The sequence below is a fragment of the Lepisosteus oculatus genome, chromosome 12, assembly GCF_040954835.1.
Source record: "Lepisosteus oculatus isolate fLepOcu1 chromosome 12, fLepOcu1.hap2, whole genome shotgun sequence".
NCBI lineage: Eukaryota > Metazoa > Chordata > Actinopteri > Semionotiformes > Lepisosteidae > Lepisosteus > Lepisosteus oculatus.
The window spans coordinates 38,506,847-38,577,517 of NC_090707.1; the positions used below are offsets into that span (position 1 = coordinate 38,506,847).

At 50.1% G+C, this 70,671-nt stretch overlaps 2 protein-coding genes across 3 annotated transcripts; one reads left to right on the top strand and one right to left on the bottom strand.

Moving 5' to 3' along the window:
• Window positions 1-15,891: 15,891 nt before the first annotated feature.
• LOC107078885 (uncharacterized) lies at window positions 15,892-54,743 on the bottom strand. The gene is made up of 48 exons (XM_069196283.1): window positions 54,356-54,743; window positions 51,770-51,915; window positions 51,132-51,297; window positions 50,261-50,398; window positions 49,683-49,811; window positions 49,120-49,253; window positions 48,479-48,529; window positions 47,706-47,765; window positions 46,628-46,676; window positions 42,601-45,923; window positions 41,796-42,518; window positions 41,297-41,522; window positions 40,981-40,994; window positions 38,150-38,411; window positions 37,473-37,880; window positions 36,611-36,727; window positions 36,387-36,520; window positions 36,169-36,231; window positions 35,627-35,686; window positions 35,146-35,188; window positions 34,660-34,875; window positions 34,228-34,373; window positions 34,001-34,069; window positions 33,538-33,683; window positions 33,096-33,204; window positions 32,686-32,757; window positions 32,141-32,284; window positions 31,546-31,645; window positions 30,581-30,897; window positions 29,871-30,372; window positions 27,841-28,366; window positions 25,852-25,954; window positions 25,346-25,449; window positions 24,280-24,409; window positions 23,575-23,734; window positions 22,787-22,867; window positions 21,915-22,048; window positions 21,273-21,329; window positions 20,568-20,627; window positions 20,389-20,431; window positions 20,065-20,301; window positions 19,134-19,276; window positions 18,933-19,001; window positions 18,368-18,492; window positions 17,804-17,912; window positions 17,413-17,484; window positions 16,649-16,792; window positions 15,892-16,376 (listed from the first exon to the last, which is right to left on the bottom strand). Exons 1-48 carry the CDS (start codon window positions 54,714-54,716, stop codon window positions 16,269-16,271), a joined length of 10,833 nt encoding a protein of 3,610 aa, XP_069052384.1. The 5' UTR covers window positions 54,717-54,743; the 3' UTR covers window positions 15,892-16,268.
• LOC138242067 (uncharacterized) lies at window positions 28,021-31,270 on the top strand. 2 transcript variants are annotated; one of them, XM_069197036.1, is made up of 3 exons: window positions 28,021-28,350; window positions 29,493-29,549; window positions 29,865-31,270. In XM_069197036.1, exons 1-3 carry the CDS (start codon window positions 28,323-28,325, stop codon window positions 30,713-30,715), a joined length of 936 nt encoding a protein of 311 aa, XP_069053137.1. In that variant the 5' UTR covers window positions 28,021-28,322; the 3' UTR covers window positions 30,716-31,270. The 2 variants fall into 2 exon arrangements, with proteins under 2 accessions (XP_069053137.1, XP_069053138.1); XM_069197037.1 differs by having other exon boundaries at window positions 29,907-31,270.
• Window positions 54,744-70,671: the final 15,928 nt, after the last annotated feature.

A 70,671-nucleotide genomic window follows, 5' to 3' on the forward strand; every position in this document is an offset into this window, starting at 1 on the left:
GAGAGAGAGCGCTTGAGTGAGCCCTTCACCTCAGATTCCCTTTCAGACTGACGGCTCATCCAAGGCTGCAAGCTACACTCATTCAGCTTTCAGTCCGGAAGGATTAACCTCACGTTCTCTTCGTTGTTTGGGAATCATTTTCTGTTTGGTTTTTGCTTTTTTGAGAGCTAGAAAGACTTTACTTAACTAGTCTGTCTGCTCCATTTTCTAATGAGCATGTATGTCCTGCTGCACTTCATAACACTTGTGTTTCTTATATTATAATTTGTATCCTTATAACAGTTTTCTTTTATTTTAACAGTTTTTTAACTACTGTTGTAAAGTGTTGGAAGATGCAACTTCCTAAGGCACTATATCAAGTTACTAAGTTACTAAGATAATTACTAAGATACATCTTTGTAATTTGTGTTTACCATTTTAATGTTTCTTATTTTGTTAACAATTATATATATATTTCTTTTACATGGTGGAAATCTGCCTCCAGTGTTGCCACAGGGGCAGTGTGTTTTGTGCACCTGTCCCCTGTCAACCACTGCTGGGGGACAAGGGCCCCACTCCTGATCACAAGTCAAGTCTCCTGACACAGGAAGTGGGCTCATGACTGCTTCCTTTCCTGTAGGGAAATGTAGTTTCTTCATTGAAACAGGGCAGAAGAAACTACAACTTCCTCAGCCATAACTCTACTGGGTTTAGGCTAAGGTTAATGCCTCTTTGCTCTTCAGCCCTTATTCACTTGCAATACTCAGCTCTTCAGACTGGGATGAATGAGACAATTTGTCTTCTACTCATGCTGCTGTGATTATGGCAAGGAGACATTATCTTCATGGTTTCTCATTCAGTCAGAAAGAGAGGAGCTGCTGATCTGAGCTCAGACCTTGGTCCTATATAATGTGTTGTGCTCTAACCTGTATTTCTCTCTCTCTCTTTCACATGGTCCTGCTCTGTCCACCCTGCAGGCTGCTGTAAGTCCTGTTGACGTGAGTGTTGGGCTGTCCTGTCCCTGAGTGACGTGTGAATTGTCATTATTCCTTCCATAGGAAGGAAGCCTGACATCAGGGAGGAGGTCCTCCTTGTGCTGGAGAGGATTCAGGGTTCAACAGTCCTCACTGCTTCCATCACAATGTCACATGACAGTGTACAGAAGTGTTCTAGTGTAGGATCATGTACAGGTGGACTGAGGGTAGTGGCTCAGACACCTGACAGAGAGAAACAGGGTGTGCATCGTTTCTGTGATTGGAAAGAGAGAGAGAGACAGGAGGAAAGACAATGAGTGACCTGATTAGAGGATGAGTGTATGTACATTATAACACACAGACGAGGTCCAGTTGTGTTGTGCTCTAACCTGTATTTCTGTCTCTCTCTCTCACATGATCCTGCTCTGTCCACCCTGCAGATTGCTGTAAGTACTGTTGTCATGAGTGTTGTGCTGTCCTGTCCCTGTGTGATGTGTGATATTATTAGTATTAAACACTGAGGTACAGATGTGTAAAACTGTCAGGTTTAGGATGTTGCTGCTCTGGATAGAGCTGCTCAAACAACTTTATTTTCATCCTTTGTCAAAGGATGTATAAAGAGCTCTAGAGATTTCCCCAGATCCTTTTCTCTCTGTATGTTGTTTTTAATTTCTGTGTTAGTGCCAACAGGATTCCTTTGTCCCAGTGGTCCTGGAGACAGTAGACAGAGAGCTGTGCTTGCCCTGCCTTCTATACACTGAGAGAGAGTGTCTTTGCTAAAGGTTCTCCCAGGAAATGGGCGGATGAGCCCCCTGGTCCTGCTGGGAAATGTAGTTCCTTCAGAGGAACAGGGCAGAGGAAACTAGAAATTATCACACAGGATTATACTGTGTGTTTCTACACTTCTGGCCTTATTCATTATTCATTCATTAACCTGTATTTCTTTCTCTCTCTTTCACATGGTCCTGCTCTGTCAACCCTGCAGTATCTTGTAAGTACTGTTGACATGAGTGTTGTGCTGTCCTGTCCCTGTGTGATGTGTGATATTATTAGTATGAAGATAAGATTCTTATCTTGTCTTATCATCAATTTCCCTATGGGATCAATAAAGTCTTATCTTAAACCCTGAGGTACAGATGTGTAAAACTGCACTTTTCTAGCTGTGTGCTTGCTGCTCAGGGTTGTGTAGTTTGGGGTGTGATGTGTAAAAGGTGAAGTATTATTCCTGCACAATTCAGGCAGTGTCCTGGGGGAGCGACAGTCTGGGGTGTCAGGTGAGAGCTGGCCAGGCTCTGTTATCTGTGTCTTCAGTGTCGCAGTGGAAAACAGCCTCAGGACCAGTTTTCTCTCAGTGTCACAGTGCTGTGTGTCTGTTAGCACTTCCAGTGTCAGTCAGGTTTAGGATGTTACAGGAGCCTCCAGTGAACCAGCTCCTGCTCTGGATACAGCTGATCAGACTACCTGACAGGTCAGAGTTGTCAGACTTTTCAATCTTTGGGAATAGATGGTCAAATAGCCATATAGTTTTCTCTAGTTTTTTCCTCTCGTTTAATTTTTTTAGACAAACAAATCTCCTCTATCTCAAGGTTCATTGAGGTGATAGACAAAGATTGGTGCTGACCATGCCTCTTCCATGCTTAGAGAGAGTGTACTTGCTGAAAGTTACGTCTCATCTCACAGGAAATGTTCTAATTACTCCCCACTCCCTGCTGGGAAGGTTTTTTTCTTTTTGGGAACAGAGCAGAGCAAATTGCAACATGTATGAGATGGGATTATACGATGTTTCTATAGACTTCTGTCTTTATTCATTAGTAATTGTGAGCTGTTTAAATTTAGAGGTGATCAGTCGTTGTCTAGTTTGTGATTATAGCAAGAAGGAGCCATTGTCTTGGTGGTCTCTCATTCAGTAAGAGAGAGGAGCTGCTGCCCTGAGCTCAGTCCCTGGTCCTATATAATCCCCACTCCACTGTGTCATCAGGACAGAGGGAGTCTCTACAGTAGAACACACAGACGTGGTCCAGTTGGGTTGTGCTCTAACCTGTATTTCTCTCTCTCTCTTTCACATGGTCCTGCTCTGTCCACCCTGCAGGAGGAGGTAAGTACTGTTGACATGAGTGTTGTGCTGTCCTGTCCCTGTGTGATGTGTGATATTATTAGTATGAAGATAAGATTCTTATCTTGTCTTATCATCAATTTCCCTATGGGATCAATAAAGTCTTATCTTAAACACTGAGGTACAGATGTGTAAAACTGTACTTTTCTAGCTGTGTGCTTGCTGCTCAGGGTTGTGTAGTTTGGGATGTGATGTGTAAAAGGTGAAGTATTATTCCTGCACAATTCAGGCAGTGTCCTGGGGGAGCGACAGTCTGGGGTGTCAGGTGAGAGCTGGCCAGGCTCTGCTATCTGTGTCTTCAGTGTCGGAGTGGAAAACAGCCTCAGTTTTTTATTAATTTCTTTATAGTGCAAACAAGTACATTATTCCAAAGATTCCTTCAAAGAACCTACAGTTATTTGGATGGGATGATACTATGTGTTCTGTACACTTCTGCACTGATTCATTTGTCATTCTAGGCTGTTTTAATTGGGAGCTGATTAGTAGTGTTCTAGCCTGTGATTCTGTTCTGAAACAGTAGACATAGAGCTGTTCGTGCCATGACCTGTACACTCCAAGTGTACTTACTTACAACTGAGCCTCATGACACAGGAAATTGTCTACTGATCCCTCCCTTCCCTCCTGGGAAATGTAGTTTCTTCATGGGAACGGGGTGGAATAAACTACAAAATTAATGAGAAAGGATTATATTGGGTACAGGGTAAGGTCAATGATTTTTCGTTTGAGCCCTTATAGATTTGCAATTCTGATTTCTTAACATTGAGAGGTGAGTAGTTGATTTGTAATCATGGTGCTGTGATTATAGCAAGAAGGAGCCATTGTCTTGATGGTCACTAGTTCAGTAAGAGAGAGGAGCTGCTGGCCTGAGCTCAGTCCCTGGTCCTATATAATCCCCACTCCACTGTGTCATCAGGACAGAGGGAGTCTCTACAGTAGAACACACAGACGTGGTCCAGTTGGGTTGTGCTCTAACCTGTATTTCTCTCTCTCTCTTTCACATGGTCCTGCTCTGTCCACCCTGCAGGAGGAGGTAAGTACTGTTGACATGAGTGTTGTGCTGTCCTGTCCCTGTGTGATGTGTGATATTATTAGTATGAAACACTGAGGTCCAGATGTGTAAAACTGTCAGGTTTAGGATGTTGCTGCTCTGGATAGAGCTGCTCAAACCACTTTATTTTCATCCTTTGTCAAACGATGGATAAAGAGCTCTAGAGATTCCCCCAGATCCTTTTCTCTCTGTATCTCGTTTAAATTTCTTTGTTAGTGCCAACAGGATTCCTTTATCCCAGTGGTCCTGGAGACAGTAGACAGAGAGCTGTGCTTGCCCTGCCTTCTGTACACTGAGGGAGAGTGTCATTGCTAAAGGTTCTCCCAGGAAATGGGCGGATGAGCCCCCTGGTCCTGCTGGGAAATGTAGTTCCTTCAGAGGAACAGGGCAGAGGAAACTAGAAATTATCACACAGGATTATACTGTGTGTTTCTACACTTCTGGCCTTATTCATTATTCATTCATTAACCTGTATTTCTTTCTCTCTCTTTCACATGGTCCTGCTCTGTCAACCCTGCAGTATCTTGTAAGTACTGTTGACATGAGTGTTGTGCTGTCCTGTCCCTGTGTGATGTGTGATATTATTAGTATGAAGATAAGATTCTTATCTTGTCTTATCATCAATTTCCCTATGGGATCAATAAAGTCTTATCTTAAACCCTGAGGTACAGATGTGTAAAACTGCACTTTTCTAGCTGTGTGCTTGCTGCTCAGGGTTGTGTAGTTTGGGGTGTGATGTGTAAAAGGTGAAGTATTATTCCTGCACAATTCAGGCAGTGTCCTGGGGGAGCGACAGTCTGGGGTGTCAGGTGAGAGCTGGCCAGGCTCTGTTATCTGTGTCTTCAGTGTCGGAGTGGAAAACAGCCTCAGGACCAGTTTTCTCTCAGTGTCACAGTGCTGTGTGTCTGTTAGCACTTCCAGTGTCAGTCAGGTTTAGGATGTTACAGGAGCCTCCAGTGAACCAGCTCCTGCTCTGGATACAGCTGATCAGACTACCTGACAGGTCAGAGTTGTCAGACTTTTCAATCTTTGGGAATAGATGGTTAAATAGCCATATAGTTTTCTCTAGTTTTTTCCTCTCGTTTAATTTTTTTAGACAAACAAATCTCCTCTATCTCAAGGTTCATTGAGGTGATAGACAAAGATTGGTGCTGACCATGCCTCTTCCATGCTTAGAGAGAGTGTACTTGCTGAAAGTTACGTCTCATCTCACAGGAAATGTTCTAATTACTCCCCACTCCCTGCTGGGAAGGTTTTTTTCTTTTTGGGAACAGAGCAGAGCAAATTGCAACATGTATGAGATGGGATTATACGATGTTTCTATAGACTTCTGTCTTTATTCATTAGTAATTGTGAGCTGTTTAAATTTAGAGGTGATCAGTCGTTGTCTAGTTTGTGATTATAGCAAGAAGGAGCCATTGTCTTGGTGGTCTCTCATTCAGTAAGAGAGAGGAGCTGCTGCCCTGAGCTCAGTCCCTGGTCCTATATAATCCCCACTCCACTGTGTCATCAGGACAGAGGGAGTCTCTACAGTAGAACACACAGACGTGGTTCAGTTGGGTTGTGCTCTAACCTGTATTTCTCTCTCTCTCTTTCACATGGTCCTGCTCTGTCCACCCTGCAGGAGGAGGTAAGTACTGTTGACATGAGTGTTGTGCTGTCCTGTCCCTGTGTGATGTGTGATATTATTAGTATGAAGATAAGATTCTTATCTTGTCTTATCATCAATTTCCCTATGGGATCAATAAAGTCTTATCTTAAACACTGAGGTACAGATGTGTAAAACTGTACTTTTACAGCTGTGTGCTTGCTGCTCAGGGTTGTGTAGTTTGGGGTGTGATGTGTAAAAGGTGAAGTATTATTCCTGCACAGTTCAGGCAGTGTCCTGGGGGAGCGACAGTCTGGGGTGTCAGGTGAGAGCTGGCCAGGCTCTGTTATCTGTGTCTTCAGTGTCGGAGTGGAAAACAGCCTCAGGACCAGTTTTCTCTCAGTGTCACAGTGCTGTGTGTCTGTTAGCACTTCCAGTGTCAGTCAGGTTTAGGATGTTACAGGAGCCTCCAGTAAACCAGCTCCTGCTCTGGATACAGCTGCTCACACTACCTGACAGGTCAGAGTTGGTCAGGTTTTGATTTTCATCCTCTGGGAAAAGAATTCCCATCAGCCCTATAGTATTCCCGAGCTTTCTCGTGTCTCTTTATTAGTGTTCAGTCTCTGATGCTATATAATGAACACTATAATGTGTCATTGAGACAGAGTCTATATTACAACACAGTGAGTACTTGTCACTAGTATGAGGACATAGAGACCAGTGTGTACAACCAGTCCACTGGACACACAGTGAGCACTGGTCACTATGAGGACAAATAGACCAGTGTGTTAAACCAGTTCACTGGACACACAGTGAGCACATGTCACTATGAGGACATACAGACCAGTGTGTTAAACCAGTTACCTGGACACACAGTGAGCACTGGTCACTGTGAGGACATACAGACCAGTGAGTTAAACCAGTTTACTGGACACACAGTGAGCACTGGTCACTATGAGGACATATAGAGCAGTGTGTTAAACCAGTTCACTGGACACACAGTGAGCACTGGTCACTATGAGGACATACAGACCAGTGTGTTAAACCAGTTCACTGGACACACAGTGAGCACTGGTCACTATGAGGACATACAGACCAGTGTGTTAAACCAGTTCACTGGACACACAGTGAGCACTGGTAACTATGAGGACATATAGACCAATGTGTTAAACCAGTTCACTGGACACACAGTGAGCACTGGTCACTATGAGGACATACAGACCAGTGTGTTAAACTAGTCCACTGTGTGTTTCTGCACTTCTGGCCTTATTCATTATTCATTCATTAACCTGTATTTCTCTCTCTTTCACATGGTCCTGCTCTGTCCACCCTGCAGTCTGATGTAAGTCCTGTTGACATGAGTGTTGTGCTGTCCTGTCCCTGTGTGACGTGTGAATTGTCATTATTCCTTCCATAGGAAGGCAGCCTGACATCAGGGAGGAGGTCCTCCTTGTGCTGGAGAGGATTCAGGGTTCAACAGTCCTCACTGCTTCCATCACAATGTCACATCACAGTGTACAGAAGTGTTCTAGTGTAGGAACATGTACAGGTGGACTGAGGGTAGTGGCTCAGACACCTGACAGAGAGAAACAGGGTGTGCATCGTTTCTGTGATTGGAAAGAAAGAGAGAGACAGGAGGAAAGACAATGAGTGACCTGATTAGAGGATGAGTGTATGTACATTATAACACACAGACGAGGTCCAGTTGGGTTGTGCTCTAACCTGTATTTCTCTCTCTCTCTTTCACATGGTCCTGCTCTGTCCACCCTGCAGGAGGAGGTAAGTCCTGTTGACATGAGTGTTGTGCTGTCCTGTCCCTGTGTGATGTGTGATATTATTAGTATGAAACACTGAGGTACAGATGTGTAAAACTGTCAGGTTTAGGATGTTGCTGCTCTGGATAGAGCTGCTCAAACAACTTTATTTTCATCCTTTGTCAAACGATGGATAAAGAGCTCTAGAGATTCCCCCAGATCCTTTTCTCTCTGTATCTTGTTTTTAATTTCTGTGTTAGTGCCAACCGGATTCCTTTATCCCAGTGGTCCTGGAGACAGTAGACAGAGAGCTGTGCTTGCCCTGCCTTCTGTACACTGAGAGAGAGTGTCATTGCTAAAGGTTCTCCCAGGAAATGGGCGGATGAGCCCCCTGGTCCTGCTGGGAAATGTAGTTCCTTCAGAGGAACAGGGCAGAGGAAACTAGAAATTATCACACAGGATTATACTGTGTGTTTCTACACTTCTGGCCTTATTCATTATTCATTCATTAACCTGTATTTCTCTCTCTCTTTCACATGGTCCTGCTCTGTCAACCCTGCAGTATCTTGTAAGTACTGTTGACATGAGTGTTGTGCTGTCCTGTCCCTGTGTGATGTGTGATATTATTAGTATGAAGATAAGATTCTTATCTTGTCTTATCATCAATTTCCCTATGGGATCAATAAAGTCTTATCTTAAACACTGAGGTACAGATGTGTAAAACTGTACTTTTATAGCTGTGTGCTTGCTGCTCAGGGTTGTGTAGTTTGGGGTGTGATGTGTAAAAGGTGAAGTATTATTCCTGCACAATTCAGGCAGTGTCCTGGGGGAGCGACAGTCTGGGGTGTCAGGTGAGAGCTGGCCAGGCTCTGTTATCTGTGTCTTCAGTGTCGGAGTGGAAAACAGCCTCAGGACCAGTTTTCTCTCAGTGTCACAGTGCTGTGTGTCTGTTAGCACTTCCAGTGTCAGTCAGGTTTAGGATGTTACAGGAGCCTCCAGTGAACCAGCTCCTGCTCTGGATACAGCTGATCAGACTACCTGACAGGTCAGAGTTGTCAGACTTTTCAATCTTTGGGAATAGATGGTCAAATAGCCATATAGTTTTCTCTAGTTTTTTCCTCTCGTTTAATTTTTTTAGACAAACAAATCTCCTCTATCTCAAGGTTCATTGAGGTGATAGACAAAGATTGGTGCTGACCATGCCTCTTCCATGCTTAGAGAGAGTGTACTTGCTGAAAGTTACGTCTCATCTCACAGGAAATGTTCTAATTACTCCCCACTCCCTGCTGGGAAGGTTTTTTTCTTTTTGGGAACAGAGCAGAGCAAATTGCAACATGTATGAGATGGGATTATACGATGTTTCTATAGACTTCTGTCTTAATTCATTAGTAATTGTGAGCTGTTTAAATTTAGAGGTGATCAGTCGTTGTCTAGTTTGTGATTATAGCAAGAAGGAGCCATTGTCTTGGTGGTCTCTCATTCAGTAAGAGAGAGGAGCTGCTGGCCTGAGCTCAGTCCCTGGTCCTATATAATCCCCACTCCACTGTGTCATCAGGACAGAGGGAGTCTCTACAGTAGAACACACAGACGTGGTCCAGTTGGGTTGTGCTCTAACCTGTATTTCTCTCTCTCTCTTTCACATGGTCCTGCTCCGTCCACCCTGCAGGAGGAGGTAAGTACTGTTGACATGAGTGTTGTGCTGTCCTGTCCCTGTGTGATGTGTGATATTATTAGTATGAAGATAAGATTCTTATCTTGTCTTATCATCAATTTCTCTATGGGATCAATAAAGTCTTATCTTAAACACTGAGGTACAGATGTGTAAAACTGTACTTTTACAGCTGTGTGCTTGCTGCTCAGGGTTGTGTAGTTTGGGGTGTGATGTGTAAAAGGTGAAGTATTATTCCTGCACAATTCAGGCAGTGTCCTGGGGGAGCGACAGTCTGGGGTGTCAGGTGAGAGCTGGCCAGGCTCTGCTATCTGTGTCTTCAGTGTCGGAGTGGAAAACAGCCTCAGTTTTTTATTAATTTCTTTATAGTGCAAACAAGTACATTATTCCAAAGATTCCTTCAAAGAACCTACAGTTATTTGGATGGTATGATACTATGTGTTCTGTACACTTCTGCACTGATTCATTTGTCATTCTAGGCTGTTTTAATTGGGAGCTGATTAGTAGTGTTCTAGCCTGTGATTCTGTTCTGAAACAGTAGACATAGAGCTGTTCGTGCCATGACCTGTACACTCCAAGTGTACTTACTTACAACTGAGCCTCATGACACAGGAAATTGTCTACTGATCCCTCCCTTCCCTCCTGGGAAATGTAGTTTCTTCATGGGAACGGGGTGGAATAAACTACAAAATTAATGAGAAAGGATTATATTGGGTACAGGGTAAGGTCAATGATTTTTCGTTTGAGCCCTTATAGATTTGCAATTCTGATTTCTTAACATTGAGAGGTGAGTAGTTGTTTTGTAATCATGGTGCTGTGATTATAGCAAGAAGGAGCCATTGTCTTGATGGTCACTCATTCAGTAAGAGAGAGGAGCTGCTGGCCTGAGCTCAGTCCCTGGTCCTATATAATCCCCACTCCACTGTGTCATCAGGACAGAGGGAGTCTCTACAGTAGAACACACAGACGTGGTCCAGTTGGGTTGTGCTCTAACCTGTATTTCTCTCTCTCTCTTTCACATGGTCCTGCTCTGTCCACCCTGCAGGAGGAGGTAAGTACTGTTGACATGAGTGTTGTGCTGTCCTGTCCCTGTGTGATGTGTGATATTATAAGTATTAAACACTGAGGTACAGATGTGTAAAACTGTCAGGTTTAGGATGTTGCTGCTCTGGATAGAGCTGCTCAAACCACTTTATTTTCATCCTTTGTCAAACGATGGATAAAGAGCTCTAGAGATTCCCCCAGATCCTTTTCTCTCTGTATCTCGTTTAAATTTCTTTGTTAGTGCCAACAGGATTCCTTTATCCCAGTGGTCCTGGAGACAGTAGACAGAGAGCTGTGCTTGCCTTCCTTCTGTACACTGAGGGAGAGTGTCTTTGCTAAAGGTTCTCCCAGGAAATGGGCGGATGAGCCCCCTGGTCCTGCTGGGAAATGTAGTTCCTTCATAGGAACAGGGCAGAGGAAACTAGGAATTATCACACAGGATTATACTGTGTGTTTCTACACTTCTGGCCTTATTCATTATTCATTCATTAACCTGTATTTGTCTCTCTCTCTTTCACATGGTCCTGCTCTGTCAACCCTGCAGTATCTTGTAAGTACTGTTGACATGAGTGTTGTGCTGTCCTGTCCCTGTGTGATATGTGATATTATTAGTATGAAGATAAGATTCTTATCTTGTCTTATCATCAATTTCCCTACGGGATCAATAAAGTCTTATCTTAAACACTGAGGTATACATGTGTAAACATGTACTTTTCTAGCTGTGTGCTTGCTGCTCAGGGTTGTGTAGTTTGGGGTGTGATGTGTAAAAGGTGAAGTATTATTCCTGCACAATTCAGGCAGTGTCCTGGGGGAGCGACAGTCTGGGGTGTCAGGTGAGAGCTGGCCAGGCTCTGTTATCTGTCTTCAGTGTCAGAGTGGAAAACAGCCTCAGGACCAGTTTTCTCTCAGTGTCACAGTGCTGTGTGTCTGTTAGCACTTCCAGTGTCAGTCAGGTTTAGGATGTTACAGGAGCCTCCAGTAAACCAGCTCCTGCTCTGGATACAGCTGCTCACACTACCTGACAGGTCAGATTTGGTCAGGTTTTGATTTTCATCCTCTGGGAAAAGAATTCCCATCAGCCCTATAGTAATCCCAAGCTTTCTCGTGTCTCTTTATTAGTGTTCAGTCTCTGATGCTATATAATGAACACTGTAATGTGTCATTGAGACAGAGTCTATATTACAACACAGTGAGTACTTGTCACTAGTATGAGGACATAGAGACCAGTGTGTACAACCAGTCCACTGGACACACAGTGAGCACTGGTCACTATGAGGACATAGAGACCAGTGTGTACAACCAGTCCACTGGACACACAGTGCGCACTGGTCACTATGAGGACATAAAGACCAGTGTGTACAACCAGTCCACTGGACACACAGTGCGCACTGGTCACTATGAGGTCATAAAGACCAGTGTGTACAACCAGTCCACTGGACACACAGTGAGCACTGGTCACTATGAGGACAAATAGACCAGTGTGTTAAACCAGTCCACTGGACACACAGTGAGCACTAGTCACTATGAGGACATATAGACCAGTGTGTTAAACTACTCCACTGTGTGTTTCTGCACTTCTGCACGTGTGTTTCAGAAAAAGGTAAGTACTGTTGACATGAGTGTTGTGCTGTCTTGTCCCTGTGTGATGTGTGATATTATTAGTATTAAACACTGAGGTACAGATGTGTAAAACTGTACTTTTACAGCTGTGTGCTTGCTGCTCAGGGTTGTGTAGTTTGGGGTGTGATGTGTAAAAGGTGAAGTATTATTCCTGCACAATTCAGGCAGTGTCCTGGGGGAGCGACAGTCTGTATATAGAAAGAGAGGTTGGAACAGTTATGGAGTAGTCCACAAGGTTTCCTGAGAAACTGGACGTTTCGGACGGATGTCCTTCATCAGATGTGCAACCTCAGAAGCACTTTGCTTATATATATATGTAAAACACGGTTAATAGCTATTACAGTGTTACAAATGGGGGCTACGAAACTGGTAAAGATCCGGAATTGACCGAGTGGTTTAGTCAATCGGTAAATTATTATTTATAACCCCCAGACTTGTAAATAATGTCTATCCCCGAGCGGCTGGTATTACTACAGGCACCTGAATTCTTTGTTCTCTGGCACAGCTTTGTTGAGAAGGGTTATAATTCAGGCACACATAGTTAAACAAATACTTACTACCGTAAACTACACAAGACACAAAACATACAACACACAAAGTTATATTGTTACAAATGGGCACATGTGGTTGGACAGATGGTTCTAAAACAATGACACAAAACACAACAAAACATGCTACTTTATACATAGTATTTACAAACAAGGTGTTTCAGAGGCCTACCGTTCTGGTCACCCAGAAAACCCCAGACTGTTACTAAGCACTAAAGTCTCAATGCCTACAGAGGCCACACAAGAGATGAGCTGCCTTCTAACTAAATACAGAGTAACCTGCAGTTAGACCTCTCACTGTACCCTGGATACCATAACATAAATGGGAGCCTATAGGAAAGACATGTCTAACTAAGGTCTCTTTTACTCAGGAAACCCAAGTTCCCTAAAACACAGAATAGCATGCTCTCTCTCACGAGGTTCAAATGCTGAGCTCCAGTCAGGTTTGGTTTGGATGATCATGAAGTAGGGGCTCTCGCCTGGCACGAGCTACAAGTCCCAACTCCTCTGGACTTCTCTCTCCTCTCCTTGCCTCTTCCTTCTCCTCTCCTCCTTTTCTCCTTCTTCTGTGTATCCTTTTAATTATTAATCCTACTTCCATAGGTATACTAAGGTGACCCCCAGACCCCAGTGAACATCCTCTCTCCTATGATGTTAGGAGTGTTTTCTCTTCACAAAATTGATCTAAAGTCTAAGACACTTTGAAAGTCACCCAAAGCTGTAACAATAATATCATATATTACTATTTCAGCTATTAATACTCACTATAATACTAATAGTAATAGATAATATGATGTTATATATATAATAATATAGGAACGCTTAGGGGTTCATGCATGACAAAGGACAAGCGGAGACGAAGTAGGCACACAAGCACCAGCCTTTTATTCTCCTTTTCAAGAACACCAGCCCCAGAGTTTCCACACACATCAGGAGACAGACGAACATGTACACGGGTTTAGGGTGGTAACTCTTTCACAGACTCTACATGCCCTTATGGGGCACTAAGATTCCGAGAGCACTGTAGCCAACACAGGTCTATTGACATGAGCAGGGTCAGCTGCTGGTCATCTTGCAGACTCTCGACTGCCCCTGGCTACAGCTCCCAGCCTGCTTTGTGGTACCTCAGCGACTAGTTGCACTTCCTCCTCACCACTGGGAAGGGCACTACCATATTATAATAGCTCTTATCCACGCAGAAAAGGCCTAGTAATGAGTAATAAATGCGGCGTGCGAGTCTTTTAGCAGTGGTTGCGAGCCATTTGATAAAAAGATTGGACACACCTGTTCTACAGTAGAACACACAGACGAGGTCCAGTTGGGTTGTGCTCTAACCTGTATTTCTCTCTCTCTCTTTCACATGGTCCTGCTCTGTCCACCCTGCAGTATCTTGTAAGTACTGTTGACATGAGTGTTGTGCTGTCCTGTCCCTGTGTGATGTGTGATATTATTAGTATTAAACACTGAGGTACACATGAATAAAACTGTACTTTTCTAGCTGTGTGTTTGCTGCTCAGGGTTGTGTAGTTTGGGGTGTGATGTGTAAAAGGTGAAGTATTATTCTTGCACAATTCAGGCAGTGTCCTGGGGGAGCGACAGTCTGGGGTGTCAGGTGAGAGCTGGCCAGGCTCTGTTATCTGTGTCTTCAGTGTCGGAGTGGAAAACAGCCTCAGGACCAGTTTTCTCTCAGTGTCACAGTGCTGTGTGTCTGTTAGCACTTCCAGTATCAGTCAGGTTTAGGATGTTACCAGATTCCTGCAACAAGAGTAAACCTTAGTTTTTTATCCTTTATTAATAGATAAAAAGCCCATAAGATTTCTCCAGAGCTTTCTTCTGTCTCATTGTCTGTTTTCAGTCTGTGATGCTTCATAATGAACACTTTACTGTGTCAATGGGACAGAGTGAGTCTTCATTTTAACACAGCGAGGACTTGTCACTTTCTGAGTTAATTTGATTGTAATTAGAAACGGACTGCATGGTGTAGTAAGTTGATCTGCCTTCTTATAGTAAGAGCCTCCCTCCCTGGGAGAATCGGGGCTGGTGGAAACGACTGTAGCAGGACTGGCTTTTGTGAAGGATCTGAGCTGGGACGTCTGACGGTTGTATGAAGGAGGGACAACAGTGTACTTCTGCAAATCCTTTGACTACAGTTGAGAAGTTTTGCAGCGGGCCCTGGACCCACAGGCTGGGCCGTGGCTGAGGAAAGGGCAATTGATGTAATTCCATGAGTCCCTGGCAGCCAGGGTGATTGTAAGTCGGTCAGTTGCCTTCACTAGTACCAGGAAATTGTATCATGTGGTTAAAATATTGTTGTTGTTATTAATTATAAAACTTTAGATATAGACGCAGCAATGGAATATTAAGATGTGCTAGTTAAAGCCTCTTTGTAAGAACATGCAGTGGCTTGCTAGTGTTCGCCTTTTAAGGCTACAACTGCAACTGTTCTGATTAGGGTCTGATCCTGATCACTCAAATGCACAGAAGATACTGGCATTAAAAGCAAAATCAACCGCTGCCCTCCTAGGCAAACATAGGAACAGAGTTGCAGAATTGTTACTCTCACAACGGTAACAGACGCTTGAACCAGACTTAGTCCAGACTGGAGTGGGACGGGGGAAACACGGACCTGCAAAGGGGCACCTCTCTGGGTTTTTGCTCAAGGCCTGCCCACATGATTACAATACAAATACCAGTGTTGTAACTGTACTGGTCCAGTGCTACCATTCTGGTCCGTACAATTTAATTTAAAGCAGTAGGTTGTATTGAGAAAGGATTGGAGCCTGAAGCAGCGTGCATGAGATAAGCTCTCCTGAGTGTTGTGTGCGATGTGCCCTAGACCATCTGTGTGGCACTGGAAACTTTGTGCTTGTGGATCTCCCACAGCTGAACTGTAAGGAAAAGTTAAGAGGTGTTTTCATCTCACCACTGGTGGACAACAGCCAGCTTCCCAAAGTCCCAGCAATTCAGAGGGCCTGGGTTCTGAGACACTAGAAAACCCCTTTCTGCCTCTCATTGCTGATGATTCTGACACTGCAAAAAGCAGTTTTAGCTACAGCGTATCGTAATCAAGCCCAAGTATAGTACAGTACATCAGCTGAAGAGGACCACGAGGCTGTCGAGGACTTTGCTGCAGGGTCCCAAGGGAACATGGTGGAGTGTTTGTGTGGGGAGGGTTGAGTTTTTGCTTTCTAACGTGTCTTTATCTTCCGTTTCTTCCCTGTCAAGTGAAATCAAGGGTGAAGAACAACAGGGAGAGGAGGGATGCCCGAACTCTCGCCGCAGTATCGGGGACTGAGGGACGGGAAATTTATCTATGCATTCATGAAGTAATATTAGATTGTTTTTTAAACTCATTGCTTTTTAAACTCAGGGGAGCTGTAACTGAAATAGATGAACGTTTTTTATGCAAAGTTTGCTAAATTCAGATCTTTTGTTCCCTGTCTGTAAGCCCAATTTACAGCTTGAGCAGGTTGTTGGTTAAGTTGAAGGGTCAGTTGCTACACCAATTTAAAACTGGCTGTAGGTTTCTGCCATATAAGGGACACACACAGCTGTGCATTGTAAGTTACATGATGTAATTTGTACCGATTCCACATATACAGAATGTACATCAAAAACTCTTTTCCAGAAACCTTTTTCTTTGCACCTGTATTTTGAAAGACCCGTTAACCATTACAGGACAGTAAACTCTGCTGAGCCTCAGTCCTGCTGCCCTGTCCCTCCTTCCTCACTGCAGACACAGCCAGGGCAGATAAAGGCGATTCTCTCTACATGTGCAGGCCACAGCTGAGAATAACTGCTTCTGATTTAGAGAGAGCTGGGTCTCTTATTGGCTTGAGGAAAGCTGTGGATCCTGGGGAGCAGGTGTACAGAGTGTCCTCCAGGCTGCGCTATAAACCACAGCGACTGCGATCTTTTCACATCTCCCTCATTATGGCTGCCAGGGCTTCTGGTGTTCGTAGCCGATGTTGAACACGTGTTCGAACTGCCTCTCGAAGAACCTCCCGAGCTCTTTCCCCATTCTCTTGTAGAAGTATTTCTAATGGGAAACAAGCCATCAGAACAAAAACAGAAGTACACACAGGTCTGCCCCCTCCCCCTGGATCTCTGTTCCTGTTCATACTGTAGAGAGAGCAGCTGCTCTGATCTCTGGACTGATCAATACTATAGAGAGAGCAGCTGCTCTGATCTCTGTTTATCTTCATAGTTGGGCCCTCATCTCTCTACCTTTTACACAGATCTCCATTAGTTCCACAGTGCCATGTTGTTTTGCTCAGGGAAGAAGAACTCTAGACCGTCCCAGGTTCTCACCTTGTTGTACTGGACACAGTTCTGGAAGATGAGCCGGACGTCCTGGACGAACTGGCCCACCTGCTGGTACTTCTGCTCCAGGAGCTTCTCCTTGACTTTATCCAGCCACATGGGGCGCTTGATGATCTCACAGTATCTCTTGAGCTTAAGAAAAACAAAGGGATGAAACTAAAGTCAAACCAAAAATGATAAATTACAGATTCAGATTCAACTTTCGCTTTCAGATCTATCGATGCATTGTGAAATCGCGTAGAATTTGTGATTTTAAACACAGTTTTGTCTTGTACAAGCTGGTATGTTACAATGGCTTTAAACAGTCATCAGACCTGTATATCTGTCCGTGTAAGTACATGCTGTGGGCTTCTGTGATGTAATTTACTTCTCATTATAATAATTTATCCATAATATCCTTTATCTAGCATGGTAAAATGTATAAAATTATAACCCTTATATTCTGATATCTTATTAAAGTAATGCGTGCACTTGAATTAATGTAATTCCCATTGTAATTATAATTAGTGTTTAGGTAATGGGTCTCCCCTCCTTAACTACCCCTTAGGTAGTACCCCTTATTCTGCTTTTCCCCATGTATAAGTTATTTTTTTACATACTGATACCTTTACTTATTAAAGTAATGCCCTGTAATTCCCATTGTACCTGTCTGTTTAGTTTACTGCATCCTTTGGGTGTCGCAATCAGCATTTTTAAAACTGTGGACTGAGAGACTCAACAGCTGGGAGTTTACAGCAGTAGATGCTACTTACACTGCTGGGATTTTTAGTGAAAGGGCCACTGTTTTGCTTGCAGTACAGTCTGAGGAGAAGATACACACATTTCTGCAAAAAAAAAAGGAAAAAAGAGATCAGCATGAATGTCAGATTTCAAACAGATTTAAAAATGTGTGCTTTTTGTCATTGGCTACCTGCCAATACCAAGTCCTGGATTTGGAAATAATAACTGAGGATAACTATATGATTATTATAATGATAACTTAAATCCCATCTACAGTAACCATCATGAGTTAAATTGTAATTTGGAAAGACTTTCACTCTAGGAAGTGATATCAGATCCTTGATCACGGGAACCAGGCGCCAGTACAATCAGTGTGAAAGATCCGTCGAGCCGTGCGCAGTAGGATCAGGACACGAGCCTTACCGCCCGCTGGCTCTGCATCTCCAGCCCCAGCACCTCCGACCTGCTGTGGATCCCAGGCAGGAGCACCAGGGTTCTGCTGAACTCACACAGTGTGCAGATCCATTCTGCCCTGCAACACAGTACGTCATGTCATTTTAAACAGAGAACAATGGTTGATATTTTTCCTTCATGTTCTTCCTCTTATTCTGGTGGATTTATTTAACCACTTCTACAAAATCAGGGTCACGGGGGAGCCAGAGTCTATCCCAGCAAGCAACGGGCACAAGGCAGGGTACACCCTGGATAGGACACACACACACACCAGTTTTCCCAGAAGACAGTAACCCGCCCATATGTCTTTGGACTGTGAGATCTGCAGGAGAACACGCAAACTCCACACAGACATCAACCCAGAAAGTGACCCCAGCGTCCAGCGAGGTATAACTATGACCGACTGCGCCACCATGCCACCCTGACAAAGACCAAGCAAATGTTCATCAAGGAAAATTCTGCGCTGCAGTGACGGGCGGGTGTGACTGTGGCAGGGTGCCACGTTTCGCCTGTCTGTCTTTATTTCTCACTCACTGTGGATCCGCCTGTCCGGGGAGGGGCGGCAGGTGACATTCGCCGTGGAAAAGCCGAAAACACTGGTCGCAGCAGAGGAGGTCCCTGCCCTGACCACAGGATTTGCACTCGTCCGGTTTGTCTTTCTGCAGAGGCGACAGAGTCAGGCGCTGCGTTCAGACCCCGCCCAGAGGAGGCGGAGCCAGGCGCTGCGTTCAGACCCCGCCCAGAGGAGGCGGGGCCAGGCGCTGCGTCCAGACCCAGGCAGTTCTTGGCTCTTTCAAGCTCAGGTTATTTGTTTTCCTCAGATGATACCACCTGTGTAAAACAACGCCCTGCAGAATCTCTTGTCTGAGCTTTCGAGTGATATACAGGAAATGTTTTGCAAGGTCCGATATTGTGTGACTTCCACAGCAGACCGCATCGATATTGCAAATTATTTGAGTTGCTGCTTGAAAAAGCTTTGACTCACCCTTCAAACTGCACTTTGAGTGGAATGTCCAGAAATGGGCTATAGAAGAGTCAGAAATATTTTTTATAAAATAACCAATCTTTTCAGAAACAGAGACCAAAGCATCACACTTACGTTTTTCTTCACAACGGGGACACACTTCACACAGTTGCAGTCTTCCGGGTGTGGCCGCAGGATACCCAACTAAATAAAAAAAAAAACAAAGAAAACACGCTGCCGTTCAGGTCCCGCTGCCTCCTCTTGCACGGGGAAGACGACAGCGATCCTCTGATCGAACAAGCTAGATCGCCCTGCTGGGCTGGATCTGAGCCCTACCTGGATGAGGTTTGCTAGGGGAACTCCCATGTGCCAGATGGACTGGGCCCAGTTCCCCTCGTCGGCGCCGGGCGTGCCGGTCCTGCAGAACTCCAGAGGGGTGCACCACTGTCTGAAGGTCCTGATGCATCTCCCGCGGCACGCTGCAGAGAAGGAACTGCAGTTAGTTTCCAAGTCTCCTGGCTCCCCAGGAGATTCCTCAGCAGACCTTGCAGCAGCTCTGCCAGCAGGTCACTCTGTTCAGCCACCAGCCTCTGCTCCTTCTCAGGGCTTTGTTCTCAAGCTCCGGTAAAGGCTCTGAACTGGACGCGCTACACAGCGGCTCAGCAGGAGGGACTCTTAGGAGGACAGAACTGTTGAAGTCCAGAGTGGAGATGAGCAAGGACTCTGGGGTTCACATCCCGACTCTCACTGACAGCATCCCGGGATCGTTAGTGACCAAATAGTAAGGACAGTACTTCCTTCATGGCAAACACCAGACACACTGACTGACCCCTCCAGGCCCAGGACTGGACAGCCCTGCTGCAGACACACTGACTGACCCCTCCAGGCCCAGGACTGGACAGCCCTGCTGCAGACACACTGACTGACCCCTCCAGGCCCAGGACTGGACAGCCCTGCTGCAGACACACTGACTGACCCCTCCAGGCCCAGGACTGGACAGCCCTGCTGCAGACACACTGACTGACCCCTCCAGGCCCAGGACTGGACAGCCCTGCTGCAGACACACTGATTGACCCCTCCAGGACCAGGACTGGACAGCCCTGCTGCAGACACACTGACTGACCCCTCCAGGACCAGGACTGGACAGCCCTGCTGCAGACACACTGACCACCCCCCCAGGACCCTGACCTGTGGAAAGGTTTATTAATCCTCAGTCCGATGTGATCTGACCCCCTGCCTCCCCAGCTCTGCCTGTAAGCCAGCCCACCGTTAGCGAAGCGTTTGCGGTAGAGTTTCCCCTTGTCCGAGCCGCAGGTGACCGCCAGGACGTCTCTGTAGACGAACACACTCCTGCCTCTCTCTCCACCCTCCTCCTCCTCCTCCTCCTGCTGCTCCTCCTGCCCAGATGAGAAAGGGCTGTCCTCCTCCTCCTCCTCGCTGCTCTCCTCCGATTCGTCTTCCTCCTCGGTGTCACTGCTCCTCCAGCTCACACCATCACTCTCCTCTGAGCCCGAGACAGACAGATCGATGATCTTAAAAACACATCTCATGCATCAAAACCCTCACACACTAGTCAGAACTGCAGGCCGACCTGATTCGGTGCTGGTCTGTTGAGCCCGATGGACAGTTTCTCTCTGAAAGACAGCAGGACATCAGTGGTCATGTGCTGTAAGGACTTTAATCCCAGCTCACGGAGACACATGTGAAGAGCTCCAAAGCACGAGTCAGAGGTGCGAGGGCTTCGGGATATCAGTCCGAATTTTCACTCACCGAGTCTGCGGACGAGCTCCTCTTTCGTCTCTTCACCTCGGGAGACGCAGTGGACTTTATCTGAAAGGACAGAAGAAAATTCTAAATTTTTTTTCAGATCTGCAAATCACTTGGCTGCATGCGAGGCGATCCTGTTGCGCATCTGAGCTCTGCTGCGCAGTTAGAGATCTGCAGGTCTGCACAGCACCGGGCGAGACCTCCGATACCAACGAACACATTCCCCGGATAGACCAGTGACCCCTGTCACTGGGAACCTTTCTGACGTGCTGCTACCTTGTGGGGATTACCCGAGCTGGAAGGGGAGCTGCTAGCCCTTGAGGGTTAGGCCTGGACTGCTCAAGAAGGCCTCCTGATCGCCCAGATAAGAGATGGACCGCCTGCAACATCGTCAAGTCCGTCAGCTGGGATACTGCCTCGGGGACAGAGGGCCAGCTCACTCCTGCTTCTGTCTGGGACTCACTGTGGCCGCACACCCTTGGGTAGTCCTGGCTTTCATTGCCCAGGGTTTCAAAAGGACCGGAGGCCCTCTCCATCTGGGTTTTGTCCGGACGACTTCCTCAGATCCTGACCCTCACATGGACACTCGGGGTCAAGTGCAATCAGCAGCCCAGATCCAGGGGGTGCCGGTTAAAAGACGGACGCTTCCGGAACCACGTCTTGTGGTCTTTCCCGACAGGTGAGGCAGCTTCCGTCGGGCAGACCTACCTGACTCTGGGAGCGGGTGGGCTTTCTCTTAGGCACAGGCTTAGCAGGCTGGTCCCCCTGAAACGAATTTGAGAAGCTGGCAATCACTGGCCCAGGGCAAGCGGACTGTGTTACTAAGGACCTGTGCAACAGAACTGTGGTCTTGCATGAAGCAGGTGCTCTGTTGCCCTGCATCTGTAGAGTGGTGCATCAAGTGTGTGTTTTCCTGCTGTCAGCCTCCAGCTGTGTGTGCTTGTGTCTCTTCTTCTAGCTGCACATTAGCTGAGAAGTCAATCCAGATCACGGATCTCTTCCTACACTGGCGGACAGGCTGAAACAGAGAGGGGTGCAGGGCCAACCGGATCTAGTGTTTCAAATACTCAAGGGTCTTAAAGTCGACCCCAGCAGACTCCTTCCGAAGGAACAGGGAAGACAAGTGCGGATTATGTGGAAGTGCACTTGAAAGTCGGAGTATATGGCACCTCTTTACACAAAGGGTGGTCAGTGCATGGAACAAGCTGCGTAGCTATGATCCTGAAGCTTCCCCTATGCCGGCTTCTCTCCAGACAGACACAGCTGGATCAGTTATCCACTAACCACCGTGCATCTCGTGTGAGAGACCTCTTCCACTCCGACACCTCGCGCCCCCCAGCCCCTCCTCACCTCCAGCAGAGCGCCCAGCGGCCGGCCTTTGTAACGGATGCTGCTCTTCCACTTGTGGCTCCTGCCTTTCCCTCCGTGCTCCTCGAACTCCTGGGGGCTCATCCACTTCCTGTTGGCCAGGACGCAGGGCTGACCTGCCGTTAAAAGACAACCCAGTGTCAGAGCCCAGAGTCAACACGATATCCCCCCCATCGGACCGGTACCACGAGCAGCCGACACTGCAGCGCTGCCTAGATCACAGCTGCGCCCCATGAACGGGACGATTCTACACAACTGGACCATCGGAGGCTCCAGAACCAAACCACGTTGGTTTCTTCCTGCGTTCCAATACACAGAATTATTCTCTTCTTGTTCCTCCAAATCCAGAGACGGTTTCTTCCCGCGAGCTGTCAGATTATGGGAATCTGCCTCTAGCACTGGCTCACGCTGTCGTCCTGGTCTTGCACACTGCCTGTGCTGATGTGTATTTAAGCTGTGTGTTATTTCTCGTGGTTGTTGCTGCTGCTGCTGCTGCTGTTCCGTGTTGGCGTTTCCTTGAGGTCTTTGTATCGGAGCGTACATGCAAATAAGCATTTCCTCGTACTTGTGTACAGTACGTGACAAATACACCGAACGGAGCTTCTCAGTCGGCTCACTCTGACAGAGCTCCCTGCTCGAACCCGTTGGAGTACCGCTCGGCGTGTCCGCACCGCCCTCACAGCGCCCTCACACCGACGGCACCACCGCGATAACGGGGTACAACCAGGGTCCTCTCCTCCAGGCGCGACCTGCAACAGGTTATTAAACTCCGCGTTGCCGGAGCCCGTCGGCTCTCTCGCCAGCGAGACGGCACTGTCCTCACCGAGTCTCCCACGCTGCCAGCTCCCCCTTACCTTCCAGATACTTCCCCACGTCGAAACGGCCCTGCTTTCCCCCACAGGTCACCGGCAGGACGAGCTCACGGACCGGGGCGTCTGCAGCAGAGGAGATACATCAGCTCATGAACAGATCTATAGACCCCCGCGCCCTGGAGACCTGACTGAGGGTCATTAAAACCACAGGTCTCTCATTGTTTTTAGGGTATTATCAGCTTAAATGTTTTTTTTCTAGTTTATAAACTCATTTATAATTAATACAATTGATCAGTTTTCTTAATCTGGAGTGACAAAATCTCGTATTTTCTCCTGTCTCTCATCCAGCCAGGTCCAGAGTCTCTTTCTCTTGGCTCTAATGCTCTGCTCACTGCTTTTCAAATCCAGTTCTGTTCTTCAGTTACAGTGTCTAGACCCCCAGCAGCCCAACTCCTACTTAAGACTAAATCTTCACACCACATCATTCCAGTCTTGGAGCCTCTGCACAGACTTCCAGTGCAGTTTAGGGTGAAAATATAAAATCTTCCTTCTAGCTTTCAGAGGTTCCCTGCAAACGTCTTATCAGCACACACTCCCGACTGCGTCCTCCTATCAAACACAGAAACTGTGAGAACCGATCTCCTCCTTGCCCAGTTCGTACGAGTCACAGGTATTTCGGCACACCAGCTGGTATGGTCCGACCTTTCCTCAGTTCAATGGATTTTTCTACGACGCCAACGTGCGCCAATTCTTTCACTTTCATTTCTCCCGAAGGGGCTGGGAACCTGGCCGATCGCAGGCAGGAGGCGAGACGCGCTGGCGGGACTCACGGTCGGCCCTGCAGAGCTGCAGCTCGGTGCAGGCCTGGGCACCACCCCGCTGGGCAGTGTTCCAGAACGGGCCGATCTTCTCTGGCGCCTCCTTCTCCAGCCAGGCCAGCAGCTCGGACATCCCCGTCTCCTGTCTGTCCCTCAGCTGGACCTTTAGCTGCTGATGAAGGGGAAAAGACCCTCAGGAGATGACAGCCCCCGCACTGCACAGGCCTCCTGAAGCTCTGCTGCAGCTGTGGGGTGCGTTAGGTGAGAAGCAGGGCCAATACTAACTAAAACACAAAAAAAACAACCTGTCCAATTCCAAAATAAGCCTGGATTGCCTAATATGGTGCACCTGGGACTGATCGGCGTGTCACGGCAGCCATGTTGGCTCAAATCATGGCTCCAGGCCTAGAGCCAACATGGCGGAGGCCCATTGTCTTTTCACTTCCCAACGGGGGGCTTAGTTGGAACCTTTTCAAGTTTTCTTCCCGCCGAAAGGCTGGAGATTTAAAATCACTTAAGAAATACAGTAGTGAAAGGGCATCAGCCTCCTAGATGTTTAGGAATGGAAAACAAATACTGCTATACACTGGTGGAGGGGAGACCCCATTACCTGCAAAACACTTTGAGTGGAGCGTCCAGAAAACCACTAGAACGTGTAAGGAATTGTATTATTATTATTATTATTATTATTATTATTATTATTATTATTATTATTACCTTGTACTTCCTCTCGGGGATGATGTTTTCGGCCTTCAGATTCCTGAGCAGCTGGTAGGGGTCTTTGACAGGAACGAGTTCGGTCTTCTTAATCTGGAAGCTCTGGCTCTTCCGCTCCATGGCTGAGGGCCTTAAAGACATTTGTGTACTGAAGCTTTCAGTTCTCTGAGAATCCCAGCGGGACATGGAGAGAGGTTGTCCTCCGCATGTTGGGAAAGTCTTCTGTGGAATCGGACTTGTCCACAAGGAGGCGGGGCCTCTAGTTTAGTGCTGAGCCTGCTATAATTGAAAGCCTGCTATTATAATTGTTCCATAATATTAATATTATTTGGCTGTTCCCGCGTGGCTGATCTTCAAAATGTCTGGCACGTTAACCAACAGAATAATGTGCCCAGAACTCCAGCTCTCGGTCCTCCAGAACCTACCTCTGTGCTTGACGCCCTGTATAGGCTGCCTGTGAGTTTCCGGATTCATTTAAAAGGATTTTGTTCTTTGTTGATTTTGTTGTACTGACGCACTCTAATCCTGTAATATGTCAATCAATGAGTCAGATATGGCTTTGCATCTACAGTTTCTAGGAGTAAACTCTTTTGTCTGCTATTCCTCCCTGATGACAACTCTAGTGTCTACTTTGGTTACAGTTTCAACTGTACGTTCTGCTTGTTGAAAACCTACAACAAATGTATTTTCCCTGAGCACATCATCTCACCTCCGTCATAACAAAAAGAACACAAAGGTCATGAAGAGATCTGTCAAATAGGATCTTGAGCCCTTTAACATCGGCATGAAGGCATCAGAACCAGAAGGATTGCATTTATTTAACGGAGAAACATTTTCAATACCTTTAATTCTCCAGCATTGTGATTCCTAGTGAAATTAACCTTTTAGCCAAACTCTGATTTTTGAAGATTTAGTTTTTATTTGTTTCTGGTGGAAACAACATATCTAGTAGTTACATGTTATGTAATGACTACAGGAAATATACCCGTGCACGCTATGAAAGAACTATTTTTGAATTGAAACACATAATTAACTACTTAGTAAACCGAAATGATAAACATCTTACCGTGCTGCTTTGCTTTCCTGATGAAATGTGTGCTGGTTTTCAGCCCCTGCGCTACGAGCTTGAAAGAAACCTTCTGATTTCAAAACTCTCCTGCTTGATTCAGACTGTCCAATTCAGGAAGAGCCACACCTGAATGACGGAGAGACAGATCTGCACCACTTTGCATATCCAAACAAACTGATATCCAGGCAGCACAGTTTCTGTTTAAAATTCCGACAACTAGAATCGGTAATTCTACCTGGGAGCTAACCACAGCAAAACCGGATTTGAGACGTTAGCACACCTGCAATTCAATCTGCTTAAGATCTTTGGCAATTTGGCTTGGCTGTTTAAAGATATATAACACCAGAAATGCTTTCTGTTTCATTTCTCCAGCCTTCACAGAGTGAGTCCTGCATCTCTGTGGAAAAGGAAAGTGAAGTCTGACGTTGTTCTGTGCACAGATGATTAAGAAGATGACAAAAGGCGTCTGAGGAAGACAGGACTCGGCACTAGGAGAGTCTCGCCTGGCTGCGGGTCTTCCACAGGAACAGCCCAGGCGTGAGAATGGCAGTGTGGGGCTCTCCCAGCTCCCTCAGCCCGGTAGAACTGCTCCGGCCGCAGTCGATCCTGCGAGGGAAAGCCGTGTTTGAGGGGGTCCAGACGGGCTCTCAGCAGCACAGCACCCCAGTCACGCCTCAGGGCACGGATGTGACCTCTTCCCAGGAGTACAGTATGTTACAGGAAACTCCCAAAACGTGTGTGGGCAAGTCCCAGCTCCATCCCGAGTTCTTCTGGGAATGGCAGGGGATGGGATTGAGGACTGGAATTGCTGGTAAGGTGTTGAATGGGATCTTTGTGCTGCATTTTTAGAGGAAGTACATAGCACCCAGGATGCAGTATTCCAGTTTTCCGGTCCACCCCCAGTATCATGGGGAGGTGGGCTTGGGCAGAGCACGAGGGGCACATGGACAAGAGACGTGACTTCATGTCGCTCACCTGGGGGGGGCGCTGCTTGAGCTCAGTGGATAAGGGTGAGCTCACACCCCAGGGGACGAAGGGGTTAAAAACAGAACAAGCGCCACATGTCCACTGTGTGAGTGAGGAGGGGGAGAAGGAGCAGGGGTCTGATGCAGAGAACAAACCAGGCTGGGCACAGGTGAGACTGGGCACAGGTGAGAGTGGACACGGGTGAGACTGGGCACAGGTGAGATTGGGCACAGGTGAGACTGGGCACAGGTGAGACTGGACACAGGTGAGAGTGGACACGGGTGAGACTGGGCACAGGTGAGATTGGGCACAGGTGAGACTGGGCACAGGTGAGAGTGGACATGGGTGAGACTGGGCACAGGTGAGATTGGGCACAGGAAAGACTGGGCACAGGTGAGAGTGGACACAGGTGAGACTGGGCACAGGTGAGAGTGGGCACGGGTGAGACTGGGCACAGGTGAGAGTGGACACAGGTGAGAGAGGGCACAGCAGGTGAGACTGGGCACAGGTGTGAGAGGGCACAGGTGAGACTGGGCACAGGAAAGACTGGGCACAGGTGAGAGTGGACACGGGTGAGACTGGGCACAGGTGAGACTGGGCACAGGTGAGAGTGGACACGGGTGAGACTTGGCACAGGAAAGACTGGGCACAGGTGAGAGTGGACACGGGTGAGACTGGGCACAGGAAAGACTGGGCACAGGTGAGAGTGGACACGGGTGAGACTGGGCACAGGTGAGACTGGGCACAGGTGAGAGTGGGCACAGGTGAGACTGGGCACAGGAAAGACTGGGCACAGGTGAGAGTGGGCACAGGTGAGAGAGGGCACAGCAGGTGAGACTGGGCACAGGTGTGAGAGGGCACAGGTGAGACTGGGCACAGGAAAGACTGGGCACAGGTGAGAGTGGACACGGGTGAGACTGGGCACAGGTGAGACTGGGCACAGGTGAGAGTGAACACGGGTGAGACTGGGCACAGGAAAGACTGGGCACAGGTGAGACTGGGCACAGGTGTGAGAGGACACGGGTGAGACTGGGCACAGGAGAGGTGAGACAGGTGAATGGAGATCTGGGGGAGATGTGTGACAAGCCCATTCATCTGCAAGTGAACGGAAAGCCTCTAAAGAGAGCTCAGTCCATCACGGTGAGCTTGGTGGATGCTGCGATCCAAGCTTGAGGGTAATTCTGGCTTCTGAAGACTTTCTGGAACACAATTTCTAAAAAAAACACAAGGCGCCCCATCCGCGATCCCGAACGGCACTTCCCAGTGGGACAGCGCATCCGTGTCCTGCGGCCACAACGCTACTCCCCCTTGCTTCTCCTGGTGCACTGTAGCCACCCCTGAGCCCCTCGGCCCAGCGACGTCTTCAGAGCCGACACTCAGACTCGGACCCCCCTTACAAACAGCACGAACAGTCAGTCAAGCGCTGCGGTTGTGCCGGTGGGCGGAGCTGTACGGAGCGTCGGAGCCGTTTTCGTTCCCGAGATACGGCGCCTTCGTGTTTCGGGGTGTCACCTCCATCGGCCAACCCGTCCACAAGGTCCGCCCCCCCTGCCCCCTGCCCCGTCGCACACCTGTCCCCACCAGGAGGGCCGAGGTCGCCCCCCCCCCACCGCACCCCGTGAGGCGGAAACGGGCTCATCCTGACCGATCCCTTCCTCCGCGTTTCCAGTTCGCCGGCGCACGACGCTTTGGGAGGTATTTTTAGCGAATGACCCCCCGTCGCCAAACACGCCTCCTCCTCTTCTCCCTCTCCCTCTGCTCCCGAGCCCGTTACACGTGTGGCGGTGCGCGACCCCGAGCTGACGCGCGGCCCTGTTTCAGCTCCGAGGGCGGTGTGACGCGCTGCGGCGGCGGTGTTCGCGAGCTGAGAGGCCAGACGAAGTTCAGGGTATTTTGGGGGGATTTGGAAGATTTCCGGACACTGCGCTGGCTGTAAGCTGCGCACACAGCTCCTGGCTCCGGCGGGCTCCCTGCACACCAGCACCGTTACTCGGGCCACGGACACGGCATGGACACCGGGGGGCCGCTGGAGCGCTGTGAGTGACCCCAAGGCTGTGTGGGGGGGGGATGTTTAATGTGTGACGTCGTCAGGTGATGAGGAACCGGGACCGATTCAAACACCGAGCCAGCTCGGGTCTCGAAGTCGGAAACTTTCGCGATCGGCCCGAGAAAATTTCCAGACATAATGAGGACGTATTTTCGCAAAGAACCTGTAAAAATCTCGGTCGGATGGGCTATTCGTCTGCAAAAAGCCGTTACCTTATTAGTTTTAAACTTTTGGTTTCGCAATTAAACATTTCCTGTTTAAAGTTTCCACTTAAGTCAGGCAAAGCACCACTACATGGACCTGTACAGCGTATTAGTACACGTATGGAGTTTTACGAACATTTTTATGTGTATTTTTACCTAGATTATTGCGATGCATCAGATATAATGATTCTTAATAAATGTGCGTGAAGACGGAGTGTTGGCGATTGACGGCGGGTTCTCTGTTTTATGGGACAGAAACAAAATATCCTGTCTGGAGCGAGTCGGTTTTATGGAGCTGAAATGATCTGGTGGTTTTAATCCCAGATCAAGGACGGGTCTGGGGCTCCAAACGAGAGTATCAGGAACAAACCGACGCGATCGGTGTGGAAAACGAAACCATCTTCTAGCGAAGTAAAAACAACTTCCCCAGCAGCGTTTTCGTCAGAGCCGGGGTGTCTGTCCGCCGTCAGAGAGGGTTCCTCCCCTGAGGAAATGAGTGTATGGGCTTGATGAGGCTGATGAGGGCGGGGATGAGAAACCAGCAGTGTTGTGTTGCGGTGAGAGTTTCGGGCCGTGAAGGAGCGCTTATTTCTCCCAGACGCGCTCAGGAGGCAGATCGGTACGCGAATGGGGCCAACTGGCAATTTCCTCTTAATCCTCTTCCAGAATGATAGCAGGCACTCATCTCGTATCATTCAAATTTCACCTGCTGCATCCCGGCGGAAATGCGTTTCTGCAATTAAGGAAATGAATTTTGCCTCCTCGGACCCGCAGCCTGCTGTGAGTGTGGTGTGTTTCCGAGGCCCGTGTCCCTGGCGCGGCAGTGAAAGAGCTTTCTAACAGCTGGGGGCCTGTGTGGAGGGAGGAAGGCTGATCTTCTGTGGCTGCCGCTGTCTGGGGGAGTAAGTCTTCTCCTCTGATCCACCAGGGGGCGCTGAGGATGAGCTGCAGAGGAGGAGGGACGGACTGGATCTTCCCCCAGACCGTGAGTAGGGTACAGGGGCAGAGGGGGATTCGCGGGGTCTTCACCTTGCAGTAGGGGGGCAATTAGTGGGGTCTTCACGCTGGGGTAGAGCATCTGTTATTTTGGGGGTCTCCACAGTGGGTTAGAGGTACAGTTATTTGGGGGTCTCCACACAGGGGTAGAGGGAAGGGAGTCCAGGCTAGGACAGAAGCACAGAGTGATGTCCAACTGGGGCTGAGGGGCAGTTAGTGATGTCCAGACTGGGGCTGAGGGGCAGTTAGAGGGATAGCTCTCCTGCCTGTAGCAGCGAAACTGATTTTGATCTGTCCAGAGCAGACTCGCCCAGGAAGGGCACTGACCCCCCTCGCTGTCCCCCAGGGCCCGACCCCGTCCTGCGGATCGTGCTGCTGGGCAGGGGGGGGCCCGCGTGGCTCTCGGTGCCCAACACGCTCCCGGGCGCGAGGGAGCTGGCGCTGCGCGTGGGCGCCGCGGTCCACGGCCCGCCCCCCGAGCCCGGGGAGCGGGCGGCGGAGACGCTGAGGGCCGTGCCGCGCTCCCGTCCCCACGCGGTCTTCATCCCGCTGGCCCCGGGACGGGCCGCGCCCGGGGACAGGGACACCCTGCGGCTGGTCACCGAGACGTTCGGCCAGGACCTCCGGTTCCGCACCATGCTGCTCCTCTCCAGCGACGAGGAGGAGGAGGGGGGGCCGGGGAATCTCCGGCGGCTGGTCCGGGACTCCGGCTGCTGTTGGCACGTCCTGTCCGGGAGCCGGGGCTGCTTCGCCCGGGCGCAGGAGCTCGCGGAGGCGGTGCAGGCCATGCTGGCGCGGACCTGCGGCGGCTTCTACGCGGACGAGCTGGACCGGCAGGCGGAGGCGCGGATCCGGCACGCCGCGGGGCTCGTCCTGCGGGAGCGGGGCGCGGAGATCCGCCGGCAGGAGGACCGGCTGCGCCGGAGGCTCCGGGGGGAGCAGCAGCGGAGGGAGATCCGGGAGCTCTGGAGGCGGGAGAGGAGGGAGGCCCGGGAGGAGGCCGAGCTGTACAGCCTGTACCTGAGGGGCCTGCAGTGGGTGCTGGACGCCCGCGAGCTCGCCCGGAGGATGCTGCCGGGGCCGGTGGTCGCCGCTCTGGACTTCGTCGAGCGGGGGCTGTCCCGTCTGTGCGACGTCCTGAGGAGTTCCTTCTGATGGGAATCGGCTCTCGCAGGCGGGGGGGTTCGGCCCCAGACTGGAATGGCCGGTTGGTTCGGCGGGGGGGGGTGGGGAGAACGAGGCGGGCAGGCTGCCCTGACACTCCACCGTGATGCAGGCAGGGCGTAGGCGCAGGAGGGGCGTCGCCTCTGGAAGCTGTTCTGATGCCGGCGGGACTCCTGAGCTCGAGGGCAGGAGAGGACTCTAGTGGTAGAGTGGTAGACTCGGAGGTAGCCTAAGTACACCGGTCTGTACCAGCAGGGGGGAATTAAGACTGGTGTCAACTCTGCTACCTCTGGCGTCCCTCAGGGATCTGCTGCGGCACCTGTCTCACTCCTCATCTGCATGCCCTCTGCTCCATAAACCCTGAGTCCTGGAACTCTCTTCTTGGGTCTGTCAAGGACCCTGCTGATGATTTTCAAACAGGTGTAAAGGTGTATTTTTATAAACTGTCTTATTTTCCATATTTCAACCTTCCAGCAATTTGAGTTCTTTGCAAACTGATTATAAGTGTAGTGTATTGCTTGATTAGAAGTAAAATGTATGTAACGTTTTGTTGCTGTTTACTTCTGTGGTCTGATTTTGTTAATTGATCTCTCTTGTTCTTTATCACGTGAAGCATTTCAGACTCGTTTGGCTGAAACAGCTTGTTTTATTGAAACGGATGAGAGTCTCTGACACTGGTGGAACAGCACACACTGACATGAAAAAGTGACAAGAGTACAAGCAAAACTGACACACAGGATAAATGAAAGGAAAGTGGATCAAGTGTGCTATTCAGCGTGCAACTTATCAGTGCACCTGTCGGACAGAGACAAGAGTTTAACTGCATTTCCTCTCTCGGCACCAGATGGGAAACACGTCTCTCAGTTTAGACTCGAAGATCCCCTGGAGCTCTCTTCCCATGATACTGTATGCCTTATTGTCCTGCAGGCCAGACGGGACAAACATCAGTTGAATCAGGCAATACCCTCCCCCAAAGCCCCCAGCAGAGGAGCAGGATAGCAGAGGTGTCTTGCTCTGTACTAGTTAATATCTTAGACACAACTTCATACTAATTATCACTCCCCCCTGCCTTGCTTCAGAACTCTGTGCTAGTTCATATTTACTCTGAGATATACTCTGATGTTCTGGAACCCTTCACGTGTTCATATTGTAGAGACACTCCAAGCCTTGTGTCAGTCAGTGTCACAGAGATCCCCAGTCACTCTGGGACTTTGTATTAGCTAAAGGACCCCAACTCCTCCCAGTACACCCCCATTCATGAAATCTTTACTAGCTGCTACTATAGAGACACTGCACTAGAACTCAGTGTCAATGTTTATAGAACAGCAGCCTCAGAGCTTGTGTGGACATCCCCATTAGTTCAAGAGTGTTGTTTTGCTCAGGGAAGAAGAACTCTAGACCTTCCCAGGTTCTCACCTTGTTGTACTGGGCACAGTTCTGGAAGATGAGCCGGACATCCTGGACGAACTGGCCCACCTGCTGGTACTTCTGCTGCAGGAGCCCCTTCTTGACCTGGTCCAGCCACTTGGGGTGCTTGATGATGTCACAGTACTTCTCAAGCTAGGGCAGAGGCAGGCTTGATCACAAACACAGCATCCCGAAAGCAGTCCCAGATCTGCTCCCTTGTCAAAGAACTGATCCCAGTCACCTGCACTGGGCCTTCTGATGATCAGACCTCACTTCTACCATGTGACTCTGACTTGACCATGGAATGATTTCACAGACATTATAAATTATAATGAGGGTATTGCTCTTGAACGTAGTATGACATAAAGAAAGATGCTTTTTATTAATACAACTCATTTGTAGCGTTTTGAAAACTTGTCATCATGAAATTAATTTTCATAATCTATCTGATTATTTAAATGTTTCCTTTCATTGCTGCACAAGGAATGAAGAATGGAGTCTTCAATTCCAGACCTCTGGGCCAGTACTGTACTTGACGTAGTAACGCTACTTACACTGCAGGGATTTTTACTGAAGTGTCCGCTGTTTTCGTGGCAGTACAGCGTGAGGAGGAGATACAGGCATTTCTGAAAAAAATGGTAAAAACAATGACCCAGGTCAGAAGCCGAACAATAGTACTGTCTGTCTTTCTGCAGAAACAGGAGCCTAGTAAACTAGCAAACTAGTAAACAGCAAACTAGTAAACAGCAGAGCACAGAGTTATGGAAACCCTTACTTTAAGGCCAGGCAGAGTAGCAGAGCACAGAGTGGGGGAGACCTTTACTTAAAAACCAGTCAAAGTAACAGAGCACAGAGTGGGGAGACGTTTACCATAAGGCCAGGTAGAATAGCAGAGCACAGAGCAGGGCGACTGTTACTGAAAGGCCAGGCAGAATAGCAGAGCACAGAGTGGGGAGACCCTTACCGCGCGATGTTCTTCCATCTTCAACCGCAGCACTGCAGTCTCACTTTGGAAGCTACGGAGGGGCTTCTGGGTCTTGGGTGGCTCACAGAGTGTGCAGATCCACTTGGCCCTGAAAAAACAACACATAGCACAACACTGAATTCCTGTTTCCCAGAATTTCCCAGAAAATACCCAATGCACTTCATTTGAGTTCAGAAAGATGCACATCTTTCGAGCTAAATAGCATTTTATTGTCATTATCTCAAATCTTCACGAGGGTGTGGGGGGGCAGGGTGGGAATATTATTCTATGACATCATTGAAGGTATTCCAATGAAGTCCTAGAATACATTCCAATAACATCCTAGAAGGTACGACATCGTCTGAGAGGAAGTCTTGAATTGCACTGCTGTGTTTTAAGTGAGAACAGAGAGGAAAGTCCTCAGGCTGTCTGTGGCTCTTACTCCGGGTCGCTGGGCACGGTGACGGGCGGCAGGTGGCAGTCTCTGTGGAAGGACCGCGGGCACCCATCACAGCACAGCAGGTCGCCCCCCAGCCCGCAGGCCTGGCACTGGTCGTCGTTGTCCTCCTGGGACTTGTGGGCCTGCGTCTGCAGAGTCGATGCACAGGAAGACATCGGGCTCAGGTCTCACCTCCAGCGGGGCTGCAAGACACGCCCCTTCTGTCTCTGCAGCGGCTGGGGCGGCCAACCAGGGGCTCTTAACTTCAGTGAGCAAAGCTGCTGTGTGGACCTCGTCCCCAGAAAGATGAATTACAGTGTTCATTTTAAAAAGAAAAAGGTTTGAAACAGTCTAATGTGAATGTGCTTCTAATTTGTATAACACAGCTCCAGTCCGGCCAGATGAGACAGGGGGCGGAGGTACAGGGCTACGGTGTTTTAGAATAATTGTGTCGGAGGCAGAGTACCCCAGTCTGGGAGCTGCTGACACACTTTGGGCACGCACAGTCCTCCTCGTGGGTCTCCAGCACGCCTTTCTGAAAGAACCACGGAGAGCCCATTTCAGCACACAGCTGCAGTTTTCCGGCAGAAGTCATACAGAAAGCATGCCCCCCTCGCAGCCTGAAGGCCAAGCGGCCCTCCCCTGCCTGCTGTCAGGAGGAAGCCGCAGGGCAGGTACGGCGCTGAACTCCACCTCGATGAGAGACGCCAGGGGCTTTCCGTCGTGCCGGATCTCTCGTGCCCAGCTGGTGTCGCTGGCGCCGTCCCCCATCCCCGTCCTGTAGAACTCCAGCGGGGTGCACCACTTGTCGGGCATCCTGATGCACCTGCCCCGGAACTCTGTCGGCGAAAGTGAACAGCAGTCGGTCACACCTGGGGTACCCTTTCCAAGGAGGAAGCTGACTGGCCCTCAGCTCAGTTTTTCAGGGTTTATTTAGGACTAATTAAGCTGGTAATTGGGTCAGTTCCGCACTGGAGGGATCAGTAAGAATGGAAATAGACCTCACTGGGCTGAACTGGACTCTCTGTGTTCCTGTCAGGCAGATGGTAGTCTGGGAGACACACGCTGATACACGAGGTGAGATAAACGTTATTTAGGTCTGAGAATTCCTGAAGAGCCACCCACCATTGGCAAAGCGCTCCTTGTGGAGTTTCCCAGTGGCTGATCCACAGCTCACCGCCAGGACTTTGGAGAGGGCAGACACATTCCATTCCCTCTCCCTTTCCTTCCCCCCCTCCCCCTCCCATTCCGATTCCGACGAGGAAGAGCTGCTCTGCTCGGAGTCTTCCTCTTCCTTCCTGTCCTTGTCCTCCCGCCAGTCGAGGTCACTGTCCTCCGAGTCTGTGACACACAGGACAGATACAGGGGTTTACTCTCCTCTCTCATCAATCAATCCATCCATCCATCACTCGATCAATCGATCAATCAGTCAGTCTATCAATCTGTCCATCCACCCAATCATCCATCCATCCATCCATCCCTCCATCAATCAATCAATGAATACATTTTATTCTTTTATTGCGCCTTTCACTGCAGAGAATTCTCAAAGGCACTTTCAGAGCTCGCTGAAAATATAGAAGGAGAGGCAGGCTGACAGGTACTGACACAAACCTGAACTGTCGCTCTGGGACTGACTGGGCAGCTCAGTACTTCCCTGAAAGACAGCAGTTACACAGAGGACACACGTCAGTGGACACTTTGCAGGCTCTCCAGTCTGTTACAGAGCGTGCTGGTGCCCAGTGAATACTGGTAAGGTACATGACTGCAGGGCGTCCTGAGGCATGTGTTGTGCTACCTCAGTCCTATTCATTCCATTCACTGGGTATCTCGACGGCTTGAAGTTCCTGTGAACTGGATGGAACAGACTGTTGGAGCTGGAGATCCTGCTGTGGACAGGGTGTCAAGACTGTGCCCAGGGCGTCAGGTGTGTAGACAGTGTATGTGTCCGGTGTGTGGAGTGTGTGTGTCAGGAGTGTGGTGTGTGTGTGTCAGGAGTGTGTGTGTCAGGAGTGTGGTGTGTGTGTGTCAGGTGTGTGTGTCTGGGACAGTGTGTTCCCTTGCCTGCAGGCAGCCTGTGTGTGTTTATACTCACACCCTGCGGAGAGTGGGATCTCTTTCTTTTCTTCGCCGTGGATGTCCGAAAATTCATATCCTTGGAGAAAGGAAAATCATGAGAAAAAAGACAATTCACATTTTCGGTTAACTGTTTTTCTTGTTCCTATTTAATCACTTCAATGTTAAGATTTGTCCTTGTAAAATGTGTGCTTCTTGTATCGTATTTATTACTATTCTTGGAAGCTGGTGAAGACATTTTCTAGTTGTACAAAGAGGGAAATACGGTGGAGCTGGGAGCTGATAACAGGGGGGTCTGTGCAGGTCGGGATCTGGGGGGGCCCCTTTCCAAGATCTTGCCGAGGACCCCCAAAAGGCAAGGACCCCCAAAAGGCGAGAGTAATTCGAGTGAGTAATCTACTAATCTAATGAGGGGTAAGGAGGGTGGAGAGGGAATGGGATAGAAGGTGGGGTGCAGAGCTGGAGAGACACCGGCAGCTGCACTGGGCCGGTCCAGGCCCATTCCAACACCCTCCGCCTGCCTACACGCCCGTGTCCCGGCAGCAGGTCCGGCGGACTCACCCGGCTCTGGGACCGCGTGGCCATCCGCTCTGGGGCGGCGCCGGCGCCGGCGGGCCGGTCCCCCTGAAAGTGGTCAGACAGCCTCGGTCAAGCGAGAGGCAGCGGAGGAACAGCGCGTTGTGTCGTGTGTCTCTGTGGGGCCGCGGGGTGAGTCCTGGGACCTTCCAGCCCCTGAGAGCACAAGAAGAGCAGACGTACTGTCTTCTCTCCCGCCTTACCTGCAGCAGCTCACCCAGAGGGACCCTCCGACAGAAGATGCTCCTCTTCCAGCTCCTGGCCTTGCCCTTCCCCCCGAGCACTTCGAACTGCGGGGGGCTGAGCCACCTCCCACCGGCGAAGATGCACGGCTCACCTGCAGCAGAGACACACGCACACACAGTGACCCCCCGGTGACCCCCAGCTCCGTTCGGCCTCCAGTTCCCAGACCACAGCTGGATCCTACCTTCCTGCAGCTTGTCCGCGTGGAAAAGCCCTCGTTTGTGGCCACACTCCACCGGCACAACGATCTTGTGGTAAGAGGGTGACTCTGGGTTCCTCAGGCCCGAAGGTTGAGGGGTACCTGTGGAGCACGATAGGTTGTGTGAAAGTATTGCGACAGGTCAGCTAATGAAAGGGGTGAAATTACAGCGGACCTGCCACTAGAGGTCACTGTGGGGCCTCTAATGTACCTCTAAACAAGCCAACAAGCCACACTAGAGGTGAATCCTACAGTTATTGGTTAATTGGTCAAGGTTTTAGGAATTGACATTGTCACATGGATGCAGTTAAGGTTTTGGTATAAGAAGGGTTTGCAGGGCAGTAGTGGTCATGGGTCAGTTGTGTGTTTTTTTTTGTTGTTGTTTTGGGGGGATGCTGACTTTGTATTTCTTGTTTAATTGTCTTTCAAGCAAGAAACTAGTAAATATATGCTTAAATATAAATATTGTCTGAAACAGCAGAAGATCAGTCATTCTGTGCTTTACCATGGTATGTTTCTACATGCGATAACGCTGGGGAATCCCCTGGTCAGGGCAGCGCTTTTCATAGTCCTTTGTGGCTTCCCACAGCAAGATGGGGAGCACCACCTGTGAGCCGTCATCAGCTGTACCAGCTGTGATCTCTGATAACTCCTCCTGATCACAGAGTCCTATGTCTTCTACAGCTCAACGTTTTTGGAAAAAGAAAACCTTAAAAAATGAATCGAAGTGACCCACTAGGGAAGAGTTCTCCCCCGTGGAGGCTGTGTGGGCGTCGGAGCCGGTGAGGAACGGGTGCTGTAATTCCCTGAAGAGGACCCGTCTCCCGGTCTCCTGTGGGGGACGTACCCTCCCGCAGCTGCAGGTGCAGGGCCTGCAGCTCCGGGCTGCTTTTCCGGATGTGCTCCTTCAGCAGGGTTTGCATGAAGGCGGGGATCCTCTCCGGAGTCTTCCTCTCCAGCCGCTCCAGCAGCTTGTACATCCCCTGGACCCGCTCCTTCAGCGGCAGGCCCAGCAGCTCCTGCACGAGAGCCCCAGCCGGAGGAGAACAAGGATCAAGAGCTGTACAGACTTGTCCAGGAGGGACCTCCTGGATTTCCCCTGGACAGGAGAGGGGAGAATGCTTTGGAAACCCTAACACCCTCTGCCTGTGTCTAAAGGCTCTTGGGATTGAAGCCTCTAGGGATGAAGTGCAGGTGTGAGTTGAGCAGCATCCACCAGCCAGGGCTGGGTCCTCTAGTTCCCTCCTTTTACCAGCTTGTTCAGTGTTTCACTGCTGATTGAGTCATCTCTGCAACTGAAGACCAAGGGATCAGAAGGACTAGTGGCTGATGACCCTACAGTGTTGGACTCAGCAGAGGGTTGTCTTGCCACCAAAATGGGACTAAGCGTGCCACCAGAGACCCCCCCCCCATAAATGCACGTTAAAGCAAAGAGTTGTTAATTAAGATGCACCCCGATATTGCAGTCATTTGTGTTAATGTGATTTTTCCTGGATTGCCTGTGCTGTCACAGTGCATTGCTACTCTGGTTGAGGACACTACTGGAGCAGAGTGGAGCCCAGGGGCTGGCTGGCTGGCTGCTCGCTGCTCCCTGCCTCCGTACCTTGTAACTGCCCTCTGGGATGATGTCGTTGTCCTTCAGGTCGCTGAGCAGCAGGAAGGGGTCCTGGATGGAGGCGATCTCGCTCTTCCTGCCCCGGAACACCTGCCTCAGCTGCTCCTTCCCCAGGTGAGCCAGCCCATCCATCTCCAGGCTGGGAAACAGCCACGCGCCTGCCATTTCAACCTGCGCAGAGAGCCCTGAACAAGTCAGGCTCTCGGCCTGATATTGAAATGGGTGACGCCACTACTGCCCACTGGCTTTCCTGTGGGACTAGGAGCATCCACACCCGAGTTTCTAAAGATTTGACAGATCGGCACACTTGCTCTTCGGTCAAATAGCTCTTGGAAGAGTGGCAGCGAAGTCCTCTGATTGCATCGCTGAGATTGAGAATCTTCACTGCAACATCCAGGAGGAGCTGGTGTTTGCTTGAACTATTTGAGTGTTCCAAACTACTAAATTGCATACGGCTCAGTTCTATTGTTCTAGTCAAAGTGCCCTAGGAAATTTGAATTAAAATGCGTCTCTGCTGATGAATAACCCGCTTTATTATGTAGTGTAGCATATTTCAATGAGCCGATCTGCTCTGTCAGGGCTTGTGCTGGAAGCTCATGCACTTGCCCGGTAGGAGCTGGGGGACATTGTGGTATTCTTGATAAGCTGTCAGCTTCCTCAGGCGCTGCCTGTCAGGTAATATGGATGAGCCAATCGCACAGCAGCCCCTCCCCCTGCTGGCCTCCTGTGGCGGGCTTCGCTCTGGCTGAAGCCCAGATGGTAAACTGGCAGTGTGAGCGCTTCCTGCTCTACCGCCAAGTACAATAGCACTCTCTCACATCTCCAAAAATAGCTCTGTTACGATGCCCAGATCGCGGGTGAAAAAAAGTTCTGTTTTTGAACAGTAGCTTAAAGCATACTGAGGGTGATCAACTGTCTCAATAACCGCAGTCAGTTCTGGCCCAGATGTAAAAAAACCAGCCCCCCAGCCCCTCCAGCACAACGCGCTGAGTCGGATAAGGCAGTGCAGCTCTAACACGGATAACACCCGTACAACATGTAAGTGAAAATTAACGGCCCAGTTTAACACACGCTAAAATATTCCTCTTGCTTTTTTTTTAACTCGAGTCGCATACGTAGTCCACCTGTTCCACTCTGGACTTCCCAGCCGTCTCAGGAACCTGGATCTCCTTTTTATTCCCTTTGTCCCATTGTTATCCCAAGAACAAATCACATGTGTTAGACCCCCCCCATCCTCCTGTTTCTCATCAGATTTAGTTACAATAAAAAATTGAATCTCTTCCATCTGCAAGTTACGTTCATATTCAACAGCGATATTATTGCTGTTCATGTACATTTCTACTGTGTTATTTTAAAGGGTAGCACCTTACTAATGAGTAAAGCAACGGTAAAGTAACAGTAAGAGGTTGGAGATGAGAACAGTGCACTCAGTAAAGATACTAACAGGGGACACAAACCTCATATACTTGAACAAAGCAGGAAAGGAACTTAATTAATGAACTGCAGACATTTAGAGAAGCAAACTTACCCGGTAGTGGACGTTCTCAGGTCTTGGCTAACGCAAATAAAAGCTGTAAGTGTAGTCTTCTTTAATTGGTACGAGACAATGAGCCGATCCAGTCGCAGCCTGTTTGAAATTGGCGCCCTGGCCCGTGGGGGTGTGGTTCCCGTGATCGGCCGGGCCTGAGGTCGGGTGCGATCTGACTCGATGAGTCATGAGCCGTCTCTGGCAGGTCCTTTGCTAGAGAGTGAAAACAAAATGGTATGGTGAAAACAAAACTTGAATTGAATTGAAAACTGCACCTCCCTTCCTGTGAGTCATCGGCAGGACAGCCCACACCTCCTGGCCTAATCGCCCTCAGTCAGCTGTCATGGGGTCTTCTGCTGGGGGTCTGGACAATGGCCGGACCCGGGCCCATCTTGATATCCACTGTCTGGTGTCCGTGGCTCCGCTGATGGGGGGGGCTGTAGTCCCCCTCTGTACTCTGTGCAGTACAGAGGCCCTGCTGCTGCCCCCCGATTTCATTTTAGGGGTTCATGAGGGTAGACTCCTCCGAGGGGGGGAGGGGTTATGTGCTGTGTGAGTCATGCCCCCCCAGAGGCAGGACCATGTGCTCACAATAAAAAAAAGAGATTCACAGGAGACTAAAAACAAAATACTTTATATTTTATTTTTCATGAAATAACAAATATTATGCCTTGCGATCAAACAGTCCACCAAACGGGACAGGTTTTCGAGTGATACAGAAAAGCAGATAAAATTCAAATCGGCTGTATAAAAAGGAGTTTTTTTTTCCCTGAGTTGAAAGTGCTGGCTCACTGACTGGCAGGATCAGACAGGTGGGGGCTGGGAGAAGAGGAACCCCCAGATCCCAGGATCTCCGGGTGCTCAGAGCCAGCCGTTGGGAAGAGAGGGAGCAGGAAGTCACCTGTCCAGGGATTTCCTTCATCGCAGGAAGCCAGTAAGAGGAAGATGAGAACAGGTGAAAGGTGCTCACGCACTGATGTTAAAATCTGAGCCGCTGAGCTCTGAGCGCCCTGCAGCTTAAGATCTGGTTCGCTGTGAAAACATGATTGCATTCCAACAACCAGCCTCGGAAAAGGTTGACAAATCGCCTTTCGGCATCAGACTAGGAGAGATGCATACAGATACGCGCAATGTCACGAAGACGAAGAATAGAGCTCTTTTTCACACTGCCAACAGGAGCTTCAGGCGCACGCTGCTCGGCTCAGATCTGACCTGGGACTCCTCACCTAAAGACCCGGACGGGTTCCAGGACCATCACGGATGACTTTTCGTGCTTTCACAGCAGGAACTCCCAGTTCTTGATATGGAGGAGATGACACGTCCGTGCTGAGCTCTGATCTCTGATACTAGGCACTGACTGTCCAGAGCCAGCGCCGGGACGGGTGGACCGTCCTCTCAGGGGAGCTGGAATTGTGGTCATGATGGCTGGACATCTGGATGAGGGCCTGGAGCCTGGTCCGAAGGTTTTATCTCTTGTCAGGGGTCCTGGACCTCTGGTGGGCATCCAGCAGAGATCTAATCCTCTGACGGAGGCTGTCAGATGTCTGGCTGGGGGTCTGGCGGGAGGTGTTGGACCTCTGCTCAGTGGAGCTCAGCCTCTGGTGGGCATCCAGCAGAGATATAATCCTCCGACAGAAGCTGTCGGATGTCCGGCCGGGGTCCGGGTTGGCAGGGCTGGGCCTCTGCTCAGTGGAGCTCAGCCTCTGGCGGGTGTTGAAGGAGCCACCAGTCTCCTGCTTGGAGTTGCTGGAAATCTGTGAAGAAAACACGGGCTTCCTGTGTAAGGTGCTGCCTTCCTGGTTGTAGGTTTCGGGTCCCTTGCTAGGGGCTCCTGGGCTTCTGGTTGCTGGGGATGGACCTCTTGTTAGGAGTGTTGAGCCCCTGATGGGGGACGGTGGGTTTCTAGTTAGAGAAATAGGTCCTTTTGTCAGAGATGTTGGCTCTATGACTGGGGAGCTTGGACCTCTGGTTGGCGTTGCTGGATCTCTTTCTAAGCGAGTGACGTCTCTGCTTGGAGATGCTGGGACACTGCGTGGGGTGTTGGTCCAGTGGATAGAGGTGCTGGGTCTCTTGTTAGGCAGCTGGGCCGCTGTTTTGGGGTGCTGCACCTCTGGTGGGGTTGTTGGACTGCTGGCTAGGGATGGACCTCGCACTGCCAAGCTGGAGGTGCTGGGCATGCTGGGTTTGAGGCCGGAAGTGCTGGGCCTCGGATTGGAGGAGCTGGGTATTTGGCTGATGATGCTGGGCTTCTGGCTGGAGCTGCTGGTCATCGCTGGTCTCTGGTTGGAGGCATTGGGTACCTGGTTGGATTCTCTGGGTCTCTGGTTGGAGGAAGTGGGCTCATAGCTGGAGGCATTGGACATGCTTGGTCCGTGATCGGATCCACTGGGCATTCTGGACTTCTGGGTGGGGATGTTGGGTCTCTGGGTGGAGGTATTGGGTACCTGGGTGGACTCCCTGGGTCTCTGGTTGGATTCACTGGACATTCTGGACCTCTGGTTCAAGGTGGCGGGCCTTTGGATGGAGAAGCTGGGTTGCTGGTCAGAGGCACTGGGTGTGCTGGACTTTTGTTTAGAGGTACTGGGCCTCTTGGTGGAGGAAGTGGACTCATAGCTGGAGGTGTTGGACATACTGGGACTCTGGTTGGATTCACTGGGCATTCTGGATCTCTGGGTGGAGGTGTTGAGACTCTGGGTGGTGGTGCTGGACATACTAGGTCTCTGATCAGATCCACTGGGCACTCTGGGTCTCTGGGTGGAAGTGCTGGGTCTCAGGATAGAGGAGTTTGGACTCATAGCTGGAGGTGTTGGACATACTGGGACTCTAGTTGGATTCACTGGGCATTCTGGATCTCTGGGTGGAGGTGTTGAGACTCTGGGAGGTGCTGCTGGACATACTAGGTCTCTGATCGGATCCACTGGGCATTCTGGGTCTCTGGGTGGAGGTGTTGGGACTCTGGGTGGATCCACTCGGCATTCTAGGTCTCTGGGTGAAGGTGTTGGAACTCTGGGTGGTGCTGCTGGACATACTAGGTCTCTGATCAGATCCACTGGGCATTCTGGGTCTCTGGGTGAAAGTGTTGAGACTCTGGGTGGTGGTGCTGGACATACTAGGTCTCTGATCAGATCCACTGGGCATTCTGGGTCTCTGGGTGGAAGTGTTGGGTCTCAGGATAGAGGAGGTGGGACTCTGGGTGGAGGTGTTGGGTCTCTGGGAGGTGCTGCTGGACATACTAGGTCTCTGATCGGATCCACTGGGCATTCTGGGTCTCTGGGTGGAAGTGTTGGGTCTCAGGATAGAGGTGTTGGGACTCTGGGTGGATCCACTGGGCATTCTAGGTCTCTGGGTGAAGGTGTTGGGACTCTGGGTGGAGGTGTTGGGACTCTGAGTGGTGCTGCTGGACATACTAGGTCTCTGATCGGATTCACTGGACATTCTGGGTCTCTGGGTGGAAGTGTTGGGTCTCAGGATAGAGGTGTTGGGACTCTGGGTGGAGGTGTTGGGACTCTGGGTGGTGGTGCTGGACATACTAGGTCTCTGATCAGATCCACTGGGCATTCTGAGTCTCTGGGTGAAAGTGTTGGGACTCTGGGTGAAGGTGTTGGGACTCTGGGTGGAAGTGTTGGGACTCTGAGTAGTGCTGTTGGACATACTAGGTCTCTGATCAGATCCATTGGGCATTCTGGGTCTCTGGGTGGAAGTGTTGGGTCTCAGGATAGAGGAGTTGGGTCTCTGGATGGAGGTGTTGGGACTCTGGGTGAAGGTGTTGGGACTCTGAGTGGTGCTGCTGGACATACTAGGTCTCTGATCAGATCCACTGGGCATTCTGGGTCTCTGGGTGGAAGTGTTGGGACTCTGGGTGGATCCACTGGGCATTCTAGGTCTCTGGGTGAAGGTGTTGGGACTCTGGGTGGATCCACTGGGCATTCTAGGTCTCTGGGTGAAGGTGTTGGGACTCTGGGTGGTGCTGCTGGACATACTAGGTCTCTGATCAGATCCACTGGGCATTCTGGGTCTCTGGGTGAAAGTGTTGAGACTCTGGGTGGTGGTGCTGGACATACTAGGTCTCTGATCAGATCCACTGGGCATTCTGGGTCTCTGGGTGGAAGTGTTGGGTCTCAGGATAGAGGAGGTGGGACTCTGGGTGGAGGTGTTGGGTCTCTGGGAGGTGCTGCTGGACATACTAGGTCTCTGATCGGATCCACTGGGCATTCTGGGTCTCTGGGTGGAAGTGTTGGGACTCTGGGTGGATCCACTGGGCATTCTAGGTCTCTGGGTGAAGGTGTTGGGACTCTGGGTGGAGGTGTTGGGACTTTGGGTGGTGCTGCTGGACATACTAGGTCTCTGATCGGATTCACTGGACATTCTGGGTCTCTGGGTGGAAGTGTTGGGACTCTGGGTGGTGGTGCTGGACATACTAGGTCTCTGATCAGATCCACTGGGCATTCTGAGTCTCTGGGTGAAAGTGTTGGGACTCTGGGTGGAGGTGTTGGGACTCTGAGTAGTGCTGTTGGACATACTAGGTCTCTGATCAGATCCGTTGGGCATTCTGGGTCTCTGGGTGGAAGTGTTGGGACTCTGGGTGGATCCACTGGGCATTCTGGGTCTCTGGGTGAAGGTGTTGGGACTCTGGGTGGAAGTGTTGGGACTCTGAGTAGTGCTGTTGGACATACTAGGTCTCTGATCAGATCCATTGGGCATTCTGGGTCTCTGGGTGGAAGTGTTGGGTCTCAGGATAGAGGAGTTGGGTCTCTGGATGGAGGTGTTGGGACTCTGGGTGAAGGTGTTGGGACTCTGGGTGGAAGTGTTGGGACTCTGAATGGTGCTGCTGGACATACTAGGTCTCTGATCAGATCCACTGGGCATTCTGGGTCTCTGGGTGAAGGTGTTGGGACTTTGGGTGGAGGTGTTGGGACTTTGGGTGGAGGAGTTGGGACTCTGAGTGGTGCTGCTGGACATACTAGGTCTCTGATCGGATCCACTGGGCATTCTGGGTCTCTGGGTGGAAGTGTTGGGTCTCAGGATAGAGGAGTTGGGTCTCTGGATGGAGGTGTTGGGTCTCTGGATGGAGGTGTTGGGACTCTGAGTGGTGCTGCTGGACATACTAGGTCTCTGATCAGATCCACTGGGCATTCTGGGTCTCTGGATGGAGGTGTTGGGACTCTGGATGGAGGTGTTGGGACTCTGGGTGAAGGTGTTGGGACTCTGGGTGGTGCTGCTGGACATACTAGGTCTCTGATCAGATCCACTGGGCATTCTAGGTCTCTGGGTGGAGGTGTTGAGACTCTGGGTGGTGGTGCTGGACATACTAGGTCTCTGATCAGATCCACTGGGCATTCTGGGTCTCTGGGTGGAAGTGTTGGGTCTCAGGATAGAGGAGGTGGGACTCTGGGTGGAGGTGTTGGGTCTCTGGGAGGTGCTGCTGGACATACTAGGTCTCTGATCGGATTCACTGGACATTCTGGGTCTCTGGGTGGAAGTGTTGGGACTCTGGGTGGATCCACTGGGCATTCTAGGTCTCTGGGTGGAGGAGTTGGGACTCTGGGTGGAGGTGTTGGGACTCTGGGTGGTGCTGCTTGACATACTAGGTCTCTGATCGGATTCACTGGACATTCTAGGTCTCTGGGTGGAGGAGTTGGGACTCTGGGTGGAGGTGTTGGGACTCTGGGTGGTGCTGCTTGACATACTAGGTCTCTGATCGGATCCACTGGGCATTCTGGGTCTCTGGGTGAAGGTGTTGGGACTCTGGGTGGAGGAGCTGGGACTCTGGGTGGTGCTGCTGGACATACTAGGTCTCTGATCGGATCCACTGGGCATTATGGGTCTCTGGGTGAAGGTGTTGGGACTCTGGGTGGAGGAGCTGGGACTGTGGGTGGTGGTGCTGGACATACTAGGTCTCTGATCAGATCCACTGGGCATTCTAGGTCTCTGGGTGGAAATGTTGGGTCTCAGGATAGAGGAGTTGGGTCTCTGGATGGAGGTGTTGGGCTCACAGCTGGAGGTGTTGAATATACTGGGTCTCTGGTCAACTTCACTGGAGATGTTTGATCTCTGGGTGGAGGTGTTGGGTCTCTGGTGGGATTCAGTGGGCTTGTTAGGTGTCTGGGTGGTGCTGGACCTCTGCACTGTAACTGCTTGTTCTCCAAGTGCTGGTCCTGGAAAATATAAATTCACATTTAAAGCTTGGCATTTCACCCCTTGGGATTTTCAGATTTTAAGGAAGAAGGAATGTTTTGCCAGCTGGTCCCTTGTTTCAGAAAGAGCTGAAAAGAGACCAACACACAGAGAGAGATGCTCCAATGCGCAGAACGGTAATTCACAATTTGGGTTTTTTAATGAACAAACCGATTCAGCTTAGATGGCTGTAAATTAAAAAACACCAAAAAAACAGAAGCCCTGCATCCTTTCTCATGTTTCAGTTTTTGTTCTGTTGAATTACTGCCCTTTTTTTGTTCATACAGCCTTCGTTTTGTATTTTTGTTTCCTTTTTATGTGCCTAATAAAAAGATGTGACCATTCACAGATACATTTTCACTGGTTGATGACCAGGTGAGCCCCGCTTCCTGCCTGGGAGGCAGGGCAGTGGTGTGGAGCACCTGGGACAGGTCCAGACCCTGGATTGGAGAGTCCTGGGGTCAGTTCCCAGGTGGGGCACTGCTGTTGGACCCCTGGGGAAGGTGCTTCCCTCTGGCTGCTCCAGTAAATGTCCTGTACATATATATATATGTTGTATATATGTGTGCACAGGACTCCTGCTATGTTACAGCACATGAGAACGCATTCTCAACCACCTTAAAGGTGAGTTGGTTGAGAAACAGGACTAATTCAATACTTATGAGAAGGGACTCGGGAAACTAACCTGGCAGATCGAGGTCAGGTGGAGCCAGACGGCACGGGCTCATCTCTCCCTGGAACCACAAACACACAAGCGAAATCAGTAGCAGCTCTTGCGTCGTCACACAACGATTTTGAGACACTCAGGCAGGGCGTGAGAGATGCGTTGAGAATAGACCATGCAGCAAAACCATGCAGCTGTTCCCTCACTGTCCACCACTGTTGGGCATATGGCTCAGTCCAGTCTGAAAGTTGATTTTTTTTTAAAGATATTGATCACAACACTGACTACAATAACTTAACTCAAATAATTGATTAGAATGTGTTACATTAGCATCAGAGGCTGGGCGGGTCCTAACTCGTTTACCATCTGACAAGTCCTCATGCCACACGGCCCAGTGTCCTGGTCAGCTCAGCTCTCCGAAGCTTGACTGGGCCGAGTGGGAAGGCAAGGGAAAAAAGATCTCATTGCATGCCAGTAGGTGGCGCTTTTTCCCCTTTCCCAGCATTTCCAAGATATGGAGCTGTATAAGATAAGATCAGATCACTTTATTAGCCCTTTACAATTTCTTGCATTAGGAATTTGTCTTCTGGCATACCCCAGCTTGCTCTCCATGAGACACACAGACAGGGAGAGAAGCTGGGGGTCAGAGCGCAGGGTCAGCCACTGTACAGCACCCCTGGAGCAGTTGGGGTGAAGGGCCTTGTTCAGGGGCCCAACGGAGTAGGATTCCTCTGCCGGCCGCGGGATTTGAGCCAGCAACCTCCCAGCCACAGGCGCAGATCCTGAGCCATAGAGTCACCACACCGCCCGCTTATAAGCTTATAATCTCAGAGCAACAGCTGTCAGACGATGTTTTCTGGGGTGTTTCCTGGAGCAAAGGAAGTTACCCCATGGGCACAGATCAAAACCCTCACCCACAGGTTATAGATCTTAAACTGTTACTTCCTGATCAAAAAAAAGCTTAAAAGCAGTGAGAATGTCTATAAGAAGAGATGTGAATGACTTCAGTGAGCACTGACTCATTCTGCTTTGTTGCGCACCAAGCTCTTCCGTCCAGTAGCATGTGCTGAGCGTTGATCTTGTCTGGACCTGTATGTACCTGCTCATTGTGCTGTGTCAGTTTCCTCTTCTTCGCAGGCGGTGGCTGGGCCTGTTTCTTCTGTAGGAGCAACACACACACACACACACAGGAAACACACAGGGGAGAGAGTGAGTGACAGTGTCCTTGCTTGGATTCCTGTGCAGAGAGAGGATCCCATCTTCCCTATCCAGTTCAGGGTCACAGGGGAGCCAGAGCCTATCCCAGCAATCAATGGGCACCAGGCAGGGTACAGCCTGGACAGACACAGACGCAGACAGGCCCATTTTCCCAGCAGCCAATGAATCTACCAGCATGTAGGAACAAGGACTGGAGGAGGAACCCCATGTGATCATGTGGGGAGAAGATACAAACTCCAGGCAGATAGCAGGAGAGAAAATGTTAACTGCTGTGCCATTGTGATTCCCCAGTAAAACCTTAATTAGCTTAATCTACACTTATCAGAAAACTCTGTCCTTAAGTAACAAAGCACGTATTGTGTACCATGTAAAGGCTGTAATTACCAACCACTGCCACCAGTGGCCGCCAAATAGACCATCAAACATTGATCTAGTGATTGCTGGTTCGCAAGGGCTCAGTCCCGAGTGTGTTTGTGTTTCCACAGGGCACAAATAACCGGGAAGCAACAGAATGAGTTGTGTAGTTTTTCGTCTGTACCGTTAATTGTTGAGAACCTATTATTGCTCTTTTCACTCTCTGCTGGAACGGGATGTATGCCCCCCGTCTGAAGACGCACAGGGAGGGGCGCTGACCCCTGTTTCCCTGGGACTCACCTTGCCTTTCATCACTCTCTGTCCTCTGGCAGGAACTTTCAGAATGCCCTTCTGCGGAGAGAAGTGGTCAGTGTCCATCAGTGTCCATCGTATCTTTAAAGGGCAGCTTGGACCCTCCGTGCTTCCCCGGAATCGGTCTGATCTATCACATGTCCGGGGATATCTTCTCCGTGAGACCCCACCTCCCTACTCCATTCCTAACATCCAAAACACCTGCCCACACCCCTCTCACTGTTTCTCACTCCATTCTCATTCAACCCCTCTGTCTCACTGCCCCGCTCCCCTCCCCTCTGTCTCCCCACCAAGCCCCTCCCCTATTTTTCCACCCCGCCCCTCTCCCCTGTGTCTCCCCGCCCAGCCCCTCCCCCTATCATTCTGTCTGACCCCTCTCCCCTCTGTCTCCCCGCCCAGCCCCTCCCCCTATCATTCTGTCTCACCCCTCTCCCCTGTGTCTACCCGCCCAGCCCCTCCCCCTATCATTCTGTCTGACCCCTCCCCCCTCTGTCTCCCCGCCCAGCCCCTCCCCCTATCATTCTGCCCCACCCCCTTCCCTGTCACTCCACCCTGCCCCCTCCTCTCTCTGTCTCTCTGTGTTCTCTCTCCCACCTGCCCACCCAATACCAGTCCTCCCTCCCTCTCACCTTGATCAGCACGCCCAGGGACTTGCCCTTATACTGGATGCTCCCTTTCCAGTTCCTGTAGCTGTCTTTTCCTCCAAACTTCTGGAACTCATTGGGAGTGAACCATCTGTTCTCCGAGAGCACACACTTCTCCCCTGGGCCACAGAGATGGGAGTCACACACTCTGACCCAGTGCCATTGTCTCTATACATTCACAATATCAAAAAGCTTCTGAAGAGACTGTGTGTCATGGCAGCTGCAGTCTGCGTTTTCTGAATGGCTTTTCTTAGGATGACCACTAAGTCCTGCTCAAGATACAGCCATATCCTGCTGTTGAGGCCTAAAAGCTGCCGAGCTGCTGCCCACACTTGCTGGCCTTGACCAACTCAGTAAGTCCAGCCTGATATCGTAGAAAAAATGAACATAGTTAATGGACCTTCAGACACCTCAGAATTCATGGTGACACATGCTTGGTCTGGAACATGGGATGGCGATATCTTCCTGCCTCTCTCATACGGCCCACTACTCTGGGCCAATCCATCTCGGATCAGTCCGGTTGACCCCAGGGAACCGAGTTTCCTCACCACTTGACTTGGCCAGCTTCTTGCGGTACAGGACACCACTCTTGTCTCCGCAGGTGACGCTCAGTTTGGTCTTTATCAGCGAGTTGTCCTCGAATGGTTCCATCCTCCTCCTCTTCTTTGGAACTGACCCTGTGACACACAGATCCGCTTCTTAAACTCAATTGTTTTTCCGGACATTATTCAAGGAATGCCCGAGAGGCGGGAACAAAGCAGGAATCCAAGCCTTTCACAGGACAGAAGAGGGCGGGAGGCGATTCTGTAACCACCTGCCTGATCTGGGACCCACACCTGGGAGCTTCAGCGTCCCCCGTGTGGGAAGATCAAGGTCTCAAGACTTCACTAGCATGGCTTCTGTTCCCGTTCTGGGGAGCAGTACTAGAGCAGGGGAGCACCAGGTCCAGTCCTGGACTTAATACACAATTCCTTCCTCCGTCACCTGCCGAAGAGCAGGTGGTCACAGCAGCCAGTGAAACAGATGATCACTTGGGCTGACCACACAGAGCTCAGGCTGGAAGAAACACCAGGAGCACACTTCCATCCTCAACGCCTAGACTCCGGAGAGATCTGATGGACAGTACCTCCGGCCTGTTTCCTGGGGTTCTTCTTCTCCTTCTGGGGTGCTTTCATCTTGATTGATGGTCCTGGCTGTTCCTTGGATTTAAACTCCTCCACCTTCTCCTCCGTCTCTGGCAGTTTTCTGGGGGCAGGAGCGGTGCCTGTTGGTTTTGGAGAAGGACAGGGGATGACTGCCACATGCCCAGCAGCCCTGCCAGCAGAAACCAGCTGCCACTGAGATGTGACACATCCCAACCGCAACAGGGATCCTGTCCCTGCCTAGAACTCCTCCAGGAACCTCTCTGAACCCCTCACTGTTGGACCACTAACCCAGTCAGAACAATGGGAATCAGTGCTTTGCTGACTTGATTGGACCCTTTTAACAAATTCCCCCAGCTCCTGAGACACTGGTGCTTTAAAGACACCAGGAAAACCCACAGACACACTGACCCCCCAGGAGCAGGTCTGGACAGCCCTGGTATAGAGAGACTGGACAGCCCACAGACACACTGACCCTGCAGGAGCAGGACTGGACAGCCCACAGACACACTGAGCCTCCAGGAGCAGGACTGGACAGACCTGGGGTAGAGAGACTGGACAGCCCACAGACACACTGACCCTGCAGGAGCAGGACTGGACAGACCTGGTGTAGAGAGACTGGACAGCCCACAGACACACTGACCCTGCAGGAGCAGGACTGGACAGCCCACAGACACACTGACCCTCCAGGAGAGAGACTGGACAGCCCTGGTGTAGAGAGACTGGACAGCCCACAGACACACTGAGCCTCCAGGAGCAGGACTGGACAGACCTGGTGTAGAGAGACTGGACAGCCCACAGACACACTGACCCTGCAGGACCTCGATTACCCAGTCCAGGTCTCCAGGTACTCACTGGCAAACAGCTCCTCCTTCAGGCTCTTGACTTCTGGGTAGATCTCCAGGATGTGCTCCTTGAATGCACACTCCCAGAAGTCTCTGATCTTGTGGGGGGTTTTCTCCTCCAGCTGCTGCAGCAACTGGTACAGAGCTCTCTCCTTGTTCTTCGCTTGGATCACCTTCTGTACAGGCAGCGCGCACACGCACAACCACGCACACAAGACACACATGCACAACCATACACATACAAGATACACATGCACAACAGAGCACACCAGAGACACATGCACAACCATGCACACAACAAAACACATGCACAACCATACACATACAAGATACACACCCACATAAGACACACGTGGAAAACAAGGGAACAACATCATCGTCTTAGTTTTTAATGAATCAGTTCAGCTGTTGTAGTAATGCAGCTGGAAGCTCAGCGTGTTCAACCAGGCAGCCCAGCCACAGCCCTCAGTTTGCTCTCTCATGCAGGTGCTGCTGTCCCTCATCACACTGCATTGTCTTCAGCTGGGAGACTCCTCAGGTAGGAGGTAAACTGTCCCTCTCACCGCCTTCGCCACTCAGTCCTGCTCTGCTAGCTACATCGAACCCGGAGATCTCGGATCTCGGATCTCGCCCCGCCCCAGCGCTGACCTCGGGCTGGTCCTCCGCGATGACGTCCAGGTCCCTCAGCTGGTTCAGCAGACGCTCCGGCTCCCGGAGGCAGGACAGCTCGGTCCGCTTCCTGCGGAAGAAGCTCCGCAGCTCCTGCTCGGACCTCTGGCTCAGCGGGTCCATGCCTGGCAGAGAGGATCAGGGGAGGCCGTGAGGCACAGCGCCACCAGCTGGCAGGGCGCTGAAGCGCAGGTGGTGGGCGTGTCCTGTTAACCGTGCCTGATTCCAGAGCAGCAGTGTCTTTCTACAGCCCTGCCCTCTAAATGAGTCCCTACTAGCGCGTCATACAATTTGAACACCCCCTTACTCTCTGTCCATTCCTCACCTTTTAACTGCGCATTCTAACATTTTGTTTTCCTTTTATTGTTTCATTTCTTATGCTCAGCTGAACGCCCCCGGTACATACCGCTCTGATGCTACAGCATGGGTTGTTCAGTGGAAGGTGGGAAAATACCGTTAGAAATATCATTAAAAACGGACCAGTCTGCAGAAGGGAAAAGTGTTAAACGTCACAGATGAATATCATGCGTTTAAGAATGGCCCTCTATCTTAATAATAATAATTCAGACACGGCCGAACGTTCGCTCCAGCTGTTGCAGGTCGCTGGTGTTCAGCGGTCTCCAGCTCCTGCCACAGCCTGGACTCAAGGGCCTCCTCCTGCCCTTTAAGCCACTCGGGGCTTGTTGTGGCTCTGCGTCTGGGGTCAGTGTGCTGTCGATGTTACAGTACCGGCCTCCAGCCACCAGAGGGCACCTGCACGGTCACGGCTTATTTCACCCACTCTGGGGAGGCGTGGGTTAACCCTTTCAGACTATTTAAGCCCAGCTGGCTGCGTCGACCCTTGCTCAGTATTGGGCTGTACCTCTTGAGAGACGCTTCAGAGACTTATTTTGGGGGCTGTGATTTTGACTGCTAGATTGCTCGCTCGAGCCTGGTTTCAGGAATTTGACTGGTGTTGACGATTTGATCGCTCTTCGGCTGTCTGGACTTTGTGCTCTTTGTGTGATTCCTGATCGGCCCGTTAAGGGCGTCCTTGTGATCTCGTCACCCGCACAGGGTCCATCATTCAACGCGCTGGCTGATATCCAGCTTCGCACTGGGGATCTGAACCTCCGCCCCAGTGTCGGGTCGTCTGCGGGCTGCTCCGGGACTGGTCCGTGTTTCCGTCCATCTGCTCTGCCCTCTGCTCCGGCAGGCCGACCAGTCCCCGGCGCTGGGAAGCAGCTCCCGCTAAGCTTCACCGCGGGGAGGGAGTCTCTGTGAGGGATGAGCAGCGCTCCTCTTCCGCCGGACGTACCGCTGGGCGTGAAGGCCAAATCACTCCGGTTTGATCTCGTCGGTGCACAAAATCTTACACCGTTTCCGAGGCTCCGACGCGCCTTTTTGCATATTCAAAACGGGCCTTCGTGCGAGCCTCTTTCGAAATACGGCTTCCTCCTCGTGCCTCTCCATCTCGCTGGCTCTCGCAGTCTCTCCCATCTCTTGAGAGGTCTCTGGGGGTTGTCTTCTGCCTCTTGACCGCTTCCCCCGTGTCCTTCTCCATGTCCGGCTGCACAGTTTTGCAGGAGGACCGGGTGGTGGACGACTCTAAAGACAGGTGTGTCCGTCTCCCACTTCCTGATAATGGCTGTGACGGTGCGATACTCGCCGCCTTCGAAATCTTTTTACAGACAGGTGTCTGTCCACAGGTCTGGTCCTTGGCTGCTGCAGAAGCTCTTGGTCCTCGTGCTGCTCTGTGCGCAGTGTCCAGCAGCGAGACCTCGCAGGGACAGGTGTCCTCAGCCGGACAAAGACGGGTCTGGAATACACCTTTACCTCTGCCCTGCTCGGACACGGTCCAGAGTCCTTTCTCTCATTTCAGCGCCGTGCCCCGCAAGCTACTAAGATCAGCTTTATCGTCAGTTTTTAGGTTTTCGCCTTGAAGCTTTTAAGCGAGTTGAGTTTGTTGCTTTAATCAAATTTATTACGTAAAGCGCAACGCACACCTTTCTTTCAAAGCATACCATTCTCTCTAAACATCACAGAAAGCGGGATTAATTGTCCCCTGTCGGTCGTTTTGTTTCTCCAGCGGTCGTTGAGGTCGGATTCGCGCAACAGACTCCCTCCGAGCCTCCCGGGTGTTTCCACGGGCTGAGGTCCATCTCGCGTCTCCAGAACCCCGTCCAGCCTCTGAAACCGCGACAGTCCAGTGTCCAGTGCCGAGGCTCAGTCCCTGGGTCACGGTAAACTCTCCACCCAAATCGAGTAACGGGGTTTTATTATCAGCAGAGCTAAACGGCATTTACTAAAATACTCATCTCCTGTTCTCTATGTTCAGCCCGGTGAGCCAAAGAGAGATCTCTCTATGTTCTCTATGTTCTTAAACATTTTAGAAAGATTTCAGATTTCCCGTATATCGCCTATTTCTAGTCGCTTTTTCATTTATTTTTTTTCCGGATTGTAACACACCCAGACTCGCATCGCGTCTGGAGTCAACGAAATTGTCCTGGATATTTCTGACTTCGCTTCCCGACCGGTTTTCATTTGTTAAGCGCACGGGAAGAAAAAGTTTCTTTCCAGACCTACCTGCAGCGGCCGCGATGGTCTGTCTTGGTCTCCCTCTCCGCCTCCGCCTGCTGGGTCTTTTTAGATCACGCAGAAGGGAAGCAGAGGAAAAGAAACCGAAACTGTCCCGGACGGCGATAGAAAACGCCAGGGCGTGTAGTAAAACCACAATCTCCCTTCGGGATGAAGCAAGCGTGCGCGTCTTCTGGGCGGAGGGAACAGGACGTCCAGTCCTCCTGCTGGTCTGACGAGCGGACAGGTACAGCAGAGCCTGGCGCTCCCGGCGGACTCCAGGAATCAGAAACCGAAAGGAGACACCTAGAGGCGGGCTTTCTGATCTACCTGCAGTCCGTTCTGCTCGTGTATTATAGTAAAAGAGCATCCCTCGTTGGTGTAAGATTCAAGTTCACGAAATCGCAAGTGAAATAAAAAAAAAGGTTTAAATAAAATTATAAGCCCGTATAGCAAGAGGGAGGGGGGTTGTGGTTTTGTGTTGACTGAAAGGGGGGCGTTGTGTTTCACAGTCAGAACCGCTGTCGCAGAGGAAAGACCCAGTTCGAAAGAGGGAGAACGAGTACAGATCTGCCGACCCTCAGATCGACGATAATGGTCGTACTGGGATTGACATCGTACTCCCTTTGTCTGCGACTCCCCATCTCCGAGGACGAGCGCAAACTCTCCCCGCGGGATTATCAAAACTCCCAGCTGGTCCCGCAGCCCAGCTGCCCACCCGGGTCCGCCTCCGTCTGACGAGGAGAGACGGGCTCGTCCGTCCCCCCAGAGCCCCGCCGGCGCCTGTCGCGGCCGCTGTGACCCGGGTCGCGCAGGACAGGAGGCGCTTGAGTCACTGCCGGCTTTCCGCAGGCGGCGAAAAGCTCCAGTTCTGTCCGGTTCAGTCCGAGCCTGGATTCTTGTATCTGCATGGCGTCAGTCTGTACACGGAGGGTGGTGGGGGTGGGGAACACCATGAAGCCATGTTGTTGAAGCCGATTCTTTCAGCTGGATGAGGTCCTGAGGTCAATAAACTACTAAACCCAAAGAGTGACTTTGACCTTAGACTGGTCCATTGGAACACTGTGTGTTCTTATTATATTGTAACGCAACAGGGGCTTGCCGCATTAGGTCGGGGGCCCCCACCGTCGGGGGCTCGAACCGTCGGGGGCTCGAACCCGGGACTCCCGCGTCGCTCAGCAGAGACCCAGCCCGGTGAGCCAAAGAGAGATCTCTCTACAGCCCAGTAGCTGTGGTCCTGCTATCACAGGGAAGGGCGGTGACGTCACCGCTCTGGTACGCCGGCTCTTACACAGTGCCTGTCGGCCGTAAGCGTTACAATATTATTCTAGATTTTTTATATCGGAGGAAAGACGTGTCGCAGTTTTTCGGTAGTTATCGGTTTCGTTTTCCTCGTTTTCGGTTAAGTTTCGTTTTCCTCGCTGTAAAAATAAATACCCGCAGCGCCCCCTTCGACGTGAAAGCGGATTGAACCCGAGAACTGAAGGCGGTAGTCGTCGGTACCAATCCATGTGTTATGAAAGCAAAGAATCTTTTTTTATTATTATGTACCGTGTGCGAGAAGAACCCACTGACAATGTTCTCCGGCTGAGAACCGCGCTCTTCCCACGCGTGTCCTACAACAAGGACTCGATTTGGGATCCGGGAGTTGTCATGGAGTCTGTTCTAACTGTAACGCTTACGGCCGACAGGCGCTGTGTAAGAGCCGGCGTACCAGAGCGGGTGACGTCACCGCCCTTCCCTGTGATAGCAGGACCACAGCTACTGGGCTGTAGAGAGATCTCTCTTTGGCTCACGGGGCTAGGTCGCTGCAGAGAGACGCGGAAGTCCCGGGTTCGAGCCTCCAGTCGGGATGGGGCCGACCAGATGCGGCAAGGGCGCCCGCCCGAACCCGCGTTGCGTTACATAACATTCAGCGGTCTAGAGACCTGATCACAAGCAGTGAAAACAGGCTGAAGAGTTCTCCATCGCCCAGAGCTTTAGATTTTTCATTAATAAGCAATGAAGGGACGAGCTCTTTTCATTGTGAACCTCACCTCATCTCCAATGTCCTAATAGCTTACTTCCTTTCTCCACAGTCGGTCAAGAAAAACAGACTCCCGGCGACCCAGGCGTCGCTTCCTCCAGAGCAAGAGCAGAAGCACGCATCTTTCCTCCCGCACCGCTGGAAGAGCCGGCCTGTGATCCATCTCCTTCACGGCCGCCGGACAAGCTGCTTCTGGAGGCTCCCAGTCCCTCTAACACGCCTGTCTCTGTGCCCGTGGAGCTTAATTCAGAACTGTGCCTTTCTCGATTGAATAGTGAGGTTAATAATATATATATATACACATTTTCAATTTAGGAGTAGAGATCGAAATGGAAAAATATGAAAGCGGTGCGGACATTATTTTTATTTAATTTGTTTAATCTTTTTTCATAACTTGAGTTGATGTAGTAGTATGTACCCCTGACGGTATTTTTGTTTGGAATTGTTATATGTACTCTTGTTTGTATTGTAATGTTTGTTATTTTGTTAAGCATAAATAACAATTTAAAATAAAATAAAAGGAGACCCTGTAGAGACCGCTATACTTATATAATTACATCAATACGAACGGTGTGTCATTTTCTGCAGCACACCCTTCTCTTGTCCACTAGGGGGCAGGCCCGGTGCTCGACATTGTCTCCGCTTGATCCGAGCGCTCGGTGCGGAGCCGCCGGCGAGATCTTCTCGTCAATTAACGACTTTCACCTCAGGAATGGCTTCACGCCAGGTGACTTGTTTCTGCGAATATTGTTATCTTTGAAAACTATATAGCGTCGGCATAAAGTAATGAAAGTCCAACAGCGTGCTGCCTTAATCCGAGAGAATTTTTAAATAAAATAATTGATGATGGACATTTTCACCTGAACAGTCTGTGTGAAGCACCCTGGGATTTGATCCCTTCCAGTTTTCATTCCAGAGCCCTGACCCCTGATGTGATGTGGGATCTGGTGTTAAACAGTGTTATTTGCCAGGAATAATGATGGAGGAGGTCAAACCCTAATGTCACACTTCTGCTCTCTTGTATATAAAAACGGCCAGACAAGATTCTCAGATCAATGAATAAAGAGCGAATGCATTTAAAACGGAGAACAGGAGGCCCCTTTTCACTCCACGTGCTGGGAGTCTGGAACAAGCTGTTCTGAGACGGGTGGATGAGATCCTGATCAATAATGGGGAGACAACCCCCCTCTGTATCCAGTCATGAGTCTCCACTGCACTAACCCTGGAGCTGACTGACGCACCTGTCTGTTCTGTCTCCGCCCACACACACACACCTTGAGTTTCACGATTAAGGTTGCTCGTCAGAACAGCTACTTTTAGAGAGGCACACACTGGTCGGTCAGCAGGGAGACTTCACCCTGGCCAGCAGTGCACAGTCCTGGTCTGGGAATAGGAAATGGTGTATAAACCCCAACAACACTGGCAAAGACACTATTCTGACAAAACCAGGGGTTTCTATTAGCTGAGGGTCTGTAGAATAGATCTGAGCTAGTTTTGCAGAGGCACAAATTCTTGTTTGGGCTGGAATGAGACTTCCCCGTCCAGCACTGCACAGCACAGTGTCAGTTTGAAAGAGAAAGTGATATAAAACCGCCAAAAACCTTATCAATGACGCAGACGTGAAGGAAGAACGGGACATTTTCTACTGGCTGTGCGTCTCCGTATCGCATTCTCCCAGTGTTGAGGACGCACAAATCGTTGTTTTGCTATAACTGCGGCTTTGTCTTGTCCAGGATTGTGTTTTCTGAGGTGTCTTTTAGAGGGACTGTTATTTTGAAAGGCGCAGCCGACAGGAAGCCAGTGAGTGTGGCTGGTTTCACGCTGCTCTGAGTCACAAGAAACTTCTTGGACGAAATGGGTGCAGCATTGCCAAAAAATCGCCGTGAGTATTGGAGATCTTTAGGGTGACGGTTGTGTATCTTCAGGGGGACACTGACTGGACGTTTAATTAATAATTTGAATAATTTCATAATTCTATTTCTTAGTTCAATACTAACGATGATAATACACGGAAGCCCTGCGAGACTTAAAATGGAGGACAAGGGCGAGTTTTACTTTCGGTTATACAAAAAAACACAACAGGATTTAGGCCTCTGTTTTATTAACAGTGAAAGGAACGCGGTAGATTTCAGATTTATTTGTCTGCATAAAAGTATTTATCCAAATCTCTTAATCGGACTGTCTCTGAAATCGAGTTGATTGCTTCTGCAGATATTTAAAGTGAGTTTCAGGAAAGTGTTTGAGGAAATGGCAGCTCGTCGGCCCCGCTGGTCAACGAGCTGAACGTGTCAAAGCAGCAGTGTGAAATCTGGGGTCTCTGCTGCTCTGTGAGGTGTGTAAGAGCGCAGGGAGTCGAACCCGGGTCATGAGCAGGGTGACAGCACCAGGACACTGACACCGGTCAGAGCAGCCGCTTGCATCGTGCACAGAGAGAAACGGCAGATCTAAAAACACCTTCTGATGTGTTATTGAGGTTTAGAGTTGGGCCAGTTTTAAAATGACTATATAGTGATTGAACCTTCTGGGGGAAATATTAAATATTTTATCTTGTAATTCCGAGTAAATGAGCACATTATGACTGTCACACGATACCTACATGATCGTGAGCTGGGGTCCAGTTGTGAGCAGTGCAGTCGGCTGCACACTCGGTCTGGCTGGAGGGTAGGTGTGAGTGTCCTCACGGCAGGGACGAGTGGGGTCCCATGAGGTACAAACTGGACACCTCCCTGCAGCTGAAGCAAGCAGAGGCCACTGTGTGCAGATTCTGAGCGCTGGGCACTGTGAGCAACACCAACCCCACAGCTCCAGCTGGGCACTGTGAGCAACACCGACCCCACAGCTCCAGCTGGGCACTGTGAGCAACACTGACCCCACAGCTCCAGCTGGGCACCGTGAGCAACACTGACCCCACAGCTCCAGCTGGGCACCGTGAGCAACACTGACCCCACAGCTCCAGCTGGGCACCGTGAGCAACACTGACCCCACAGCTCCAGCTGGGCACCGTGAGCAACACTGACCCCACAGCTCCAGCTGGGCACCGTGAGCAACACCGACCCCACAGCTCCAGCTGGGCACTGTGAGCAACACTGACCCCACAGCTCCAGCTGGGCACTGTGAGCAACACTGACCCCACAGCTCCAGCTGGGCACTGTGAGCAACACTGACCCCACAGCTCCAGCTGGGCACTGTGAGCAACACTGACCCCACAGCTCCAGCTGGGCACCGTGAGCAACACTGACCCCACAGCTCCAGCTGGGCACCGTGAGCAACACTGACCCCACAGCTCCAGCTGGGCACCGTGAGCAACACTGACCCCACAGCTCCAGCTGGACACCGTGTCACAGCTCTCCTGATCACTGTCTGTCACTATCGACTATCGGCTAATAATCAGACACAGCTGACATTTTTCTCCCTTGATGACATCAGTGTGCTTCCATAGAAACTTACTGTATAGGAAACTCAGGTTCTATAGGAGGTGGGAAAGAATGAGCTGTCTGGTATGAGTTACTTGGCAAGTTATACAGAGCATTATCAAACCATGAAAACACAACATCTGACTGTTTTGTTGAGTCTGAGTGATTGCTTTCAGAGAGACGTTTCTTCTGGGGACACATGTGACCTGTCTTTAATATGAGGTGTTTATCCTGTTTATCAGCAGAGAGGGGTGAAGAGACTGAAGAGACTGGGCTGAGAAGGAGAAACAGTATGGACGATGGCCCAAGCAGTGAGTACAGAGATCACATCACATCACAGGACAGCAGAGCCAGAGGGATCTGTACTGCAGGGATATTAACTCACAGTCCCATAGGGATCAGATCACATCACAGGACAGCACAACCACAGGGATCTGAACTGCAGTTATATGCCTCTAAAAATCTTGAGTTCACTAGTGAAATCATGTGTCAAAATTGAGAAAAAAGATTCATTTTTTCTACAACATCAGCATGTGATTCTCCACCTGTGCTGATGCTGCTGTCTCACCATTGACCTGATAGCCTTCCACACACCTATACTCCTCTCAATCTATCACCATTGACCTGATAGCCTTCACACACCTGTACTCCTCTCAATCTATCACCATTGACCTGATAGCCTTCCACACACCTATACTCCTTTCAATCTATCACCATTGACCTGATAGCCTTCCACACACCTATACTCCTCTCAATCTATCACCATTGACCTGATAGCCTTCCACACACCTGTACTCCTTTCATCCTCACCTTTGTCTTTCAGCCTTCATTGAGCCCCCTCGATCCCTCTTTTGGTCTTCTTTTACACCTCCCTACTGAGAACATTCCCGTGGGGAAGAAATGATTTTTGTTCCTATTTAGAGCCGTCTTCAGAGATTTTGACAACAGTCATGGTTTGTTATAAGGGAGTACAGTGTGAGATTTCAGAGGTATAACAGTATTGTCACACAAGGTTATGTGAGTAGTAGCTGTATCAGTTTGTGGAGCTCAGATCTTGACTGTTTAAACATGTCTGGTCAGTGCGCTCCTAGCAGTGCTGCAGGATGTACAGAGTCCTCTGTCCACACGGTTCGGCTCTCCCTCTCCTCAGGGCAGCTCTGTAGGTGGGAACCGAACACCCCACACTGTGGGCAGAGGAACACAGAGGCGCCTGAGCACTGGATTTGTAAGCCTTCTTCACTGATGAGGATGATGTGGTGATTGTTGTAGTGTACAGTGGTGACAATCCCCTGTGATGATATTGGGATCGTCAGGGAAGCTGTGAAAATGCTGTACTGTGTGGGTGATTGTCTCTGCTGCTCTAATCGCGTTGGCCTTTGGAGGAATATAGACCACAGTTACAACAGTGTGAGGGAGCTGTAGAGAGGTAATAGGGCTCACAAAGCCTTTCTCTCTCATCAACAGTGTTGCTCCAGTGTTTGTTTCGGTGCAAGCAGACGCCTCTGGCACACAGCTTACCGGTCTCACGGGCATCTCGGTCCACTTGGTAGACCACAGTATGAACCATACAGGGCAGATCTGCCAGAGCTGAAATAATACAGGAGGCAAAATAACAAATATGTTTTCTTTCAGTACAAGAACAAGATCAAGAAACCAGTCGCCAAAAAAAAGAGAGCATGAATGACCCTCCAAACGGTGAGTAGAATCCACAGAACTACTGTGATGTGTCAACATACAAGTGTCACCCGATCTGTACTGCAGGGATATTAACTCACAGTCCCATAGGGATCAGATCACATCACAGGACAGCACAGCCAGAGGGATCTGTACTGCAGGGATATTAACTCACAGTCCCACAGGGTTCAGATCACATCACAGGACAGCACAGCCAGAGGGATCTGTACTGCAGGGATATTAACTCCCAGTCCCATAGGGATCAGATCACATCACAGGACAGCACAGCCAGAGGGATCTGTACTGCAGGGATATTAACTCCCAGTCCCATAGGGATCAGATCACATCACATCACAGGACAGCCAGAGGGATTTGTACTGCAGGGATATTAACTCACAGTCCCATAGGGATCAGATCACATCACAGGCAGCACAGCCAGAGGGATCTGTACTGCAGGGATATTAACTCCCAGTCCCATAGGGATCAGATCACATCACAGACAGCACATCCAGAGGGATCTGTACTGCAGGGATATTAACTCACAGTCCCATAGGGATCAGATCACATCACAGGACAGACCAGCCAGAGGGGTCTGTACTGCAGGGATATTAACTCACTGTCCCATAGGGATCAGATCACATCACAGGACAGCACAGCCAGAGGGATCTGTACTGCAGGGATATTAACTCACAGTCCCATAGGGATCAGATCACATCACAGGACAGCACAGCCAGAGGGATCTATACTGCAGGGATATTAACTCACAGCCCCATAGGGATCAGATCACATCACAGACAGCACAGCCAGAGGGATCTGTACTGCAGGGATATTAACTCACAGTCCCATAGGGATCAGATCACATCACAGGACAGCACAGCCAGAGGGATCTGTACTGCAGGGATATTAACTCACAGCCCCATAGGGATCAGATCACATCACAGACAGCACAGCCAGAGGGATCTGTACTGCAGGGATATTAACTCAAAGCCCCATAGGGATCAGATCACATCACAGGACAGCACAGCCAGAGGGATCTGTACTGCAGGGATATTAACTCACAGTCCCACAGGGATCAGATCACATCACATCACAGGACAGCCAGAGGGATCTGTACTGCAGGGATATTAACTCACAGACCCATAGGGATCAGATCACATCACAGGAAAGCACAGCCAGAGGGATCTGTACTGCAGGGATATTAACTCACAGTCCCATAGGGATCAGATCACATCACAGGACAGCACAGCCAGAGGGATCTGTACTGCAGGGATATTAACTCCCAGTCCCATAGGGATCAGATCACATCACATCACAGGACAGCCAGAGGGATTTGTACTGCAGGGATATTAACTCAGAGTCCCATAGGGATCAGATCACATCACAGACAGCACAGCCAGAGGGATCTGTACTGCAGGGATATTAACTCCCAGTCCCATAGGGATCAGATCACATCACAGGACAGACCAGCCAGCGGGGTCTGTACTGCAGGGATATTAACTCACTGTCCCATAGGGATCAGATCACATCACAGGACAGCACAGCCAGAGGGATCTATACTGCAGGGATATTAACTCACAGCCCCATAGGGATCTGATCACATCACAGACAGCACAGCCAGAGGGATCTGTACTGCAGGGATATTAACTCACAGTCCCATAGGGATCAGATCACATCACAGGACAGCACAGCCAGAGGGATCTATACTGCAGGGATATTAACTCACAGCCCCATAGGGATCAGATCACATCACAGACAGCACAGCCAGAGGGATCTGTACTGCAGGGATATTAACTCACAGTCCCATAGGGATCAGATCACATCACAGGACAGCACAGCCAGAGGGATCTGTACTGCAGGGATATTAACTCACAGCCCCATAGGGATCAGATCACATCACAGACAGCACAGCCAGAGGGATCTGTACTGCAGGGATATTAACTCAAAGCCCCATAGGGATCAGATCACATCACAGGACAGCACAGCCAGAGGGATCTGTACTGCAGGGATATTAACTCACAGTCCCACAGGGATCAGATCACATCACATCACAGGACAGCCAGAGGGATCTGTACTGCAGGGATATTAACTCACAGACCCATAGGGATCAGATCACATCACAGGAAAGCACAGCCAGAGGGATCTGTACTGCAGGGATATTAACTCACAGTCCCATAGGGATCAGATCACATCACAGGACAGCACAGCCAGAGGGATCTGTACTGCAGGGATATTAACTCCCAGTCCCATAGGGATCAGATCACATCACATCACAGGACAGCCAGAGGGATTTGTACTGCAGGGATATTAACTCAGAGTCCCATAGGGATCAGATCACATCACAGACAGCACAGCCAGAGGGATCTGTACTGCAGGGATATTAACTCCCAGTCCCATAGGGATCAGATCACATCACAGGACAGACCAGCCAGAGGGGTCTGTACTGCAGGGATATTAACTCACTGTCCCATAGGGATCAGATCACATCACAGGACAGCACAGCCAGAGGGATCTATACTGCAGGGATATTAACTCACAGCCCCATAGGGATCTGATCACATCACAGACAGCACAGCCAGAGGGATCTGTACTGCAGGGATATTAACTCACAGTCCCATAGGGATCAGATCACATCACAGGACAGCACAGCCAGAGGGATTTGTACTGCAGGGATATTAACTCACAGTCCCATAGGGATCAGATCACATCACAGACAGCACATCCAGAGGGATCTGTACTGCAGGGATATTAACTCCCAGTCCCATAGGGATCAGATCACATCACAGGACAGACCAGCCAGAGGGGTCTGTACTGCAGGGATATTAACTCACTGTCCCATAGGGATCAGATCACATCACAGGACAGCACAGCCAGAGGGATCTGTACTGCAGGGATATTAACTCACAGTCCCATAGGGATCAGATCACATCACAGGACAGCACAGCCAGAGGGATCTATACTGCAGGGATATTAACTCACAGCCCCATAGGGATCAGATCACATCACAGACAGCACAGCCAGAGGGATCTGTACTGCAGGGATATTAACTCACAGTCCCATAGGGATCAGATCACATCACAGACAGCACAGCCAGAGGGATCTGTACTGCAGGGATATTAACTCAAAGCCCCATAGGGATCAGATCACATCACAGGACAGCACAGCCAGAGGGATCTGTACTGCAGGGATATTAACTCACAGTCCCACAGGGATCAGATCACATCACAGACAGCACAGCCAGAGGGATCTGTACTGCAGGGATATTAACTCAAAGCCCCATAGGGATCAGATCACATCACAGACAGCACAGCCAGAGGGATCTGTACTGCAGGGATATTAACTCACAGTCCCATAGGGATCAGATCACATCACAGACAGCACAGCCAGAGGGATCTGTACTGCAGGGATATTAACTCAAAGCCCCATAGGGATCAGATCACATCACAGGACAGCACAGCCAGAGGGATCTGTACTGCAGGGATATTAACTCACAGTCCCATAGGGATCAGATCACATCACAGGAAAGCACAGCCAGAGGGATCTGTACTGCAGGGATATTAACTCACAGTCCCATAGGGATCAGATCACATCACAGGACAGCACAGCCAGAGGGATCTGTACTGCAGGGATATTAACTCCCAGTCCCATAGGGATCAGATCACATCACAGGACAGCACAGCCAGAGGGATCTGTACTGCAGGGATATTAACTCCCAGTCCCATAGGGATCAGATCACATCACATCACAGGACAGCCAGAGGGATTTGTACTGCAGGGATATTAACTCACAGTCCCATAGGGATCAGATCACATCACAGACAGCACAGCCAGAGGGATCTGTACTGCAGGGATATTAACTCCCAGTCCCATAGGGATCAGATCACATCACAGGACAGACCAGCCAGAGGGGTCTGTACTGCAGGGATATTAACTCACTGTCCCATAGGGATCAGATCACATCACAGGACAGCACAGCCAGAGGGATCTGTACTGCAGGGATATTAACTCACAGTCCCATAGGGATCAGATCACATCACAGGACAGCACAGCCAGAGGGATCTATACTGCAGGGATATTAACTCACAGCCCCATAGGGATCAGATCACATCACAGACAGCACAGCCAGAGGGATCTGTACTGCAGGGATATTAACTCACAGTCCCATAGGGATCAGATCACATCACAGGACAGCACAGCCAGAGGGATCTGTACTGCAGGGATATTAACTCACAGACCCATAGGGATCAGATCACATCACAGGACAGCACAGCCAGAGGGATCTGTACTGCAGGGATATTAACTCACAGTCCCATAGGGATCAGATCACATCACATCACAGGACAGCCAGAGGGATCTGTACTGCAGGGATATTAACTCCCAGTCCCACAGGGATCAGATCACATCACAGGACAGCACAGCCAGAGGGATCTGTACTGGAGGGATATTAACTCCCAGTCTCATAGGGATCAGATCACATCACAGGCCAGCACAGCCAGAGGGGTCTGTACTGCAGGGATATTAACTCAATGTCCCATAGGGATCAGATCACATCACATCACAGGACAGCACAGCCAGAGGGATCTGTACTGCAGTGATATTAACTCACAGTCCCATAGGGATCAGATCACATCACAGACAGCACAGCCAGAAGGATCTGTACTGCAGGGATATTAACTCCCAGTCCCATAGGGATCAGATCACATCACAGGACAGAACAGCCAGAGGGGTCTGTACTGCAGGGATATTAACTCACAGACCCATAGGGATCAGATCACATCACAGGACAGCACAGCCAGAGGGGTCTGTACTGCAGGGATATTAACTCACAGACCCATAGGGATCAGATCACAACACAGGACAGTACAGCCAGAGGGATCTGTACTGCAGGGATATTAACTCCCAGTCCCATAGGGATCAGATCACATCACAGACAGCACATCCAGAGGGATTTGTACTGCAGGGATATTAACTCACAGTCCCATAGGGATCAGATCACATCACAGACAGCACAGCCAGAAGGATCTGTACTGCAGGGATATTAACTCCCAGTCCCATAGGGATCAGATCACATCACAGGACAGAACAGCCAGAGGGGTCTGTACTGCAGGGATATTAACTCACAGACCCATAGGGATCAGATCACATCACAGGACAGCACAGCCAGAGGGGTCTGTACTGCAGGGATATTAACTCACAGACCCATAGGGATCAGATCACAACACAGGACAGTACAGCCAGAGGGATCTGTACTGCAGGGATATTAACTCCCAGTCCCATAGGGATCAGATCACATCACAGACAGCACATCCAGAGGGATTTGTACTGCAGGGATATTAACTCACAGTCCCATAGGGATCAGATCACATCACAGACAGCACATCCAGAGGGATTTGTACTGCAGGGATATTAACTCACAGTCCCATAGGGATCAGATCACATCACATCACAGACAGCACAGCCAGAGGGATCTGTACTGCAGAGATATTAACTCCCAGTCCCATAGGGATCAGATCACATCACAGGACAGACCAGCCAGAGGGGTCTGTACTGCAGGGATATTAACTCACTGTCCCATAGGGATCAGATCACATCACAGGACAGCCAGAGGGATCTGTACTGCAGGGATATTAACTCACAGTCCCATAGGGGTCAGATCACATCACAGGACAGCACAGCCAGAGGGATCTGTACTGCAGTGATATGCCTCTACAAATCTTGAGTTCACTAGTGAAATCATATGTCAAACTTGAGAAAAAAAGATTAATTTGATCTGCAACATCAGAGTGTGCTTCTCAGCCTGTGCTGATGCTCCAGTCTCACCATTATCCTGTTAGCCTTCCACACACCTATACTCCTTTCAGTCTATCACCATTGACCTGATAGCCTTCACACACCTCTACTCATCTCAATCTATCACCATTGACCTGATAGCCTTCACACACCTGTACTCCTCTCAATCTATCACCATTGACCTGATAGCCTTCCACACACCTGTACTCCTCTCAATCTATCACCATTGACCTGATAGCCTTCACACACCTGTACTCCTCTCAATCTATCACCATTGACCTGATAGCCTTCCACACACCTATACTCCTTTCAATCTATCACCATTGACCTGATAGCCTTCCACACACCTATACTCCTCTCAATCTATCACCATTGACCTGATAGCCTTCCACACACCTGTACTCCTTTCATCCTCACCTTTGTCTTTCAGCCTTCATTGAGCCCCCTCGATCCCTCTTTTGGTCTTCTTTTACACCTCCCTACTGAGAACATTCCCGTGGGGAAGAAATGATTTTTGTTCCTATTTAGAGCCGTCTTCAGAGATTTTGACAACAGTCATGGTTTGTTATAAGGGAGTACAGTGTGAGATTTCAGAGGTATAACAGTATTGTCACACAAGGTTATGTGAGTAGTAGCTGTATCAGTTTGTGGAGCTCAGATCTTGACTGTTTAAACACGTCCGGTCAGTGCGCTCCTAGCAGTGCTGCAGGATGTACAGAGTCCTCTGTCCACACGGTTCGGCTCTCCCTCTCCTCAGGGCAGCTCTGTAGGTGGGAACCGAACACCCCACACTGTGGGCAGAGGAACCCAGAGGCGCCTGAGCACTGGATTTGTAAGCCTTCTTCACTGATGAGGATGATGTGGTGATTGTTGTAGTGTACAGTGGTGACAATCCCCTGTGATGATATTGGGATCGTCAGGGAAGCTGTGAAAATGCTGTACTGTGTGGGTGATTGTCTCTGCTGCTCTAATGGCGTTGGCCTTTGGAGGAATGTAGACCACAGTTACAACAGTGTGAGGGAGCTGTAGAGAGGTAATAGGGCTCACAAAGCCTTTCTCTCTCATCAACAGTGTTGCTCCAGTGTTTGTTTTGGTGCAAGCAGACGCCTCTGGCACACAGCTTACCGGTCTCACGGGCATCTCGGTCCACTTGGTAGACCACAGTATGAACCATACAGGGCAGATCTGCCAGAGCTGAAATAATACAGGAGGCAAAATAACAAATATGTTTTCTTTCAGTACAAGAACAAGATCAAGAAACCAGTCGCCAAAGAAGAGACAGCATGAATGACCCTCCAAACGGTGAGTAGAATCCACAGAACTACTGTGATGTGTCAACATACAAGTGTCACCCGATCTGTACTGCAGGGATATGAACTCAAAGCCCCATAGGGATCAGATCACATCACAGGACAGCACAGCCAGAGGGATCTCTACTGCAGGGATATTAACTCACAGTCCCACAGGGATCAGATCACATCACAGGACAGCACAGCCAGAGGGATCTGTACTGCAGGGATATTAACTCCCAGTCCCATAGGGATCAGATCACATCACAGACAGCACAGCCAGAGGGATCTGTACTGCAGGGATATTAACTCCCAGTCCCACAGGGATCAGATCACATCACAAGACAGCACAGCCAGAGGGGTCTGTACTGCAGGGATATTAACTCAATGTCCCATAGGGATCAGATCACATTACATCACAGGACAGCACAGCCAGAGGGATCTGTACTGCAGTGATATTAACTCACAGTCCCATAGGGATCAGATCACATCACAGACAGCACAGCCAGAGGGATCTGTACTGCAGTGACATTAACTCCCAGTCCCACAGGGATCAGATCAAATCACAAGACAGCACAGCCAGAGGGATCTGTACTGCAGGGATATTAACTCACAGTCTCATAGGGATCAGATCACATCACAGGCCAGCACAGCCAGAGGGGTCTGTACTGCAGGGATATTAACTCACAGACCCATAGGGATCAGATCACATCACAGGACAGCACAGCCAGAGGGGTCTGTACTGCAGGGATATTAACTCACAGACCCATAGGGATCAGATCACATCACAGGACAGCACAGCCAGAGGGATCTGTACTGCAGGGATATTAACTCCCAGTCCCATAGGGATCAGATCACATCACAGGACCGCACAGCCAGAGGGATCTGTACTGCAGTGATATGCCTCTACAAATCTTGAGTTCACTAGTGAAATCATATGTCAAACTTGAGAAAAAAAGACTAATTTTATCTGCAACATCAGAGTGTGCTTCTCAGCCTGTGCTGATGCTCCTGTCTCACCATTGACCTGATAGCCTTCCACACACCTGTACTCCTCTCAATCTATCACCATTGACCTGATAGCCTTCCACACACCTATACTCCTTTCAATCTATCACCATTGACCTGATAGCCTTCCACTCACCTATACTCCTCTCAATCTATCACCATTGACCTGATAGCCTTCCACACACCTATACTCCTCTCAATCTATCACCATTGACCTGATAGCCTTCCACACACCTGTACTCCTTTCATCCTCACCTTTGTCTTTCAGCCTTCATTGAGCCCCCTCGATCCCTCTTTTGGTGTTCTTTTACACCTCCCTACTGAGAACATTCCCGTGGGGAAGAAATGATTTTTGTTCCTATTTAGAGCCGTCTTCAGAGATTTTGACAACAGTCATGGTTTGTTATAAGGGAGTACAGTGCGAGATTTCAGAGGTATAACAGTATTGTCACACAAGGTTATGTGAGTAGTAGCTGTATCAGTTTGTGGAGCTCAGATCTTGACTGTTTAAACATGTCTGGTCAGTGCACTCCTAGCAGTGCTGCAGTGGCTGTACAGAGTCCTCTGTCCACACGGTTCGGCTCTCCCTCTCCTCAGGGCAGCTCTGTAGGTGGGAACCGAACACCCCACACTGTGGGCAGAGGAACCCAGAGGTGCCTGAGCACTGGATTTATAAGCCTTCTTCACTGATGAGGATGGTGAAGTGATTGTTGTAGTGTACAGTGGTGACAATCCCCTGTGATGATATTGGGATCGTCAGGGAAGCTGTGAAAATGCTGTACTGTGTGGGTGATTGTCTCTGCTGCTCTAATGGCGTTGGCCTTTGGAGGAATGTAGACCACAGTTACAACAGTGTGAGGGAGCTGTAGAGAGGTAATAGGGCTCACAAAGCCTTTCTCTCTCATCAACAGTGTTGCTCCAGTGTTTGTTTCGGTGCAAGCAGACGCCTCTGGCACACTGCTTACCGGTCTCACGGGCATCTCGGCCCACTTCGTAGACCACAGTATGAACCATACAGGGCAGATCTGCCAGAGCTGAAATAATACAGGAGGCAAAATAACAAATATGTTTTCTTTCAGTACAAGAACAAGATCAAGAAACCAGTCGCCAAAGAAGAGACAGCATGAAT

What these genes read in the sequence shown, in the direction of transcription:
- LOC138242067 (XM_069197036.1), top strand. Translation starts at nt 28,323, where the DNA reads ATGGACACCGGGGGGCCGCTGGAGCGCT. An exon ending in CGGGGGGCCGCTGGAGCGCT is followed by an intron (nt 28,351 to 29,492) that starts GTGAGTGACCCC and finishes CTGATCCACCAG; the next exon opens with GGGGCGCTGAGGATGAGCTG. An exon ending in ACTGGATCTTCCCCCAGACC is followed by an intron (nt 29,550 to 29,864) that starts GTGAGTAGGGTA and finishes TGTCCAGAGCAG; the next exon opens with ACTCGCCCAGGAAGGGCACT.
- LOC107078885 (XM_069196283.1), bottom strand. Translation starts at nt 54,716, where the DNA reads ATGCTCTTTTACTATAATACACGAGCAGAACGGACTGCAGGTAGATCA. An exon ending in CGCGGACAAGCTGCAGGAAG is followed by an intron (nt 36,521 to 36,610) that starts GTAGGATCCAGC and finishes TCTCTGCTGCAG; the next exon opens with GTGAGCCGTGCATCTTCGCC. An exon ending in AGATGGAAGAACATCGCGCG is followed by an intron (nt 32,758 to 33,095) that starts GTAAGGGTCTCC and finishes CATTTTTTTCAG; the next exon opens with AAATGCCTGTATCTCCTCCT.